Source organism: Phascolarctos cinereus, unplaced genomic scaffold, assembly GCF_003287225.1.
Source record: "Phascolarctos cinereus isolate Bilbo 61053 unplaced genomic scaffold, phaCin_HiC Scaffold_726;HRSCAF=1367, whole genome shotgun sequence".
Lineage (NCBI taxonomy): Eukaryota > Metazoa > Chordata > Mammalia > Diprotodontia > Phascolarctidae > Phascolarctos > Phascolarctos cinereus.
Window position 1 is genome coordinate 369,128,792 of NW_027556098.1, and position 72,089 is coordinate 369,200,880.

Consider the following 72,089-nt stretch of genomic DNA (forward strand, 5'->3'; position numbering starts at 1 on the left):
CTTATATTTATCCCTTTTACATTTTGCCTTATTAGGTTATTTTCCAGTCATCCAGGTTTAGAACCTTGGAACCATCCTTGACTCTTCTCTTCTTCCTCAAATCCAAATCCAATTAATTGCCATGTCCTAACAATTTTGTTTCAACAGTATCTTTTACTTTTATCCAGTTCTTACCTCCACTAGTCTTCATGACTGCAGTGATCCCCCCTCTGATTCATCCTCCATGCAGCTGCCAACTGATGTTTCTAAAACAAAGGGCTGGTCATGTCATTTGTCTTCCCATCCCCAACTCAAAAATCTTCACTGGCTCCCTATTGCTCCCAGGGTCAAATATAGAAACCTTAATTTGGGATTTCAAGCTCTCCCCAATCTGGCTTCCATCTGCTGTACCTTTCTGGTTTTATCTTACATGACTCCTTCTATTCTAAAATGAGAGGGAGAGAGAGAAAGAAAGAAAGAGAGAGAGAGAGAGAGAGAGAGAGAGAGAGAGAGAGAGAGAGAGAGAGAGAGAGAGAGAGAGAGAGAACCTATTGGGTCTGTTAGCTATTCCCTAAATTCAGCAATTTATCTGCCATCTTTGCACTTTTGCACACATGGTGCCTTACTGGGAGACTGTACCCCCTTTTCATCTCTCACTCTCTCTGTCTCTGTCTCTCTCTCTCTCTCTCTCTCTCACACACACACACACACACACACACACACACACACACAGAGTCTCTGGCTTCATTCAAAGCACAGAGCAAGTCCCTTTTCCTACACTGGGCCCTTTCTAATACCCTCACTTATCAGCACTACTTCCCATTTGACATTACTTTGCATTAATTTGCACGTACTTTATGTAATTATTTACTTACTCATCTGATATATTCCCAGAAGAATACACAGTCCCTTAGGGGCAGGGATTATACCCCAAGTGTCTAGCACCATGTGTCATACATAAAAAGTGCTTAATATGTATTTGTTTAATTCAATTCAATTCAACCCCACATTCTAGTCTCTATCAGAACTTTTTGGATCCTGACTCTGTTGTACAAAGGGTGAGATCTCTCTCCCTTCTTTTGAGCTAAAATCTCTTTCTTTGTAATTGCTCCCTCTCTCTCTGGTTCTGGTTCTGTGAATCCTGAGAGGCAGATGAGAGAGAAGTCAAAAGAGAGGATAAAACATAGGACAATTGACCAGGAAACAGGAGACCTGGGTCCTAGTTCTAATTCTTCTGGTGATGTGTTGTGTAACCTTATGGAAGGAAGAAAGGAAGGAAGAAAAGAAGAGAGGGAGGAAAGAAAGGCAGAAAGTAGGGAAGGAGGAAGGAAAGAATATGGTAAGAAGGACAGAAGGAAGGGAGGAAGGAAGAAAGGGAGGAAGGAAGGGTGGGAGGGAGGGAAAGAGGGAGGAAACAAGGTAGGTACGAAGGAAAGAAGGTAGGCAGAAAGAAGGAAAGGAGGGAGGAAGGAAGAAAGGAAGCAAAGAAAGAAGAATGAGATGGAGATAGGAAGAAAGGAAGAATGGGAAGAAGGAAAGAAATAAGGGAGGGAAGAAGAAAGAAATGCAGAAAGAAAGGAGGGAGGAAGGAAAGTAAGAAAGAAGGGAGGAAAGAAGTGAGGGGGAGGGAGAAAATAAGCATTTATTAAGTACCTATCATGTATCAGGCACTGTCCTAAGTGCATTACAAATATCTCATTAACAGTTTCTTTTCTTACCTCAGTTTCCTCATCTGTAAAATGAAGAGGTTAGACTCTCTTAAGTTCCCTTTTGCCACCTGAGATTCTATTCTTTCTATGGTGGCTCCCTTCAGTCTGGTATTCTAACAGTCTCACAGGGAATTTTTAGGCAAGAAACATTCATTAAGTGCCTATTATGCACCAGGAATTTTGCTGTTCAGTATGGGATAGGGAGAAATAAAGGTTTGGAAGCGATAGGTGGGGTGGAAGAAGGGCATGGAGAATGAAGCAGCTGGGCAACTTTCTCAGTAAGTCCCTCACTTGGGTGGAAGTTATGTGAACTACCAGAACTTTGCCCACACCCACAGGGGAGGCCTTGAGGTCTCCTTGCCACTGAGGCCACCATCCCTTGGTTCAGGGCTCTTCCTTGTGGCTTCAGCCTCAAGAATGTGACCCATCCCTTCTTTAGCAGCAACTCTCCCTCCTCCTAGAAAGTCGACAAACCAGCCGCCCCTCCTCCTGTTCTTTCCTTGTTACTATCTTTTTCTCTCTGTGTTGGTTTCAGTCCAACATCAACAATGGTTCCAGTCCATGAGCAAATGACCATAATGTGAGGATATTTCAGGGCGCGAGCTGGATAGCCTGGTGTTGCTTTATGAATTGGGATGGTTTTATCTGAGTCCCAACATCACCATGAACTTACTTACTGTGTGACCCTGGGCAAGTCATTTCCCCCTCTCTCAGCCTCAGTTTCTCCACTTGTAAAATGAAATGTTTGAAGAAGATGAGCTCTGAGTTCCCTTCTAGTTCAGAAAACCTAGGATGCTATGTGCTGGCAAAGATCTCGTGCTAGCCACCAACCGCACTCCTGGGGCACTCAGACAGAAACAACAATCTGACGCGTCAATGGAAAGAAAATGACTTGTCAGTTTTGCCAAAACCTAACTCAGGATAAAATACAATTATGTCAAGCAGCTAACAGAGTTCTCATAGCAGAATGTGTTTTGTTTAATGCCTTGATCTTATCTGTGGAAAAAAATGAATTCTGTCAAATCCCTTGAAGCCTTCTGTCAAATTAAAACATTTCAAGGGGTGGGGAAGAAAGAGCTCTTATTTTGATGGCAGAATTCACTGGATATGATCCTTTAATCTGTTCTCCCAGTGAAACTCTGAGTTAATGTTTCCAAGTCCTGTTTGCCCTGAAATATGCTTCTTCCCCATTCACACCCTGCTTATAATGTGCCACATCTGGGGTGCTGCATTCAGTCCTGGGCACCACATTTTGGGCAGGGCATCAACAACCTGGAAAGAATCCAGAGGAGGGTAAATGAGGTGGTGAAGGGCCTCAAGTCCAACTCATATGATAATATTGTTCCGTCATTGTGCACCCTAATGTCCTTTCTCACTTTATTTCTCTGCTCCACAGTTCTATCATCCATAAAATGGGAGTAACTTGCATTATCTACCTCCTGGGTTTGGTATAAGGGTCAAATGAGACAATGTCGATGGGACGCTGTATGAATCTCTGTATGAATAAGACTGAACACTTACTTGAAGAGCATAGAGTAAGAACCAGAAGGGACCATAGGGAATCTCCACATTGTACAGCTAAGGAAATGTAGATCCAGAGAAAGCTTATGTTTTGTCCAGGTATCAAGCAGCAGAATAGGGATTTGAACCCAGGTCTGCAGACTCCAAATTGAGTGTCTTGTCCATGGCAGCCTATCAGGAGCACGTTTACTTGACAGCTAACATTTATATAACACCTTAAAGTTTGCAAAGGGCTTTACATGTATTTTATTTCATTCGATCCTCACAATGATCCTTTAAGGGAAGTGTTATTATTTTGGTTTGTTTTGTTTTTAGGCAATTGGGGTTAAGTGACTTGTCCAAGGTCACACAGCTAGTGTCAAGTGTTTGATCTGAGGCTGGATTTGAACTAAGGTCTTCCTGACTTCAGGGCCGGCGATCTATCCGCTGCACCACCTAGCTGCCCCCCAAATTGTTTTTTATTTTTAGGCAGTTGGGGTGGAAAGTATTATTATTAATCCTCCTTTCACGGATGAGGAAACTGGAGCTGAGAGAGAGGTTAAGTGGTGTGCCCACTTAACCAAGGATGACATAGATACTAGAATTACACGGTGACAAAGTGTCTGAGTTTAGATTTGAACTCAGGTCTTCCTGATTCCACCTCCAGAGCACTATCTACTGTGCCAATCACACACCACTTTCAAACATTGAAAAGAGGTATGACTTGTTTAAAAATAGCTTTCTGGCTTCTCAAAACAATTTTTTTTTCTGGGGAGTGGAGGTGGGGAGGGGAAATGACAAATTATTTCCAGCAGTATTTGTTCAGGAGAGGGACATCACCCCCACACCTCCATCAAGTCACACCAATAAGAAGGAGAGATAACGACAAAAACAGATGCCAGTCACAAGCGAGGTGGGGGTTACTTCTCCAGCTTAAAGCCAAACACTGGGGAGGGCAGGGGAGGCAGAAGGCTCTCACCAAGGAAATGAGCGGCTTCTGTGGGCATGATCATGAGAGAACCTGTTTCCCAATGATCTTCTGAGCTCCAAATCCAGCCCTGGGTGCCTACATCTGCTCTTTGGCTGACTGGGTTCCAGTCAGAGGATCATAGAAGGAAGAACATCAGAGCGAGGGGTCTCAAGGAGGTCAGCTAGTCCAGCTTCTCTGCTCAGTGCAGAAATTCATGTCCTCTACACCACCCATAAGTAGTCATTCAACCTCTACCTGAACACCTCCAGTGATGGGAAAAAAGCATTATCTCACAAGATCTCTCATTCCATTGTTGGACAGCTCCGATGGCCAGAAAATCTTCCCTCTCTTGAGTTGAAATCTGCCTTTCAGTCACGTCTTTCTCCTCCCTTCCCCTTTCTCCTCCAAGTTAGCTTGTTTGTGCTTCTTTTCCAGATGATTGTGAATATCCATTTGGGAGAATCTGAGCTAGGATAAGGGTTCTGAGTCCCACAAGATGTGTGGGAGAAGTCCCAAGTGGTCCCTTTTCTGTGTCAAGAGGTTGGGTCTTATTTCAAAGGGTTTTCCCCCCCTCATCTGTAAAATCAGAGGGTAGACTAAATGGTCTCTAAGATTACTTCCAGCTTGAGCCTATGAGCCACTGATTCTATTTTTCCTTTCTTGGTTTTTTTTCCATTACTCATAGGCTCACTGGCCCATCACATTGGCTTGGGTCCTTGAAGTTGGTTCGTGCACATTCAAGTATCGGATTTTCCACTGTTTTGACATGTGACATTTCTGATATTCTATGTTCTAAGAGCCCTCCTAGCTCTGAAATTTTGTGTTCTAAGGGGCTTCCTGGATCTGATATTCTGGGTTCTAAAGGCTCTCCTAGCTCTGATATGCTGTGTTCTAAGGGCCCTCCCAGCTCTCACATCCTGTGTTCTAAGGGCCCTTTCAACTCTGACATTTTGTGTTCTCAGGTTTCTGCTATCCCTGCCATCCTGTGTTCTAAGGGCCCTCCCAGCTCTGCCATTCTATGTTTCCAGTTTGCTCTAATGATGGTACTTCCTGTCAGCAATTACCTTTAGCCCTCCCATAGTATTATCTTGAATGTTGCCTCTAAGTCATTTATGTAATATTGAGGCTTTTCAATACCTGTGTATGTTCTGACTTTCCCTTTAGCAACAACTGCTGTGGTTGTTATAAAACAACGTGGAGGTCTCTTTCAGGTTGTTCAGTATTGGCTGGTCCCCTTCCCTTTTGCTGGGTAGTTGTTATAGGGCAGGGTCTCTAGGAAAGCTAAGGCTAGACAATTACTGTCATGGCTTCTCTACTGAGGATTTCTAATCCTTCAGCATTTGGTAGCCAGCCCTATCTTCCCCCTGGATGATTGTGGATGGATTTTTTTTCTTCCTTCAAGGCCAATACATTTGGAGATGGTGCATGGGAGATGGGTTTCATCCTTAACAGGATTTATTGTTCTGTGTGTCACAGTGGAATTAGAATGTGTCAAGCCATTAGAGAAGGTAGCAGCTGATGAGAACAGGTCCCCAGGTAGACCAAGGCTTAAGACTCAATGTGCTTCTGGACACTATGTATATCCATCATTAAAAATTGGAGCTGGTAGGGATGATTCACTCCCTTCAGACCAAGAGATAGCTCCCAGATCCCTAGGTCCCAGTTCAGGCGGCTTCTCACTGGATAACTGGACCACCTGCTGGCCACTACCTAGGATACAGTCATTGGTCTGCAACCTGGGCTTTGGTAATGGTTCCTACACTTACATCCTCACCCAGTACCTGATTCACACAGCATGTCTTGCCACTAGAGCTGGAGTATATTTTCAGCAATGCTCCCTCCCTCCTTCCCTCCCCCCCACCTCTGAAGGCAGCTTTCTTCTCTGAAGATGATGAATAAACATATTCTATGTAATTAATGGTGCAGAACATACAATTGCCAAGCGAGTGTCACTGTTTCTTTGTCATGAATCGGCAACATTCATTCTTCAGGGAAACAATATACACTCATGCCCAAGATGAGCATATAATAATTATGGATAATTGCATTCCATATTTATAGATTTATCAAAATAAAAAAATCTGGCTACAATTATACACCTACACTCGTATCACAATTTAATAATTGAATGTTCAGAACTCTGCTGCTACATATCTTACATGTGTAGCAAGCCAGCATTTCAAACCTATGCGTTCCATAACTCCATGCTGTTTTAAGGGCAGCTACTATAATCCATGAGCCTCAAGACAATGCCTGGTAGTAGCTATTCTCAGCCACTCTGAATGTCCCTCCAAATTTTTAACTTCTTGCAGGAAGCCTTTGGGATCATTTAGTCCATTCCTCCTCTTTTATTTTAAAGTTCAATTTTACTTTATTTTCAGCTCTGAATTATTTCCTTCTCAACCTCCCCTCCCCCCTTGAGAAACCAAAACTCACTACAAACATATATATTCAAGCAAAATAAATTTCTGCATTAGCTATGTTTTTTTAAAAAAGCCTCAATCTGTACTCTGAGTACATTATATCTCCATTTGGATGTAGGCAGCATGCTTCATTATTAATCCTCTGGAATTGTGGTCGGTCATTGTGCTCAGAGTTCTTGAGTCTTTTAAAGTTGATTATCTTTACAATATTGCTGTTGTGGCATCATTTGTTTTCCTGGTTCTGTTCACTTTGCATCAGTCTAAATGTCTTCCCAGGTTTCTCTGAAACCCTCCCCTTCATCATTTCTTAGAGCACAATAGGAATCCATCACACTCCTTTACCATAAAGGGGTAAACCATTCCCCAACTGATGAGCACCTCTTCACTTTTCAGTTCTTTGCCACCATGAAAAGAGTGATATAAATCTATCCCCTCTTGTAGTTGTAAGTGACTTGCCAAGGGTTACTCAGAGAGGAAGTGACAGAACTGGACTTGAATCAAGGTTTTCATGAAATACCAAAGGCACTACTCACTCTGTTACCCTATGGTGCTCAGTTCATCTCAAAGCCAGTGTCATTAAGGGAATCCCCAGGCCACTGTCCTTAGGACGTCTCTACCATGCCCTAGAAGCCTCTTTGCCCTAGAAGACTTCAACCCTGGAATTCACAGCTCAAAAGTATCCTCCACTTTTGTAGTCTCTCACTTTGATTGAATGGTTCCTCCCAGAACATCCATTTAGGGAGGGAGTTCCAGGGAGGAACAAAATGAGTATTTACTAAGCTTCTATTGTATGTCAGGCACTCTGTAAAAATTATCTCATTTGATCCTCACAACAGCCCTAGAATTATTGCTCCCTAGATGTTATTACTCCCATTTTATGGTTGAGAAAACCAAGGCATACAGAGGCTAAGTGACTTGTCCCAGGTCCCACAGCTAAGTGTCTGAGTCCAAATTTGAATTTGGATCATCCTAACTCTTGATCCAGAAGTTCTACCCAGTGTACCACCTAGCTACCCCTGGTTAACCATCTCTTCATTTTTCACTAGGCTATGCAATCTGGAGTTCTCCATCATGGTGCCCTGAACTTGGTACCCAGCCAGTCCCTCCCCATTTTTAATCTTCCTTTTATGTATTATCTTCTTCCATTAAAATGTCAACTCCTTGAAGGCAGAGACTTTCTGTTCTTATTTGTATTCACAAAGCTTAGCACATTGCCTGGCGTACAGTAAGTACTTAACAAAAGCCTTTTGTGGGCAGTTTTCAGATGAAGAAATTAAAGCTATCTATAGGGATATGAAAAAATGCTCTAAATCACTGTTGATTAGAGAAATGCAAATTAAACCAACTCTGAGGTATCACTATCGCACCTATCAGATTGACTAACATGACAAAACAGGAAAATGATAAATGTTGGAGAGGATGTGGGAAAATTGGAACACAAATGTGTTGTTGGTGGAGTTGTGAAATGATCCAACCATTCTGGACAGCAATTTGGAACTATGACCAAAGGGCTATAAAAAGGTGCATACCCTTTGATACAGCAACACCACTACTAGATCTGTATCCCAAAGAGATCACGGAAAAGAGAAAAGGACCCACATGTACAAAAATATTTATAGCAGTTCTTTTTGTGGTGGCAAAGAATTAGAAATTGAAGGGATGCCCGTCAATTGGGAAATGGCTGAACAAGTTGTGGTACATGAATGTAATGGAATGCTATTGTTCCATGATAGTGAGCAGGAAGATTTCAGAAAAACCTGTAAAGACTTGCATGAACCGATGCTGAATGAAGTGAGCAGAACCAGGAGAACGTTGTACACAATATCAGCAACATTGTGTGATGACAGACTTTGTTAGACTTAGCTCTTCTGAGCAAAGCAATGATCTAAGACAATTCCAAAAGATTCATAATGGAAAATGCTATCCACCTCCAGAGAAAGAACTATGGCGTTTGAATGCAGATCATCAATGCATACTATTCTCTCTCTCTCTCTCTCTCTCTCTCTCTCTCTCTCTCTCTCTCTCTCTCTCTCTCTCTGTTTCTCTTGGTTTTTCCCCTTTGTTCTGATTCTTCTTTCACAACATGACTAATACGGAAATGTTTAACATGATTGTACACACATAGCCTATATCAGATTGCATGCCATCTTGGGGAGGAAGGAAAATATAGAGCTCAAAATCTTATAACAGTGAATGTTGAAAACTAAAAATTAATTAATTAAAAAAACCAACCAATACCTGCTGACTGACTATTATTTTCCTCCACTAAAGTGCTCCTCTGAAGTTGTTGGGGGGTATTCCTGGTGTTGAGGTGGCCCTGGACTTTTAGAGGCTGTGCTAGGGGGAGCCTGGGATCTACAACACTGGTGATTTTTATTATCTTGACATGGGATGAAGGCCACCCCCACAGAATGGTGTCAAGCAGATGGTGCTGGCCCTTTTAAAAGCCAAATTGACACAAGCTCTGAGACCATTAGTCAACTGCATATTAGAGAACTAGATGGCACAGTGGGTTACATGGTGGAGTCAGGAAGACCTGAGTTCAAATTCTTCATCAGATACTTAATTAGCTGGGCAAGTCACCCAACTCTCTCTCTCTCTCTCTCTCTCTCTCTCTCTCTCTCTCTCTTCTCTCTCTCTCTCTCTCTCTCTCTCTCTCTCTCTCTCTCTCTCTCTCTTTCTCTCAATTATTTGTTTATTTTTAGTTTTCAACATTCCCATTTATAAAATTTTGAGTTCCAAATTTTTTTCTCCCTCCCTCCCCACCCTCTTCTCTAGGATGGTATGCAATCTGATATAAGCTATACATGTACAATCATATTAAACATATTTCTATCTTAGTCATGTTGTGAAAGAAGAATCAGAACAAAAGGGAAAAACAATGGGAAAGTAAAAAAGAGAGAAAATATGTTCTTTGATCTGCATTCAGACTCCAGTTCTTTCTCCGGATGTGGATAGCATTTTCCATCATGAGTCTTTTGGAATTATCTTGGATCACTGCATTGCTGAGAAGTGCCAAGTCTATCAAATTTGATCATTACACAATATCACTGTTACTGTGTACAATGTTGTAATGGTTCTGCTCGCTTCATTCAGCATTAGTTCATGCAGGCTTTTCTGAAATTCTCCTGTTCATCATTTCTTATGGAACAATAGTATTTCATTACATTCATATATCATAACTTGTTCAGCCATTCCTCAATTGATGGACATCCTTTCAATTTCCAATTCTTGGCCACCACAAAAAATTGCTATAAATATTTTGTTCATCTAGGTACTTTTCCCTTTGTTATGATCTCTTACTCAACCTTTCTCAACCTCACTTTTTCCATCTGTAAAATGCAGATGATAATAATAGCACCTACCTCATAGAGTTGTGAGGAAGAAACCAGGTAATGCTTATCAAGTCCTTTGGAAACCTTAAAATACTAAAGAAATACTAGTAATTATACTTGAATTTCAAACAAAAAAATCTAAAATTCCAAACAAAAACATTAAATTGGTCTCATCATCCACAGTTACAGCCTGGAAGGATTACCTCCCTGGATAGTGAAGAAATTGAATAGGGGAAGATTAGCCTAGAGACCAGAAGATTAGAAGTTGGGCGAGGGCACATGATATTTCAAAATGCGGAGGGTTGTCACATGGAATAATCACTAGGCTTGCCCTTCTTTCCTATAGAATGCAGAATTAAGCACAAAAGCTTAATTTGATCCCTGCTGGATCACAGGGTATACACATTTTTGTAGCCCTTTGGGCATAGTTCCAAATTGTTCTCCAAAATGGTTGGATCATTTCACAACTCCACCAACAATGCATCAGTGTTCCAATTTTCCCACATCTTCTCCAACATTTATCATTTTCCTGTTTTGTCATGTTGGCCAATCTGATAGGTGTGATGTGGTACCTCAGAGTTGTTTTGATTTGCATTTCTCTAATCAATAACAATTTAGAGCATTTTTTCATATGACTATAGATGGCTTTAATTTCTTCATCTGAGAACTGCCTGTTCATATCCTTTGACCATTTATCAATTGGGGAATGGCTTGTGTTCTTATAAATTTGTCTTAATTCTCTATATATTTTAGAAATGAGGCCTTTATCAGAGAGACTGGTTGTAAAAATTCTTTCCCAGTTTTCTACCTTCCTTCTAATCTTAGTTGCGTTGGCTTTGTTTGTGCAAAAACTTTTCAATTTAATGTAATCAAAATTATCCATTTTGCTTTTCATAATGTTCTCTATCTCCTGTTTGGTCATGAATTCTTCTGTTCTCCACACATCTGATAGGTAAACTGTTCCTTGTTCTCCCAGTTTACTTATGGTATCAGCCTTTATATCTAAGTCCTGAACCCATTTTGACTTTATTTTGGTATATGGTGTGAGATTTGGGTCTATGCCTAGTTTCTGCCATACTCTTTTCCAGTTTTCCCAGCAGTTTTTTTCAAAGAGTGGGTTCTTATCCCAGAAGCTGGGGTCTTTGGGTTTATCAAATAATAGATTACTATAGTCATTGACTACTGTGTCTTGCATATTTAACCTATTCCACTGATCCACCTCCCTATTTCTTAGCCAGTACCAAGCAGTTTTGATGATTGCTGCTTTATAATACAATTTAAGATCTGGAATTGCTAGGCCACCTTCCCCTGCATTTCTTTTCATTAGTTCCTTTGATATTCTGGACCTTTTGTTTTTCCAAATGAATCTTGTTATTATTTTTTCTAACTCTATAAAATAATTTTTGGTAGTTTGATTGGTATGGCACTGAATAAGTAAATTAGCTTAGGTAGGATTGTCATTTTTATTATATTAGCTCGGCCTACCCATGAGCAACTGATGTTTTTCCAATTATTTAGATCTGATTTTATTTGTGTGAAAAGTGTTTTGTAATTGTGTTCATAGAGTTCCTGGGTTTGTTTCGGAGGTAGACTCCTAAATATTTTATAATGTCTACAGTAAGTTTAAATGGGATTTCTCTTTCTATCTCTTGCTGTTGGGCTTTGTTGGTAATATATAGAAATGCTGATGATTTATGTGGGTTTATTTTATAGCCTGCAACTTTGCTAAAGTTGTTTATTATTTCAAGTAGTTTTTTACTTGATTCTCTAGGATTCTCTAAGTATATCATCATGTCATCTGCAAAGAGTGATAGCTTTGTTTCTTCTTTGCCTATTCTAATGCCTTCAATTTCTTTTTCTTCTCTTATTGCTAAAGCTAAGGTTTCCAGTACAATATTGAATAACAGTGGTGATAATGGACATCCTTGTTTCACCCCGATCTTATTGGAAATGCTTCTAGCCTGTCCCCATTACATATAATGCTTGCTGAAGGTTTTAGATATATGCTATTTATTATTTTAAGGAAGACTCCATTTATACCTATGCTTTCTAGTGTTTTTAATAGGAATGGGTGTTGTATTTTATCAAAAGCTTTTTCTGCATCTATTGAGATGATCATGTGGTTTCTGTTGGTTTTGTGTTGATATGCTCAATGATGCTGATAGTTTTCCTAATATTGAACCAACCCTGCATTCCTGGTATAAATCCTACCTGGTCATAGTGTATTATTCTTGTGATAAGTTGCTGCAATCTACTTGCTAGTATTTTGTTTAAAATTTTTGCATCTATATTCATTAGAGAAATTGGTCTATAATTTTCTTTCTCTATTTTGACTCTTCCTGGTTTAGGTATCAACACCATATTTGTATCATAAAAAGAATTTGGTAAGACTCCTTCTTCACCTATTTTCCCAAATAGTCTATATAGTATTGGAATTAATTGTTCTTTAAATGTTTGATAGAATTCCATGTAAATCCATCTGGCCCTGGAGATTTTTTCCTAGGGAGTTCATCAATGGCTTGTTCAATTTCTTTTTCTGAGATGGGGTTATTTAAGTATTTTACTTCCTCTTCGGTTAATCTGGGCAATTTATATTTTTGTAAATATGTATCCATTTCACTAAGATTGTCAAATTTGTTGGCATATAGTTGGGCAAAATAATTCCTAATTATTGTTTTAATTTCCTCTTCCTTGGTGGTAGCTTCGCCCTTTTCATTCTTGATACTAGTAATTTGGTTTTCTTCTTTCTTTTTTTAATTAAATTAACCAAAGGTTATCTATTTTATTGGTTTTTTCATAAAACCAGCTCTTAGTTTTATTTATTAGTTCAATAGTTTTCTTAATTTCAATTTTATTAATTTTTCCTTTGGTTTTCAATATTTCTAATTTGTGTTTAGTTGAGGATTTTTAATTTGTTTTTTCTAGTTTTTTTAGTTGTATGCCCAATTCATTAATCTCCTCTTTTTCTATTTTATTTATGTAAGCATTTAGAGATATAAAACTTCCCCTAAGAACTGCTTTCGCTGCATCCCATAGGTTTTGGTATGTTGTCTCATTATTGTCATTCTCTTGAATGAAATTATTGATTGTTTCTATGATTTGTTGTTTGACCCAATCATTTTTTAGGATTAGATTATTTAGTTTCCAATTATTTTTTAGTCTATCTTTCCATGGCCCTTTATTACATATAATTTTTATTGTCATGATCTGAAAAGGATGCATTTAATATTTCTGCCTTTCTGCATTGGATTGTGAGGTTTTTATGCCCTAGTACATGGTCAATTTTTGTGTATGTGCCATGTACTGCTGAGAAAAAAGTATATTCCTTTCTATCCCCATTCAGTTTTCTCCAGAGGTCTATCATACCTAACTTTTCTAATGTTCTATTCACCTCCTTAACTTCTTGTTTATTTTGTGGTTAGACTTATCTAGTGCAGAGAGGGGGAGGTTCAGGTGCCCCACTAGTATAGTTTTGCTGTCTATTTCTTCCTGTAACTCCCTGAACTTCTCCTGTAAGAATTTGGATGCTATACCATTTGGTGCATATATGTTTAGTAATGATATTACTTCATTGTCTATGGTGCCTTTTAGCAGGATGTAGTTTCCTTCCTTATCTCTTTTGATTAGATCTATTTTTGCTTTTGCTTTGTCTGAGATCAGGATTGCTACCCCTGCTTTTTTTACTTCAGCTGACGCATAATATATTCTGCTCCAGCCTTTTACCTTTACCCTGTATGTGTCACTCTTTTTCTAATGTGTTTCCTGTAAACAACATATTGTAGGATTATGGTTTTTAATCCATTCTGCAATCCATTTCCGTTTTATGGGAGAGTTCATCCCATTCACATTCACAGTTATGATTACTATCTGTGTCTTTTTCTCCATCCTTTCCCCCATTTATGCTTTTCTTTCTCCTTTTTCCTTTCCACCTTTCTCTAGTGTTTTGCTTTTGACCACCGCCTCCTTCAGTCCCTCCCCCTTTTATTATCCCTTTCCCTTTTCTTCCCCTTTACTCTTACTGCTTCTTCCCCCCTTCTTTCCCCCCTCCCTTTTCTTTCCCTTTTCCCTCCTACTGCCTATAGGGCAAGTTAGATTTCTATACCTAACTGATTATGTTATGCCCTTCTTGAGCCAAATCTGATGAGAGTAAGGTTCAAACAATGCTCCCCCTCCCTTCTTTCCCTCTGCTGTAATAGGATTTTGTGTCTTTTCCTGTAATGTAATTTACCCTTGTCTGCCTCCTCCTTTCTCAGTACATTTTCTAAGATCAGATTGATCCACTTATTTGGATCCATTTAACCCACTTGATTAGATTTTTTTTTATCATTACATCAAAGTCAACTAATATCCACCCTCTTTATGTATACTCCTTTAACATGGTGTAATAACAATACAGTTCTCAAGGGTTGCAAGTCTCATATTCCCTTGTAGGGGTTTAAACAGCCCCCCCCTTATTAACAACATATTGTATCTTTCTGTCCCATTTACCTTTTTAAGTCCTTCTTGAGTCCTGTACTTGAAGATCAAATTTTTTGTTGAGCTCTGGTCTTTTTATCAGGAAAGTTTGGAAGTCTCCTATTTCTTGAAATATCCATCTCCTCCCTTGAAAAATGATGCTCATTTTTGCTGGGTAATTGATCCTTGGCTGCATTCCAAGCTCCTTTGCCTTGCAGAATATCATGTTCCATGCCCTGCGGTCTTTTAATGTAGAAGCTGCAAGGTCCTGTGTAATCCTGACTGTGGTTCCATGATATTTAAATTGTTTCTTTCTGGCTGCTTGCAGCACCTTCTCTTTCATCTGGTAATTTTGGAATTTTGCTATTATATTCCTTGGCGTTGTCAATTTGGGATCTCTTTCAGGTGGTGATCGGTGGATTCTTTCTATGGTTATTTTCCCTTCTGGTTCTAGGACTTCAGGGCAGTTTTCCTTTATGATTTCCTGAATAGTCCAGGCTTTTTTTTCATCATGATTTTCAGGTAGTCCAATAATTTTTAAATTGTCTCTCCTGATGATTTTCCAGGTCGGTTGTTTTACTGATGAGGTATTTTACATTTTCATATTTTTTCTTTTTTTGTTTCTGTTTGACTGATTCTTGCTCTCTCATAGAGACATTAGTTTCCATTTGTCCAATTCTAGTTTTTAACAGATTGTTTTCTTCTGTTAGTTTTTGTACTTCCTTCTTCAATTGGCCAATTGTGTTTTTTAGGGACTTGTTTTCTTCAGTGTACTCTTCTGTTAGTTTTTGTCCTTCCTTCTTCAATTGGCCAATTGTGTTTTTTAGGGACTTGTTTTCTTCAGTGTATTTTTTTTCCAATTGGCCAATTGTATTTTTGAAGGACTCTTCTACCTCTCTCATTTGACTATTAAAATCCTTCTTGAGCTCTTCTAAGAAGGCTTTTTGGGCTTCAGACCAGTTCATATTCCCTTTTGTTGTTGCAGATGTGGGTTTGTTGACAATGTTGTCCTCTTCAGAATTTCTGTCTTGATCTTCACTCTTCTCATGATATGAATCTATGGTATTCTTTTTACTCATGGTGTTTCTTTATTCCCTGGCCTTTAAAGAGATTGAGCTCTCCTGCTGGGGAACAGAGGGCACTGACCCAAGCTTCTTGTGTTGGGAGCCTAGGTCTTGGTCACTGGCTTTGTGTGCTGGGGCCTCTTATGTTGGCAATTGGAGGCTGTAGGTTTCTGGCAGCTTACCTTGTGTTGGGCTGGAATCAGCAAGGCTGGAACTTTCAGGCAATTCTAGGTTGCCTGCTTTTCCTTTCCTTTAGCTTTCTTCAGCTCCTTTTAGATGGGTGCTGCAGGGTGTTTATCTGCCTGGGGCCCCTGCAGTGTTGTCCCTTTTCTGCTAATGCACTGGGAGATTCCTTTGGGGCAGAGTACTGAGGCACCTGGTGGTTTTCTGATCTGGTTTCCACCAGTCCCTCCCCAATGCCCCACCCTCACTGAGGCACTTGGAGGTCCAGGTATTGGTGTTTGCCTGTTCTACCACCTGAGCTTCAGGATTTCTTCACAATTGGAGGCTGTAGGGCTCACCTGGTGTTGGGCTGGAACTAGCAAGGCCGGGGCTTCAGGAAGCCTTTAGGTTGTTTTCTTCACCTCCTTTCAGATGAATGCGGCAGGGTACTTATCCACCTGGGGCCCCTTGTAGTTCTGCCTCCCTTATTTTTGCTGAGGCACTGGGAGACCCATTTGGTGGACTGCTGCACTGATGCTCCCCGTCTTTCTTCTAGTTCAGGTGTTCCAGGGTTTTTTTTCTGGGGTGATATTTTCTGGGTTTTCAGAGGTTGATAGGGGAGAGTGAGAATGACTACCTTTTCACGCCGCCATCTTGGCTCCTGGTGGATATTGGTTGAATCTAAGAGAACTCTTCCTGTTAGAACCATCCCAGAGAAGCTTGAGTAGACCCTCATGAGAGCTCTTCAAGCCAATGCTGGATAGCTGTCTTTAAGGTTGTTTGTAGAGGAGATTTATTCTTCAGGTGTGGGTTGGACTGTATGTATTGTAGGATCTCAGAACTAGACCTGGAATGACCTCAGAGATCACTGAGTGCAACCCCCTTATTTTGATGAAGAAACTGAGGCACAGAAAAGTTAAGTCACTTGCTAAGGGTCAAATAGCTAACAAGTATCTGAGGTGAGATTTGAACCCAGATCTTTCTGACTCCAATTCTAGTTCCCTATCTATGATACAATGCTGCTTCTGAGATTCCCTTCTGACTTTGGTTTTCCATCCTTCTGTGCTTCTCTGTGAATCCAGGACAGAACTTGAGTGTATTTCTTGGCCACCAATTCCTTTTGAATCCTGAGGTAATATGTCCCTGAAGGTTTTGTGCCATATCAGTGAGAAGTATGGCATGCAGTGGGTGGGATGCTTGTTCTGGGGATGGCAGGTGAGGCTTGTGATCTGGGTGTGATGAGAACAGGATGTGGGGGCAGGTATGACATGGGGCATGGACTGAACAAAAGATATATACATGTGGGGGTGTGTGGTGGGTATGGGATGTGCAATGAGTATGGTGTGGCACATATTTTATATGTAAAAGGTGCAAGGTGCGGTGTTTTGGATTTGCTGTGGTATATGTTGGGGGAACATATGTGGAATGTGTGACACATATGCTATGCATTCTGGTAGAGGGTGTGGCATGTTGGAAATTGGGAGTGCCCTACAAGGTACTTCTAAGTGCCTTGGACCCTAAATGATACTAACCAAACCCTTTCCCAAGGGGTGGTGTTGGGAGTGGTGTTTAGAGTTTCTGTGTTTTTTGTGAGTGGATTTTGTTGGGTTGTTGTGGTTCGGGTAGTGTATTTGTATTAGGGACTGAAGAAAAATGGGGAGAACCTTGAAGCATAACCTCAGTCTTACCTTTTTACTCAAGTTAACAAGCATGGCATATAGTAAGCACTTAATAAATGCTTGTTAACTTAGAACTTAGAACCTTTTCAGAATCTTCAGGTAACAATCCATCTTTCTATAACATATCACTTGCACTTAGATAGGAAGGAAAGAAAAAAGACTTGGTACTACGTGTTTTACAAATATTGTCTTATTTGAGGGGCAGGTAGGTGGCACAGTGGATAGAGCACCGGCCCTGGATTCAGGAGGACCTGAGTTCAAATCCGGCCTCCAACACATAAAACTTACTAGCTGTGTGACCCTGGGCAAGTCACTTAACCCCATTGCCTAGCCAAAAAAAAAAAAAGACAAATATTATCTTATTTAATCCTCACAATGATCCCAAGAGGTAGATGCTGTTATTATCCTCAATTTATATTTGAGGAAACTGAGGCAAACAGAGGTTAAATGACTTGGCCAGGGTCACCTAGCTAGAAAGTGCCTAAGGTCACATTTCAACTCAAGTCTTCTGAAATCCAGGCCCAGTGCTCTGTGCATCATGGAGCCCCCTAGATGCCCCCTACATTGGTCAAGAAAACACCAACTTTACCCTTGAATAGTCAATGCCTTGTGTGTTATACCTCCTTCCGTCAATGTATATTGGGGTCACCATTCTACCCACCACAGAATTAAGCTGTCCACTCAGACATGCTCTTTTACACCATCTGTCGCTGGTTGACAGCTTCAGGTTTTCTGAGCATTTAAGGTCATTGCAATAAATCATTACTTGGATGAACTGCAAGCTCCCAACACTGACGTGCAATACATCTGACTACAGGGATATACAAATAGCTGATCCAGTAATAGCAAGAGCTAACAATTCTCTAGTGTTCGAAGTTTGCAAAGTTCTTTACGTACATTGGGTCACTTGCTTTGGCCTAGTGCCATTGATTGCCCTGCTAGAGATTTAAAGGATCAGACTCTCTATGGACTTGGAACCTATAGAAGACTCCAAGGGCTCTTAACTTGGGGGCATCCATGAACTTGAATGGGAAAAATGCATCTTTCCCCCCCCCAATAATCTTTAATTTCCTTTGTAATCTTACACGTTTTACTTCATGTATTTTTAAAAAAATATTCCAAGAGTTCACAGGTTTCACCCGGACTACCAGAGGGGTCCATGACATAGTAAAAGACTAAGAGCCTTTGCTACAGACTGATAGACCATCCTAGAAGTTTGGAATCAGAGTGATATCCCTTCTCTCCATCAACCACCCATGGCCTGTTGGCTCAGTCTTCCTTTCCCATCATGCATCTACCCTGTGATGCAAGGAGTTCACCTGGACCTTAAATGATACTAGCCAAACCTTTCAAAATGCCGATCGTCATAGATGGATAATAGGAGCACAATAAAGCATCAATGGACAAAAGTCCACTGATGATGAAGTCACTTCCTATGCCTAGTGGACTCCAGTATCTAATAGACTAGCAAGGCTATGGACTTGAGAGGAGAAGATAGAACCCAGTGTATTCATGGATGCCCTGGAGTTGAGAAGAGGTCTTTCTTCCTTGCTATGTCACCTGGCTTCAGCCTCAAGACTTTGGGAGGCATTCTAGTACGAGAGATGGTATATAGCAGCACAGCAAATGGACACAGCAGAATGAGGAGGCCAATACCATGAGAGAATTGAATCAGGTCAGGACACACTTATCGTACCAATATTAATTGTTCCCTTCTTCAATGGTCTCTTGGATGTTGTCTTATGACCTTCCCAGTTCCTCCTGCCTCCATATTTTTTTCCTATTTATGATTCTAGACTCTGATGGATGAGATTTTTGCTTTATCTTGTTGGGAACCAGGTCTACATGTTGCTACTACTTTCTATAGCCCCCTCTCCATACTCCTAAGCAAATACCTTCTCTTCCTACTTCCACTTGCTTCCCAGTACCCTATTTCTTTGCTGTTGTTTGATTGGAATGTAAGCTTCTTGAGGAAAGGGGCACTCTTGTTTGCTTTTATTTGTATCCCTAGTGCTCTATCAGCACAGTGCCTGGTACATAGTAAGCAACTAATAAACTCTCTCTGTCTCTCTCTCTCTCTCTCTCCTTCTCTCTCTCTCTTCTCTCTCTCTCTCTCTCTCTCTCCCTCTCTCTCTCTCACTGTCCATCCATCCATCCATCCATCCATCCATCCATCTAACAATTCATTCCTCTATCTCTCTACCTATCCTTAGTCCATTGCTACAAACTCTTTTCTTCATTTTTTGCCTAACCCTTGGACTATTAATTTTTTTCTGTTTTTACAAACTAGATATTTACATTCACTCCTTGCCACTTCCCCCTTCCTAATTGAGAAAACAAGAAAAAAGTTACCTTGGCACCTATTAATTGTTCCCTAATCATCATCAGGAGTCAGCCCTATGCCCAAACTAGGTTCTAGAAATTCAATAGCAGGTGGAGTCAGTCCAAGGGGAATTTCCTTGTGTGGCTCCCAGAGCAATCACTCCTCTATCTACTCCCTCTTTTCCTCAGCACAGACACAGATCCATATCATTACATCTAGGGCATGTTCATGAGAAGTTAATCATCACATTTCTGCTTCACTTGCATCCTACTCATCAAAGTGCTCTTTTGTCAAATGAATTTGCCTTCAATGTCTATTGGCTGAGCCCTTACTTTTCAAGAAATGGAAAGATTTATTTGGTCATAGTAAATGAAAGACTGTACAGTCCCTCTGAGGCAATTCATATTTGGACTTAATTGATTATTATTGTAATTGCTGTCAGGGTTGGGTAGCTTGATTATTAATTGCTTGTTCTGTGATAGGGCACCCATGCTGAAGTGGAACTCATTTCGAGTTCATGCTCGATTGTTTGACCCCCCGAGGTAGGAGAAAAGACCCCTACAAGAAAGAGGTCATCTGTGGGCCACTTCACATGCTCTCACTATGGTTATGCAAGCACTACCAGCAATATTTATCAATCTCTCCCTCGCCTCCTGCAGTTAACATCCCTTGCACATTTCTCCTGCTAAGCTTTTGTTCCTCCTCCACCAGGCAAGAAGGCACTTTTTTCTTCTATCTAGTCCTATCTATCTTTCAAAGTCCCATTCAAATCTATCCTCTGTAATAAAGCTCCCCCTGAGAGGTATAGAGGACAGGATATTGGATTCAGAATCAAGAAGACCTAGGTTTAAATCCCACCTCAGACGCTTATCAATCTGAATGACTCTGAGCAAATTGGTCATCCTCACTAGTCTGCAGATCATCAGTAAAATGAGGAGATTGCACTACACTTCCACAAAGCTAACCTCCTGTCATCTAAACTCTGAAATCTATCATCCTGTGACCCTCCTCTGACATCATGGTGTTAACACAAAGGGAAGGCAATGTAGTGAAGCTGTAGGGGTGAGAAGATAGCAGCTAAAGGCAATAATGGCAGAGGGCACCAGCCTCTCTCCTATGTTGGGACTACTTGCCATCAGAAAATAAAATTAAGGGCAAACATCAGAAGATAAAATTAGGGAGAAATGGGACTTCCACTGTTACCGTTGACCCTTACACGAGCACCTTGATTTCAACAGGAAAAAGAGAACAAATAGGCTGGATTGTCTTTGGGATATTTCAAAGCTGTTTCAATGACTACCCCTCTACCCCCAAACTTCTATTTCAAACAAAAACCCATGGTTTTAAAATCAACTTAATCTGATTTTCAGTTCTGGTCTCCACTCATTATCCATTTGCAGTGTCTGTCCAGGATATGTGGAAAAAGGAATAAGCTATTTAAGTTTGTCTGACTTCATGTCCTAGTCTGGTCAATAGGCATTCTTCTCCTTAGTTTTTCCTCCACCCGACTCCTGTGAGTGATTATGGATCTCATCGAGGAGGCACTGTAGAGAGTTCCAGGGCTTTATGCAATCACCTTGATGTCACCTGTAAACATGATATTATCTGGAGGACTTTACCATCCATAGGGAATCCCTCTTTAACTTGAACTCTAAGCTTGATCTCCTCACTGACAGTGATGAACACTAGCAGGAATATAGCTTTTCTTTTTAACGTTTTGATAATAATGATCAGAAGGTCATTTACAAGATTATCTATGTTTTATCTTTCAAAGAGTCTTATGTAACTTTGGCATATAAACAGTAGGTACTTTGTGAGAGGATAACATTTAAGGCAACTGATATATATATATATGTATATATACATATATTTTTTTTAAATAAATTTTATTATATTTTTCAGATCCACATTTTTTCCCTTCTACCTCATATTCCCAAATGAGGAAGTAGCAAAAAAAAATACCCTATTGTATACGTGGATAGTCAAGAAAAACAAATCTTCTCATTGGTAAGGCAGCATTAGCTCTAGGAATCAAATGCTTCCTTAGAATCAACAAACAATAAGAATAATGGGATGTTATATTTTTTACGTCTTTTAATCAATTGAATGATGGTGAAAATTTATGAAAGCCTGCCTGTTCCCTTCTTATACTCTCATCAAGGATTCCTTTTATGGGTGCATAAATTATTATCATAAAATTTTTATATAGATGGGGAAATAGGCATATAAATCAATAGATATCAATGCTCTCTCAGTCATCTTTTTATTTTTTGTCAGTTAAAAGAGCTGAGATTATTTTTTCATGTCTTTGGTATCTTCTCCTCCTTCATGTACTTTGGGAATCATTTTCTTAATGATTTTGTAATTCTTTTGCCTCCAGATGGCCTGTGTCTATTTTACTTGGTACAGTCCACCTGCTTTCCCATTTTTATTTTTGTCAGTGTCATTTCTACTCACTCTATAAGCATACCTAGTACTGTAACATCACAGTCCAAGTGTCTTGGTTTCATTGACTTCAATGATGAAAAGTTTGCTGTAAAAAATCTTTGCAGATCTTTTCCATCTTAGATGTGTCTGTTTTCCTCCTTCTGGCTTTAACCTTATATGACCTAGGGATGAATCTGCTTAGTTGAATCTTTTCCTAAACTTTCCCTAAGTTGGCTTTGTTCTCCATTACTTCATTGTTTTATGAGGTGATACTGTTCATAATCTCCCACCATCCTTCCGTGTAAGATTTCACAAATGATTTTCTATTTTAAACTGGTGTTGCCCTTGGCTGCCATATCCCTCCACTTGGCAAATAAGTCAAGAATTTGCTAACCAAGCAGTTAGATTCTCTGGGTCTCCTTGTTATGACATTTGATTTATATTGATTAAATTTCTATACGAAATTATTGTAATTGGTGTCGATGTCCTTTTGTCCACCCACTTCCCATTTTTTGGCATCAATAACTCTTTTAGATATGTCAGGTCAGCTTTGTTTTAATTGCCTGGCATATCTTATTCTCATTTTTATTCTTTGTTCTAGCATGGAATTAAGTTTGATCTATGCTTTAATAAGTCCATGATCTGGATATACAAAGACAGCTGGTTCAGGAATTACTTCTACATCTGTGACAGATCTGTTAAAATATAATGATAGAAATCACCTCTTCTTTTCCTAAGTGCTCACAAACCATCCGCTCATTGCTTCGGTCTGTTTTTTTTTTTTTTTGTAGATCTGTGGGACTCTGCTCTCTTCTTCTTTTCCCAAACCAAGGAGCAGTTGCCTATCTCTGTTCTTTCAGCACTCCTTAGCTTCCTCACAATCCCCTTCATGGTCCTCACCAGTGGTTCAGTCATTTAACCTCTATGAACTTCAGTTTCCTCATCTGCCGAATGGGAGCAACCATATCTGCTTTATCTATTGTCTAAGGCTGTTGTGAGGCTTAAATGAAATAATATATATGAGGCTCAGAGAGATGAATTCAACAAACTTTTATTAAGCACATGCAAGATACTGTGCTTAGTGCTGGGAAAATACAAATTAAAAAAAATACCTGTCCTCATCATTATCCCTGTATCTGTTACATTCTATTAGAAGTGATTTTTCCAGGGTCACAGAATACACTGATGGCAGTTAGGACCAGAATCTCCACTCTCCTGATTCCCAAGTAAATGTCACCTTGGTAAACAGAAATAATTACTCTTGGTCGTCCAGGAGGCAACATTCTGACCAGAGAGGACTGGATAGGAGTGGGAAATGGAGAGAGAACAGGGGGTGGGGTCATGCATAGGAGACTAACTTATCTCTCTTCATTACAATACAAGAAAAGACTTTCTAATTTTTGATATACAGCAATGGGACAGGCTGGCTTGATAGGGAGCTGCCTGTCACTGGAAGTGTTCAAACAGAATCTGGATGATGAAATGCCAAGGATACTATAGAGGGGATTCCTAAGTGGAATAGGAGGTTGGACCAAATGACCTGGAAAGTTCCTTTTAGTTCTAAGATTCTTTGGCACTCTGGATTGATTCTGGAGCTGTAGCTGAGAATAATAGTCCCCTGGTTTCCAGGGACAGATTACAGGGGTTGGGAATCTGCAGCCTTGAGGCCACATGTAGCCTTCTAGGTCTTTGGGTGTGGCCTTTTGACCGAGTTCAAGTTTTACAGAACAAATTCTTTTACTTCTGTGAAGTTTGGATTCAGTCAAAGGGCCACACTTGAGGACCTAGAGGGTTAAATGTGGCCTCAAGGCTGCAGGTTCCCCACCCCTGGACTAGATGATTCATGGGTGACCAGACACTCCTTATAATTCTCCCAGTTCACACATGGGGAAACTGAGGTAGAATACCCTGTGACTTGCTGAATGTCAGTGGCCTGATCAGTGTGGAAGAATCCCAACCCAGCCCAAACCTAGCCCAGCAGGCTTCTCTGGGAACCAGGGGTATCTCCCTTTTGCACCACACTTTGAGAAGTCTGGCATTTTCCATCATTAATCCCTTCCGAGGAATTTGTCAGAATGTCTACATGTGAAGAACTTGAAAGGGGAAAACTGCTCCCCAGACCCAGGCAGGAGCTGGGGAAAGAGAGATAATAAAGACAGTGAGGGATATTGATAGCATATAAATGTATTTAAAAGTTTGCAAAAGGTTAACCGCATCTTGCTGTCTTGAAAAATTCCCATCTAAATGACTTGTGTTAGGAGACTATCTTTTACTTTTCCCGGCACTTTTCTCTGCTCTCCGATCCATCTTCTACAAAGCTGCTAAATTAATCTTTCTAATATGCTGTCATTTCCCTGCTCAAGAAGCTTCCGTGGCTCCCCATTGGCTCTAAGATACCCACTGCCCCCTAAACCCCTATATGACTTGTATTAATTTGGTCTTTAGCTATTTATGTTGGTCCCTCCTTCTCCCCCATCCCCTTCTTCTGTGTAAAGTTGAGGACAGGGGATGTCTCACTTGTGCAGCCTCAGCACAGTTTTTATCCCATAGCAGGCACTTGGTACTTGCTTCTTGATTGATGGGTTGAATGAATGAATGAACATTCAGCTGTTCCTTCTCTGTTTTTAAAGAGCAGCAATGACATCCTGGGGTGATGTCTTGAATTGCCTGAGAATTGGATTTCAGTGCAGCAGAGCTGCACAAGTCATCAGCCTCACCCTCTCTTCCAGAGTCATTCAAGTCCAGTGGTAGGACAAAAGTCAGGCAACTGGCGTGGCTCAGGATGCAGTGGATGACCCTGGCGTCTTTGATGAGTGACCAAGCTGTAAGTAAGGGCTCCACAACGCCTGCTTTGGCTGCCTTCCTGGCTGTTGGAACCAATTGTTCTCATCTGCCCATTTGGGGGAGAGGAGAAGTCTTCACATGCTAGAGGTAGATATCCCCCTAACTCACTGACAGGAATGAATAAATGAATGCGTGAATGAATGAATGAAAGCTTCCCCAGACCTCTTGCAGTTAAGCCTCACAGAGGCCCAGGAACTAGTATACATTTGGAGGGCTCAAGAGGGCTCCAGGTGAAGCCTTGAGAGCTAAGGCAGCTGGGGGGGGGGTGTTTCAGGCTAGGAAACCTTTTTCACCCCCATTCCCTGAGGCAATGTAGTACAGTGGAAAGAACCCTCAGATACTCAAAGTCAGATGAAGATCCCATCTACTCCCAAATCTATGATTTCCTAGGATTCCTTTGTTCCTGTGAGTAAGAGAATCCTTCCCTTCCCCAGCTTGTCCTGTCTCAGGTTGTAACTTCGTGTCTGAAGGACCTGAAGATAGTCCATCACCGGGGTTCATATTACTGTTGGACCCATGGAGGGATTTAGGCATCAGCAGTCTGGTTCAGGCGTCTACAGCCATCAGGTGAACTGGACATTGGGAAGTCTCAGCTTCCCCCAGGGTGGCTCTGGGGTCCAGGCCTAGCCCTGGAGGAGTGTGGGGATCAGCCTTAGTGAAGTGTGAGGCCCAGATGGGGCCCTGGGCTGTCCCTAGAGTGTTGGGAGTGGGGTGTAATTTTTGTATTCAGAGGAAGTTAAGTCATACCATACTCAGGACAGTTTGAAAGGGGAAAAGAAACGACTGTAAGCAACCTGAGCAGATGGGAATGGGCAATGGGTAGACCTAATAGGCTGGGGAAACAGGGATGTTTAAAGGGTCAGCTATGTCCTGAGGACAGTTCTGGATCTATGAGCCATAGAGTGTCTCTCCCATCCCTGCCTTGGATGCAAATGCCTTCCTTGCCCTGGTCTATTTGCCTGCCTGGACTCAACCTTTGATCTCTGGAGACTAGCCAGGGCGAAACTCTGAGTACTTATCAGCTGTGTAAGCTTGGGCTCACTGGGGTTCGGTTCCCTCCTCTGTCAAATGAGGGGGATGAGCTAGAATAGATGATCTCTAAGGTGGAGAGTATGCCCACCCTGACCTGTCTGGCTCTGCCTGACACCCAGTCGCTGGTCTCTTCAACCTCCTTGTTCAGGCAAAGGGAGGCCTGTAGTTCTTGGAATCACTTTGTCCGCTGAATACTCCAGAAGGAAATCACCTAAGAGTCCCCAGTGACTTCTCACTCTGTACTGGGCCAGATTCATCATCCTAAAGCATGCATTTGCACAACACAGCTCCTTCACACCCTGCAGTGATTCCTAATCATTCCATACGACTGATTCCTGATTCCCCCACAGTGACACCTGCCCCTTCCCTGCTGATGCCAGAGATTCATCTGACAGCAGAGAAAAACCTTCTTTTCCTCACTGAGAACTCTGGGATAGTGGCAAATTGGGTAAAAAAGGGCACATGTACACACATTGTCAGACTCATACTGTTAGGTAAATGCCTGATCTCAGAGCTTTTTCTGAGAGCAAAGTCTGACTTGAGAAAGGAGAGAGAGGGAAAAGGCACTTGATGCCTGAGAATCTGAGCGTACGTGCCACAGAGATAGAAAGAGAGAGAGAGAGAGAGAGAGAGAGAGAGAGAGAGAGAGAGAGAGAGAGAGAGAGAGAGAGAGAGAGAGAGCAGTTATTAAACACCATGTGCTGGGCACTGTGTTAAATGCTAAGGATGCAAATACAGGCAAACAAGACAGTCCCTGCCCTCATGGAACTTGCATAAGAATGGAGGAAGGAGAACTGGAAAGGAGGGTGGGGAAATGCCTGCTCTCTGGTATGGTATGGGGTGGAGAGGAGAAGGAAGGAAGGAAGAAGGGAGGGAGGAAGGAAAGAAGAAAGGAGGAAAGGAAAGGAAAAATGGAAGGAAGGAGGAAAGGATGAAAGGAAAGGAAAAAAGGAAGGAAAGAGAAAAGGAAAGGAAAAAAGGAAAGAAGGAAAGGAGGAGGAAAGGAAAGAAAAAAGGAAGGAAGGAAAGAAAGAAATGGCAATTAAGTGTCTACTACGTGCCAAACACTATACCAAACACAAATATTATCTCATTTGACCCTCACAATATCTCTGGGAGGTAAGTGCTATTATTATCCCCCGTTTTACAGATAAGGAAACTTGGGCAACCAGCAGTTAAGTGACTTGTTCACACAAGTATATGAAGCTAGATTTGAATTCAAGTCTTTTTGATTCCAAGTCTAACGCTGCATCCACTCCCCCACCTAGACAAAGATAAGATGATGGGGAAGTCTTGGGGTACCAAAGTGCAGAATGAGAGATGCACCAACAATTCTACCACTCATCACAAAATACCCTATTCGTTGTACTGATTATAAAGGTCTCAGGTCCTCCCTAGTCCCTGTATTGTGCTTCTGCAGAGCTGAGGAGCAAAGTCCTTGGCATGCTCATGTTTGGATCTGATGGTCCCCAAGAAACTCTGCCCCACCTGGACTTGTGGCAAGCCCCTGTTTCCCCTGTGTGTGACTCCTCGATCCTGGCGTCCCTCGTGACTGAGGGACAGTGGATCTCCTTTGCAGGTTTTTGTTTGGCATGCTTCATATGCATGTGTTGGTTGTCTTTGCATACACATGAGGGGCTTGGAAGCTTTCAAGGTGGGTCCTGAGGTGGTGAGCTTATCATGAGCTAGTAGTAATTGTTGAGACCTCAGCTTGCTCCCCATATCTCTAGTAGCAGAGGGGGCAAGAAGGGAAGCGACAGAGTACTTACAGTCGCTCTATTAGCCAGAGAACCTAGGCACCTGTGCCCTGGGAACACTGAATGTCGCATCATCAACGCTGAAAATTCCGTCGGCACAAGCCAGGAGACCATTCGTCTGGGGCCTGAAGTGATGAGCAGATGGCCACGGAGGCAGAGACCATAAATTCCCTGTTTGGTCCCATATCCAGGCTGGAGTTTATTGTCCAGATATAATGGCTCTAATTGCTATTTTCATGGTCAATAGCATTATGTGAGGGTGCTAAACTCAGAAAGTTTTTAGTGGGCCTTAGAGCTGAAAATAGCAATGGCTGGATTAGGCCTTGAGGCAAAAGGGAACAGTTATATAATTTGGGTCTGCACATGAACACATATTTCACTGGGGGCATTTCAGAGGTTTAGAATCTTAGACTCCTAGAGTCTTAGATTCATAGAACTGTCTAGTTTCTGAAAGATAAAACCTTAGAGTCCTATGCTCAGGGTCCCATGACCTCTGACTGCCCAGTCCTGTGACTCTGACACAAGCATGTCGGAAGGGCTCAGCTGTGTCATTAAAGACTCAGCCATCACTGACCTTTGGGCACCATCATCCCCTTTATCCTCAGGGAGCTGATAGCACTACATAGCCCAGAACACCCACCTAGGGGTGCACACAGTTCAGGTGAACACAAAGGGAGACCCTTCCTTATTATACATCCTGAGCTGCATTGCTTTCCTATGAAGAGACCTCTCCCCCCAGGCTATTTTTTCTCCCTTCTGTCAACTCACTCAGCTTTGAAAGCAAAGCAGGATCAGTTTAGATACACTGAGTCTGTGGAGCCTTTGTGTTCCCTAAAACCCCACCCACTTTTCTACCAGCCAAGAAGGTGGTGATCATTCCAGAGATCCGAGTCTCTTCACTTTCATAGCCTATTTGTAAGTAGCCTCAGTGTAGAAAAGACTATCTTACAATCCCTCTGGTTCCTCTGTCCTGCCTCTCTGATGGTGGCACATGGAAATGGTAGATTCCGAGAGTGATAGAATCATAGAATTCTAGAGCTAGCATGGACTTTCAAGATCACCCAGTACAGCCTGCCCAACTTACAGACAGAGAAATTAAGGAATCGTGTGAACCCTTAGGAAGGGAAGGGATGAGTGTGAAAGCCAGCATGGATTCAACAAGAATGAGTCATGCCTGGGTATCCTAACTCCTTTTTGTCATGGTAACTAAACTGGAAGAGCTACGGGATGCCATAAATGCAACATAGCAAGGTCTCAATAAAGTAATTGGCAGGGTTGTTGTGAGGATCAAATGAGATAACATTTTGTAAACCTTAAAACACTATATAAATGCTAGCTCTTACTATTATTATGAGGGCTAAGTAATAGTCTAGTTAGACAATTGTAGAAGTTGTTAAATGGCTAAATCCAAAGAGTAATAATTATAGGATAGATGTCTGTCTGTGGCAAGGTCTGAGATAGAGTGCCTGAGGCATTTTTCCTTGACCCTAATTCTATTTGACATTTTAAATCAGTTATTTGGATGAAGGCATAAATGGCCCAATTATCACATTTTCTGGGAAGTATAGCTAACAAGTTGGACAACAGAAATGGGGGTCACAAAAATATCTTGATTAATCACATATTGGATTGAATCTAGGGATAGAGAATGAACATGTGGTAACACTGGTGTAGAGAGCTAACTCCCTGTACCAATGCAGGTCACCATTTTCTCTGCAACAGAGAGTCTTGGAGAATTGCCTAGAGTACTGAGAAGTAAGTGAGGGAGGTGACAGTCCCAAGGTACCCTTCCCAGTCAAGCCACATCTAATTTTGGCTGGCCACACCATGGGTGTCTCCATTATTTTTGGAGGGTTATTCATTTTTAGTTCTTCAGACACTGTCCTATTCAATGCCTCACAGCCATATAGAAACACCAGGAAAGTGTTGATGTTAAAAAGATGCATGATGGGAAACAGGCACAATATGGTTCAACCAAACGACCATAACTGTTTGGAGGGCTATCATATGTAAGAGGGATTAGGCTTATCCCAAACTATAAGACCAGTATGTGTCAGAGACAGAACTTGAACTCATGCCTAATAAGAGTTAGGGAATAAGCATTTATTAAGCACCTACTATGTACCAGGTACTATCCTAAGTGCTTTATAAATATTAACTTATTCAATCTAATAGGATAAAACTTTACAAATTATCCTTATGATAGTTTCAATAATAAGTCCTGCACTTGTGTAAAAATAAAATAATTGCATCACTACAGGATGAAAGAGTCAGGGCTAAACAACACTGTGAGAAAGATCTGGGAATGTTGGTGCACTTCAGTTCAATGACTTAACAGATTAGTGCAACAGTTTAAAAAAGTTAACGTGCTCTTATTCTGCACTCTGATGGATGTAGCATCCAGAGACGATAGTCCTGCTAGACCCTGCCCAGTTCAGACTGCAGCTGGAGTATTGGGTCTAGTTTTGGGTGCCCCATTTTATCAAAGATATTATTAAACTGGAGTCCATCCACAGAAGGGTGGCCTTGATAGATTGGACCAGAGACCAAGCTGTGTTGCAATAGGTTGCAGGAACTGGGGATCTTTAACAAAGGAAGAGACGACTTTGGGAAGAATGATACTTGAATGGATCCATGATCTCAGTGATTGGAGAGTTCCCTCCCAGAATGAAGATCCCAACTCATCTATGCTTTGCTATCCTATGTGATGCTGGTCTTCCTGGTCCACCCATTGTACTAGAAGCCTTCTTCAGTTTCTTTTGACATCTCAAGGGTACCTTTGGAGAACTCTGGTTAACCATCTGTCATCCCTCACCATGTGATCAACCATCTCCTCTTTCTGTCAGACATTTCCTGATGACATCATTGACTGCTATTCCTCATTGGCACCATGTTGCAGACTCCTCATCCCCATCATGAACCTCTCCATTTCCTTTTGTGTAATATCCATTTCCACGTCTCACTGCCATACAACAGCACGAGTAGAATGTTGGTGCAAAATGAAAGTTGCCATGATATTGTCTCGTCTTCTATCATGATAGAAGACTTGTCATGATAGCATAAGTTGTCTTTACTTAGTTGAAGTACTGTCACGTGGAAGGGGGAATAGATTTGCTCTGCTTAGTCCCAGAGGGCAGAGCAAGGAGCAAAGGGTAGATATTATAGACAGGTGGACTTGGTGTCGATGTGAGGAAAAACCAAAACAGGACAAGTTTTTAACAATTCAAAATGAATGTCTCAAAATGCAACTGGTAGCCTTAAGAGTTTTCTTTGTGGTGATCAGGGATATCTATCTTGCAAAGAGTTCTTGAGAGATCATAAGTTGGATTTAGCATGTGTTGGAAGTCCTCAGTTCTGAATTTCTGTGGTTGGGTCAGTAAAGTTCCCAAAAGGGAAGTGTCTTGCCCTGGGTATAGAATAGACTCAAAGTCCAGTGCCGACTTCCCTCTACCATCTTGTCAGATCATGGAAAACATGGCAGAAGAAATGTATAATTGAGCTCAAAATGAATTCGTATCCATGTATAGGGAACAAAGCAAGACATAATGAAGTGTTTGTTGTGTTCGGCAGAGACAACTTATAAGGAGAAAAAAGGAAGAGACTGAATGCATTATAGGAGATTTCATTCATTTCCACACACATTGCTTTGATATTCCACTTTTGTTCAGTATAGAGCTGAACCCAGAGAAGGTGTTTCCGAAATGCCTGTTGATGTAAAGGATGTTAATTGAATCTGACAAACACCTGCCAGATGGCCTTGACCTATGAGGCTTATCTGAGGATCTGTGAACATGAGAAGGGCCTGTGATGAACTCCCTGTGTGGAGTTCATAGTCCCTCCACAACTTTATAGGGTGCTGGATTTAGATCTGGAAGTGACCTCAGAGGTCAACTAGCCGAACTCATATTTTATGATGAGGAAACTGAGGCTTAGAGAGAAGAAGAGGTGAGCCCAAAGTTATACCTACCGTAATTGTTGGCAGTAAGATTGGAACTCAGCTCTTTTGACTCCAAATCCATTACTGTTTTCCACTGTACCACAATGTTAAGTTCTAGGGAATTGCCTGAAGCATGTGGTAGTTCAGTAAATTGTAAGGGTGGGTGTGGGACTTGTGGGTCACATAGCAACCATATGTCAGAGGTAGGCTTTGAACCTGGGTCTTCCAGAACCCTGGCATAGCATTCTAATCTATTGGCACTGAATAGGTCTAGGACTTTAGGGTGCTCCTGGGGGACACCCCAACATTGCGGTACTGGGCCCTGCCTGAATGAATTCAACTTAAATCTTCTTCAAGCCAGAGGAAAAGTTTATTAGTGATAAATCACATAGGTCAGGTGACACCCAAGAACAAGCAGGCATGAGAAAAGCTTAGCCTTTGGGGCATGGGAGATTCTCAGGGTATTAGCTGAATGTTAGTAATGCTGTGGGGACCCAGCAGGAATGAGAAAGTCCCAGCCTTTTGAGCATGAGGTTCTCAGCTTCTCAATGGGGGCCAGGGTGGAATTTTTATACACTGAAGTAACTTTGGGTGGCCAGAGAAGGGGGCTGGGAAAACGGTCTAGGTGAGAATTCCAATTGGAAGGTCTGAGAGATTGAATAGACAATGGGAATAGCTAATGGAGGGAACAGGAAGGCAGAAGTTTGAAAGGCATCTGCATAAGATCAAGGGGTGGGGCTAGGACTTTCAAAGGGAGATAAGGGGAGTCAATAAGGAACCTTTGAGACCAGAGTAAGGCTTTTCTGGGGCCCATGGACAAAAGGGAGGCAGATTCTTCTAGGGCGCACCATTGGGACTCTTGTATTGCTTGAATTACAAAGATGGAAACTGACACGGTCTGCCTTCAGGGAGCTGACTATCTAACTTGAGGTAAAACCAAAGCAAAAACTGGTGCAGTGTACAGAACTGGGGTATCACAGAGCTTGGGTTCAAATCCTGCCTTGGGAACCCATTGTGCCATTGTGGACAAATCATTCCATTTCCCTGGTCTCATTTTTCTTTTTTTATCTGCAAAATGATGGGGCTAGAGGAAGTAACCTTCCCTGAGGTCTTTCCCAGTTGTAGATTTTTAAGACTGTAATACTATGAGGAATGAGATGGGGGTGTGTGGAGGGGAAGCAAAATCCTTTTAAAAAGTGCCTTAGAGAGAAAACCAAAAAACGCTGGAGTTACCAAGTTAATGGGTAATCATGATGATTACATTCAAATCAGTTTCAAGCTGGCTTCCAAGGAAGACCTGTGGCAAAGTGGTTGCTAAGGTAGTGGGGAACACTTCTCCCACCCCCCAGCCTTGATGGAACAAAACAGTCACGGCAACACTAGCTATTGTATTGCTCAAAATCTAGGTTGCCCTGTCCCTCCCTTCACACTCCCATTCTGATTTCTCAAACCTAAGAGAGTGACCTAAAATATGAACTGACACTTTTAAGATTTGTCAAGCACTTCATCTGCATTTTCTCTCTTGAGTCTTGAAACAACCCTGTGAGATAGGGGTTTCAGGTATCATTCTTCCCAGTTTCTAGACTAGGGAACTGAAGCTAAATGGCCCATACAACTAAGCAGTATGATGCGAATTCACTCTGTCGCTCTCCTGAGCCAGAACTGGCTGGGATTGGCTGGGTCACAGTGGTTATAGGGGCTGCTGAAGCCTCCCTACTTCCTTCAGCAGCAACAGCAGCAGTTAAGAACAACTTCCTTACCCCTAGGACCCCTTCCTGGGACTGACCTCCTGTTGCTGGAGCTATTGAATGAAAGGGGAAGATCTCTTCCCCTTGGGTTTCCAAAACCCTGCCTGCAGCACTGCCTTCTGTGAATTCCTTGGAGGGAGGGGCCCCCTTGAATTGAATCTTGATATTCCTGTAGCTCCATCTCTTTACCTGGTGAATTTCTACCCATCCTTTAAATAAGGATAAGGATTGGATTTCATTGGTATGGGGGACACCTAGGGAGGACACACCCCATACCAGAACAGTTTACCTTCTCTGCTGCAGCTTAAAATTTTAGTGAGCCAGTCAGTCAATAAACGTTTATTATTGTTGTTGATGAGTCGCTTCAGGAGTGTCTGATTCTTCTTGGCCCCATTTTTTTTTTTTGGCAAAGATATTGGAATGGTTTGCCATTTCTTTCTCTAGCTCATTTTACAGATGAGGAAACTGAGGCAAACAGGGTGAAGTGACTTGCCCAGAGTCACACAACTAGTACGTGTCTAAAGTTGGATTTGAATTCAGGTCTTCTTAATTCCAGACCTGGCACTCTATCCATTGTGCCACCTAGTTATTAAGCACCTATTATGCCAGGCACTGCGCTATGTGCTGTGAATTACCTAGAATCCTGAGAGGTTAAGTGATTTGTCCAGAGTTTCAAAGCTAGTATGCATCAGAATCTGAGTTTTCTTAGCTCTATCCACTGAACCACACTGCCTCTCCATCCTTTAAAGCGCCTCTCAAAGGCTATCTCCTCCAGGAAGCCTGCCCTGATTCCCTTGTTAAGAGTTTCCCTCCTCCTGTTTCTCTAATGCCTTACCAAGTGCTCATTGCATATTCTAGTGATCACTATATTTCTTTTATTCATCTACTAGTTGGGGACTCTATTTTTTTTCTAATCTGTGTATCTGTCAGAGCCCAGTTGGTACTCTGCAAACCGCAGATATTTAATAAATGTTTGTGGAACTGAAATAGTCTAGAAAAATCATATGACCTAAGAAGGATAGCAGGGGAGGTGCCTGATGACTCAAACCTGAAAATAATAGGGGGCAGCTAGGTGGCACAGTGGATAGAGAACTGGCCCTGGAGTCAGGAGGACCTGAATTGAAATCTGGCCTCAGACACTTGACACTTACTAGCTGTGTGACCCTGGGAAAGTCATTTAATCCCAATTGCCTTGCCAAAAAACAAAAAAACCCTCTGGAAATAGCAAGGAAAATGGGGCAATAGTGGACAAATGTGTGTGCTCTAAACTCCAGTTAACTCTGTGCTCTGGGTGTTGGCTCACCATTTTCCCCATCCCTGGAATGCAATCCTTCACTCCTGCCCCACTTTCTTCACCTCCTTGAAAGCCTCAGGTGGTACCTCTTCCAGGAAACCTTCTCAGTCAATAACGGCCCCACCCCCATATCTCATGAGAACTTTGTCCTTTTCTTACACCTTTATCATATTTCATTCTGTATTATAGTTTCCTGTGTCTGTCAGACATCCTGCTAATAGACTGTATCCTCTGTGAGGGCAAGGACCTTGTCCTACTAAAGCTTGGTTATCTCTTCTCCAGTCATCCTGACCTTTACTTTGCCCCTGGATCTAGATGGCTCTGGAGGAGAGAGGCTGGAGACTGTGCACAGACCTGCTTCACTTAAATCCGATTCACTTGCGAGTCATGACATCACCTTCCTGATGTCACGGTGCTTTTCCAGAACAAAGGACAAACACCTACAATAAGAAGGTGTTATCATGAGATGACATACTTAGGTGCTGCTTATTTGTTTAATTGGCTGCATGCAAACGACAACTTTTTGGCCATTAAAGCTGCCCCCAAGTGGAATAGAATCTTTGGAAAGGAGAGATCTCTCTCCAACACTGAATGTCTTCCAGAAGGAGGCTGAGAGTCCCAAGTAGAGACGTTGTAAAAGGCGGATCACACCAGAGGGGGCATGGAGGGCCCTATCAGTCCAGATGTTGTGGTCCTGGACACTTACTGTAGGTAATAAAGAATAGAGCCAGGACTTGACCACATAACCCTTCTCTTTCCCATTTCGCGTGAAAGAGCCTGCCTCTGTTGCTCATCCATCTGCCCTGCGGAAGAGGCATTATAATCCTTCCCATCGGCTCCAGAGAAGAAAACTGGGACAGGTGGGTGGAATCCTAGTGAGGCAATCTTCAAGTTAAGCTGAGGATGAATGATAGCATTTAGAATTGATCAGAAATAGAACAGACTGCTAGGTGAAGGCTTTGGGTGGAGGGCATTCACAGGATCATACATCTATCTACTGCTGGGTCTTCTGAGGGGCTGAGTTCCCCACCACGAGAGGTCTTCAAGTAGAAGGCATTTATGCTTTGGTTAAAAGTGGAGTGAGATGGCCTGGAAGGGTCCTCCTGGCTCAGACCTTCAATGATTGTTATTCTAAGGAATGTTGTGAGTTGTTTCAGTCATGTTCAACTCTCTGTGACCCCATTTGGGGTTTTCTTGGCTAAGATGCTAGAGTGGTTTGCCATTTCCTTCTCTGGCTTATTTTACAGATGGGGAAACTGAGGCAAACTGGGTGAAGTGATTTGTCCATGGTCACACAGCTAGTGTCTGCAGCTGGATTTGTACTCAGGTCTTCCTGATTCCAGGCCCTGTGCCACCCAGCTGCCTCCATTCTAGGGGATGGATGAGAGTGAGGGAGTCCTGGCTTCTTTCTAGTCTTGGCTCTGTTACTGTGTGACCTTGGGCAAATCAGGCTTTCTGGGCCTCAGTTTTCTCATCAATAAAATGGGAACAATGATTCATAGATGACTTACTTCCCAGTGCTGTGAGAATCAAAGGAACTAGCTAGTATAAAATCCTGTGGAAAGGTAATTGACATCAATATGACTTATTATTATAAATAAAAAGAAAGAGGGTTCATTTGTATGACCCAGTCACCCACATGTTAGACCATCCGAGCCATCCCGCTGAGGAAAAGTTGTGTCCCTACCTTGGCAAGGCTCAGGCTGTGACAAATAGTTTGCTTCATAGCGATTGTCAACCGCCTGTCCTTCAATACCCCCTCCTTCCCCTCCTCCCTCAGCAGGGCCGTGTGGGCGGGCGGCGGCGGGAGGGGCCTGTGAGCCCAGTGCATTAAGAGCTGAATAGAACTAACCCTTAGTTAAAAAATAAATTGGCTAATGTCTCCACTTACATTCTCTCCCTGTAATCACAGGACAGCTCATTTAGGCTCCAAGCTCTTTCTTCTCCGCAGCTTCCCCCAGCAGCTACCCCCACCCTCCCCTATCCCCACCCCGCCCCGCCCTGTAACTAAAAGACCCCTCCATCCGCTCTGTCAGCCACGTCATCTTCATAGACATCTCTGGGGAAAAGGAAAGAAAGAAAACCCACAAGAGGCTTGTGTCACACCTTGCCCACTATTCCAACGAAACAATTTTGTAAATTGCAGAGGGTGATTAGAAACTAGTACTGCATTAGAGTCAATTACTGCCGGAGGGGGACAGTGCCTGTGTGTTTGCCGGGAGGCGGGGTATGGGGGGCCCAGGAAATGAAAGGGAAGGGGGGGGCTCGTTGTAGGGACGGAAGAGATGTGGAAATTGTAGGAGCGGGAAGAGGGGAGCAAGAGGGAACGGGGAAATGCAAGAGAAGACAGGGGGCAGGAGTGGATGAGGAAATGTAAGAGAAAAGAGGTGACGCTTATGAGAATGGGGAAATAGAAAAAAATAGGAAAAGGAAAGAGGACAGGAAGTAGAAGAAGGAAGGGAGAGGGTGAGGGGATTTGAAACGGAAGGGGCTGGAAGGGGGGCAGCTTGGGGGTGATGGTGTCAGGAGGTGGAAGATGTGCATGAGTCAGGGTAACAGGAAGTAGGGAAGACAGACATGGGGGAAGGGAAAAGGGGATGGGGGTGGAAGTGGAGCGAATGCGGAGTGAGAAGTAGAGAGAGTGAGGTCTCTAGGACAGAGACCAGGAGAAGACAGTGAGGGCCAGCTTTCAGTTACATGGCGCAGTGGACGTGGATTCAGGAAGACCTGAGTTCAAATGAGGTCTCAGACACTTGACATTTGCTAGGTGTGTGACCCTGGGCAAGTCATTTCACCCCATTGCTTCAAACACACACACACACACACACACACACACACACACACACACACACACACACACACACACAACAGCAACAAAATGAAAGAAAGCAGAGTTGGCAGCCCCTTCCGTGGAGTGAAATGAAGCCTGCCAGGGAGGCCTGCGCTGGAAGGCAGGATCTGTTTTTGTATCTCTAGTCCCTTGTACACAGCAGGCATTTAATAAATGCTTGTTGGATTGAATTAACAGGCTCCTCTTACCATCTCTCCTTTCATTTCTTTTCAGCTTCCTGTGTTTCTTTTTTGTACTTGTAACCCTGGCACTTACGCAGTGCCTGGCACATAGTAGGCATTTAATAAATGTTTATTGACTGGCTTATAGGATGATTAGTCATTTATCCTTCTGTATATTTAAGAATCGAAGGCAGGTGTACTAGAAAGAGCCCAGGTAGCCAGGAGACCTGGGTTCTGGTCCCAGCTCTGCCAGACTCTTGCTGTGTGACATTCTGGGAGCTTCAGTTTCCTCATTTGTTAAAGGAGAAGGTTGGATTGGATTAATTTAAGTTAATTCAATTTGATGCAGTGGTGATAGGGGAAAGGCAGTGTGATAGGCATAACCCATCTGAAGACTCAAAGGCTTTGGGTTTCGTGTATCCTCTGTTTAACCTCACTCATAAAATTTGGCTTATCCCAAAGAACCCAAATACACTGGCTCTGTAACTGGAGGACCTGTATTCAAATCTCACTTCTGGTTCTTATTACCTGTATGAAATTGTGCAAGTTGCAATCTCCCTGGGACTCAGTTTCCTCATGTGTAAAATGAGGGTCTTGGGCTAAATGTCCCCTGAGGTCCCTCGCCACCTTAGATTTATGCTTTGAGACTTTATGATCCTATGAGAAACTCAAGGCTACCTAGTCTGGGAGCAACCACCAGGGCTTAGTCTGTGCCCAAGTTGTTATGATGTAATTTAATTTTATTCTTTTGATTTTGTGCATAAGAGTTAAGACCATATTGAGTTACACAGTACTTATGTGATTGACTCCATTTTGTCGCAGTCATGATAATGAGAGTCCTTTGAAATACATCAGGAAGACAGAAAGGTGGAGTGTTCCAGTAGGTAGAGGCTTGAGCTAAGAGTTTAGTTGAACACATCCCCTTTCCCCCATTACTATTGCCCTCTGCTATCTACCAGAGAGGTGGGGTTGTGAGAGACAGAGAATGTAGTATTTGTCCCCAGTACCACCTGGAGTTGAGTGGAACACATAACTACCTGGTGTGGGACTGCTTTCAGGGATATGCTAGCAAATGTTTAATGATTGGCTCTCCAGGAAAAAAATGTGCACACAAAACACCTTTTGGTTTCGTCTGCATTATTAACATTTTCCTAGCACTTTCTCAAGTCTAGATAATCCACAAAAAATGATAAATGAAGCTCCAATTTGTGGTGTTTGCCAATTTCTGAAGCAAAAATTTCTGAGATGAATATTTAACAATTGGCTCTTCCAGTCCAAGCTAGTTCTAAGGATTGTTAGCATGTGGGCTCTTATCACTTAGAAGGATGTAAATTGGATGATAGCGTCTCCTGGGGGTTAAATTAACAAACATTTATTAAACTCCTACTATATGGGAGATACTGTGGTAAGTGTGGTGGATACAAAGAAAGGAAAACAAAGATCTTTATTTCCTTTATAAAAGAAAGGAGCTTCTTGACTCTGATTGAGGGTATAACCTCCCCTCCGCAACACACACACACGCACACACACACACACAACACACACACACTGGGAGGAACAACATATATAGATAAGTAAATACAAAATATATGCAAAGTCTATGAAGAGCAGTGTGGAATAGTGGAAATAGAGACAATGTTGGAGCTGGAAAGATCTAAGTTCATCCTGCTTTTAACACATTGATATCAGCCTGGGTAAGTTATTTAATGTTTCAGTGAACTAGGCAAATCTCAGTTTCTTTCTTTCTTTTGTAATAGTATTTTATTGTTTCCAATTACACGTAAAGACAATTTTAAACATTCATTTTTTATAAAATCTTGAGTTCCAAATTTTTTCCTTCCCTCCCCTCTCCCCTCCCTAAGATGGTAAGCAATTTGATATAGGTTATATATGTGCAATCATGTAAAAAATGTTTCCCTATTAGTCATGTTGTGAAAGAAGAAACAGAGCAGAAAAAAAAAACACCACGAAAAAATAAAGAAAATGCAAATACTGTGCTTCAATCTGCATTCAGACTCCATCAGTTCTTTCTCTGGATGTGGATAGCATTTTCCATCACGAGTCCTTTGGAATTGTCTTGGCTCATTGTATTACTGAGAGAAGCTAAGTCTATCATAGCTGATCATTGCACAATGTTGCTGTCACTGTGTACAATGTTCTCTTGGTTCTGCTCACTTCGCTCTGCATCAGTTCAAGCAAGTCTTTTCAGGTTTTTCTGAAATCTGCCTGCCCATCATAAATATAATTTTTTTTTTCAGAGAAGGTGCTGACCTTTATTGATAAAGGGAGTTTTTCGTCAGGGAGCTCCTTAGACCAGTAAAATTCCAGGTTCAACTCCCAGTCCCTATGTAAAGTAAACGAAAGACATCATTTTAGGAGGTGGTATTTGAGCTGATTCTTGGAAGAAGCTGGGGATTCCAAGAAGTTCAGGGAAGGAAGGAGACCACTGAGGACCATCAATAGGACAAGGGAGGGGGCACTGATTTTGAGATGGAGGAAGTGTAAAGTCCAGTGAATTAACTCGAGTGTCAAGATAGCAAAGGGAGGAAAGTGAGGCTAGAGCAGGGGTGCTGGACTTGGAGAGCAGGATGGGAGCCTTGACTGGGTGTTTTGGTGAAGATGCAGAATGGATTTGGGAAGGACGCAAGGGAGGGACTCCAGACTTGTCTGCTATTACATTACAGTTGTAACAAAAGGAGAATTGTATCTTCTGCCTTGCCTGCCAAAGAAAACCTCAAGTGCGTGATGACAGTGAAGGATTTTTCTCTGGCAAAAGGCTGAGGAGAAATATCCAAAGAACAATCAATGAGCCAAGAGAGGGAATAATGTAAGAGGCAGGGGTGAAGCACCCTCATGGAAGAGGACCTGCAGAAGGAACTGGGATGAAAACATGATCCCAGGGGGCTGGGCACTGCCTGGGACTGCAAGAGGAGACACCCACTAAGGCACTGAGACAGGGAGTTGGTGCCTACCCCTCTGCCTTGTGAATGTCTATCAGTGACTGGGTCTGGAGAGATCTCGGGAGGAATCTCGGTCATTAGATGGTGCCGTTGATTCATTCCCATGAGCTCTGTGGTGAATTCATAGAGTCATGGATTTAGAGCCAGAAGAGAACTCCAATGGCTATTTAATGAAATCCCTTCATTTTACAGATGAGGAAACTGAGGCATAGGGCGATTCAGTGACTTGTCCAATGTCACACAGCTAATAAGTGTATGAGGTGCGATTGGAAGCCAGGTCTTCAATTCTTTTTTCTGTGCAAGCAAATGAAATATTTCTTCTTCTAGTTTTGTGAGCTGTGAGTTTGTAAGTGAAGTTGGAAACAGAAAAGTGGATGGTGTCATGTGGCTAGTTGTCCAATTTTTCATCTGCAGGTAAAGAACCAGAGGGGTAAGGAGTCCACTAAAGGTCCTTTATGTCTTGGGCAAGCTTCTGACATAAAGGTTATAATCCCAGATTCTAGGGTAGCTATGCGGCATAGTGGATAGAGTGGCAGCCCTGGAGTCAGGAAGACTCATCTTCCTGAGTTCAAACCTGGCCTCAAATCCTTACTAATTGTGTGACCCTGGGCAAGTCACTTAACCCTGTTTGCCTCAGTTTCCTCATTTGAAAAATGAATCGGAGAAAGAAATGGCAAGCCACTCTAGTATTTTTGCCAAGAAAACCCCAAATGGGGTCACGAAGAGATTAGGGCATGACTGAAAAAATGACTGAACAAAAAAAAGGTCTCTTCTAAGATGCAATGTTGTGAAGTGGATATAGGGAGGCAGTGTAGACTAGTGGAAACAGAGCTAGCTTTGGAGCTTGAAAGAACTGAGTTCAAGTCTTGCCTTTGACATGTGGTGGCTGGCCTCAGAACCAGAAGGCAGTGAGTTGGTATCCTGTTTCTGACATAGAGCATCTGTGTGACTCTGGGTTAGTCCCTTAACTTCTCCCTATGTAAGGCCATTCTCTAGGGCTACAGTTACAGTGCAGGTGCTGATTTGCATTCATGGGTAAGTTTGCTCATTGGTAGCTCCTTATATCAACAAAATCACAGGTTTGGTCCTCTCTACTTCCCCCTCCCCATCCCCTAAACAGCTCTCTTTCACCTGCTTCACGCATGTGAATATGAGCCAGTGTATACCATCTTGTAGTAATGTTCACCTGAACACAGCATGCATGTGTGCCGGTGGACAGGCTGAGGACATCAGTCTAAGGTCAGGAATGCTGCCTATCCCAGCTGCCCCAGGCCAGCACTCCATCTTTTGATGAAGAAGATAAAGATGGAATGAGCTAGCCTCAGAGAAAGACACAGGGGATTGCAGACAAACACATAAATCAAGGCTGGAGGGGCCCTGGGGGATCTCCCTTGCCTCAGGCCTTCACAGAAAATCAATTTAGTTCCCTTGCCACCAGCCGCCATGGTCCCTTCCTTCTCTTCCTCCTCCCCTCAAACCTTTCCCTTCTCTCTGTATTGATGTCTGGACCAAAGCAGACAGATCCCTGTGTGAGCAGCTATAGGTCGGTCAGTTGGTGATACCATGTGACAGTTTCATTTTCTGATCTTAATTGTGGTAGACCCATCATGCTGATTATAGACTACACGATCAAGTGAGCGGATGGTGTTTGATTTGGAGGGAAAGGATTTGGGTTCAACTGTTTCAGTCACTTAGTATCATCAGTGTGATGTTGGTAACGTCATTTAAGTGCTTTGGGCTGGAGTCTGTCAACCAGCATTTATTAAGTGCTTACTGGGTGTATGAGATGTTCAGGAAGGATTAGGGCCTCTGGTGTGAGGGATTGCTGAGCCCTTTTCAGGGCTGCTCATCCACTTTTGGTGTCCACCTGCCACCCAACCTTCACTTGTGGCTCCAAGAAGCTGTAGTGTGTGCAGTGAGCACGCCCAGGTAAAACCGTCAAGTAGGCTAAACCAGGTTGAGGGTGACAAACCTCAAACTGGTTAGAGAGTTAGGGGATGTCTACCCCAAGCATGTGAAGACTTCCCCTAGCAGAATGGGCAGATGAAAACAATTTGTTCCAAAGGCCATGAAGGCAGGTGAAGCAGGCGCCGCGCAGCGCTTAGAGCTTGGTTCAATATCAAAGACACCGAGGTCATCCATTGCATCCAGGGTCATTTCCAGTCATCCTGACTTTTGTCTTACCACTGGACTTCAATGACCCTGGAAGACAGTGTGAGGCTGACAACTCTGTGCAGCAGCTCTGCCTCCCTGAAGTCCAACTCATGCACAAGTGAGACATCAGCCTGTGACGACGTTGGTTGTCTTTGAGAACAAAGGACAAACAGTGAGTGCTTGCTACGTATCTGGCATTGTGCTAAGCCCTGCAGATACAAAGCAAGTGCAAAAGCATGGTCCTCAGCTTTCAAGGAGCTCACATTCTAGTGGTAGCAACAAACATCCCCCCCCCCCGCAAATGAACATACAAGGGGTGTGTGTATGCGTGCGTGTGTGTGTACACACTGACTGACTCCAGTTATACTGCTGACTCTGGGTTCAGCATCTTTCCACAAAGTACAAATCCTGAGAGGGATCTGGTGTCAATACCCTTTCTCTTCTTTGTGACCTACCACCAGGGTGTTTCTCTGAAATTTGAAGCACCCAAAGGTCAGGGAGCCTGTCCATCAGAATCATTACCCAGGATCATAGTTCCCAGCACTAGGGCATCATGATGGTAGCACGTATCTAACCATCCTGTCATGATTTGAAAATCATTTTTTGTCACTACAACTCTGTAAGGTGAGGAATTCCAGTATTACTGTCTCCACTTCATGATAAGGACACTGAGGACTTGCCCAGGGTCACACAGCTAGTAAGTGTCTGAGGTCAGATTTGAACTCATGAAGATGAGTCTTCCTGACTCTAGCACTCTATCCACTGTGCCACCTAGCTGCCCAGTATAACTGCCATCTATTATTATTATCTCCCTGTGGTGAGGCTCAAATGAGAAGATGTTTGCAAACAGCTTTACTGACTTTAGAGCTCTACAGAAGTGACAATAGTTATCATTGCCAGGCAGCTCCTCCCACAGTCCCAGCCACCTACTCTGTCCTCTACAATGTTCCCTCAAGATTTCCCATACCCAGAAAGCCTTCTACTTTTCTTTCCTAGTCTCCTTTTCTGGGAACCAGCCCTTATCCTCAAAGAGCTTTCATTCTAATGGGGGGAAACAGTAAGTCCATATGATAACATATGTACCATAAATATAAAATGAATATGCACATGTGTGTGTATATATAAAGATACAGATAGATAAAAAAGATAGGTAAGGATAGATGGGTATCTTTATTTCTATCTCTGTATCTATACTCATATCTATGAAAGAAAAGGTAATCTGGACTGGGTATGATGGCCCTCACCTGTAATCCTTGATGTCTAGAAGGCAGGCTGGTAGATTGATTGAGCTTTGGAGTTCTGAGTCACAGTGTGTTAAGCTGATAGGGTGACTGTGCTAAATTGAGCACTGATGTGGTGAGCCCCGGGGAATGGAAGGCCATTGGGCTGCCTATGGAGGAGTAGAAGAGCCTAGGTCAGAAATGGAGCAGGTCAGAGCTCTTGGGCTGATCAGAGTGGCATCTGGCTGTGAGTAGTTCCTGTACTTGTGGTCTGGGCAAGATAGGGAGACCTAGTCTAATAAAAAATAATTGAGAAGGGAGGACACTAGAAGTTGGGGGATCAAGAAAGGCTTCATGCAGAAGACGGTGTTTGATCTGCAAGTTATGCTTTGATATGGAGGCAAGGAGGGAGGGCACTCATGGAATGGGAGAAGGCTAGGGCAAAGGCATGGAGGTGGGAAATGGGGCATCACATGTGAGAAACAGAGGGCAGTTTGGCTGCTTGCAGAGTCTGTAAGGGAGAGCAATGTTGTTGTAGGTAACAGGGTCACAGCCTTCCCCAGGTGATGGCAGAGGGTATTCTCGGCCACAGCCTTTTCCACTAGGACTCAGGGGCTTCCAGAACATAGGCTTCCACCAGAGACCATTAGAACCCGTGCCCCAGGGCTCTTATGGGAATGATGACAAGGTAACAAAAACAACAACAACAGTAATAATAATAGCTGGCATTTCTAATGTGCTTAAAAGGTTGCAAAGTACTTTTACACATACTCTCTCATTTGAGTTTCAAGGGGGCACAGTAGATAAAGCATGAGGCCTGGAATTAGTTGGTGACTTCCAATCTAGCCTCAGGCACTTCCTTGCTGTGTGACCCTGGGCAAGTCACTTAACCCTATTTGCCTCAGTTTGCTCATCTGTAAAATGAGGTGGAGAAGGAAATGGCAAACTACTTCAGTATCTTTGCCAAGAAGACCTCAAATGAGTCATGAAGGGTTGGAAATGACTGGACAACAACAATGTACTAAAGGTAGTATTTTCCCCATTTTACAGATGAGCAAACTGAGGCTTAGAAAGGTGACTTGAAAGATTATTTATCAATGATCACACAATTAGTGAAGCTGGAGGCAGAGCTCAAGGCCAAGTCTTCCTGACTCTAAGGTCAGCACTCTATGAATAGATTATTTATAAATAATATTATTTATATTAGACAAATATTATATAGATAGATAAATATGTTATCTATAAATAGATAATAGATAAATAAATTAGAATGCGCTAAATGTGTAAGAGGGACATACAAACAGATCTATTGAAGTTCTGAAGAAGGAAAGATGACTTCTACTTCCTGAGATCTGGGAAGTCTTCATGGAGGAGGAGGAGGAGGAGGAGGCATGAACTGGGGCTTCCCTGATTCTCAGCCCACCCAATTCTAACTGCAAGCTTCACTCCTGCATCCTTCACCACACATATCTGTTAAACATTTTTTGAGAGGGTCTGGATCTATGATTTCATCCATGGAGGGAACTCCAGGTATGGAAACCCTCTTTACTGGTGAAGATCGGCATCTTATCTGTAATACAATTATCCCTTCCACATTGTGACTTTCCCCATCACGGTTTTGATATACCACAGGTCAGCATAAGAAATTAAATAGGAATTACTTGGGAGTTCTGCAGAAGCTACAGATGACACGTGAAAGCCAGCAGATGACGCAGAAAAAGTTTAGAAACTCAGAAATGCATTATATATATGTATAAAATTGTATAATATCAGCATATTTTATCTTTAAATACCATAATAATTCAGACCTCTTTTCTGGTACAAAGTGGGGGGCAAAACATTTTAAGTGGATTTTCTAGATCGATGGGTGCACACCCTTAACCCACATGGTGTGGAGGGGATAACTGTATTATGTCCTAGAGACTTGGGGGTGGGGGAAGGGGGTGGGAGAGTTCGAGAGGAGGGGCCTTAGAGGTCAAGCTAGTTTGTATCAGAGGCAAGACTGTCACCCAGGCCTGAACTCTACCTATTTCATCTCTACTAGAATTCCTTACAGCTGCATTAATTTGCATTTTAAAATGCGAATTGTATGTATTCTCAGTGTTGGCTAGGTGGGTGTCTCTTTTTCCCCCTCTAAATCGGGCTAAGCCTGAGCAGAGGACTCTTCTCTTCCCCCACCCCCAGTGAAAGCTCCGTGACATCCAGGGCTGTGTCTGCCCCCCTGAGACCAGGAGATCTTAGAGGGGAGTGACAGTGTTTTCTTCTGCTGCTGAATACCCCAAGCCTGAGACAGAAGTTTTCATGGCATAGAGCAGGGACAGACAAATTGCTTATAATGGCTGAATCCTCATGATTCCAAGACAATGGGTCTATCAGCCCCTTCAGTTAAGAATTCCATAAAAAAAAAAAAAGAATTCCATCAAACCAGCTATTTTGTGCCATGAAGTAAATGTGCCCAGGTGAATGACTTTCTTTTTTTTTTTTTTCACCTCTTACTCAAATGTTTGTTGATCTAACTGGCCCTGCCTGAATTCAGGTTGAGGTAGTGGGGGACGGTAGGACAAATCCCACCTTGCACTCAGAGCTTGGGAGCTGATTCCTGGCTGGGCACCCCCATTCTGTAGTGTTAGGGAGGGCAAGCATTCCCTAGGGAGCCTGTCAATGATTCCCTTCTCTTTCCTCTTCCCCCTCTTTCCTCTCCCCCTCCTCAGAAGTGAGACTAGATGAGGTTGTCAGATGATGGAAGAACAGACATGCTCAGAACATGATCTCACCCATTGATTTTTCCAGCTGACCTCATCCTATTCACTGACCAGCAGGGGCTACCTCATTTCCTTTCTGTTCCATTTTTGGCTGTTCACTCACTCGATTACCTTGTTAGAGTCTTGGCTGGCACAGAAAGCACATGCTGCCTGTTGCCCAATTGTCAGACTTTGGTTTGAGGGGCCATCTGCTTCCAGAGCTTAGACTTAAGCGGGGTACCTAGAGGAAACTCCGTAATTCCTAGAATCACAGGCTCTCAGCATCAGAAGGGACCCCAGAAAAGATTTAACTTAAGTCCTTCCAGAAGCATGAATCCTTTCTCCAACAACTATATCCACCTCACTGTGCCACCTCACTGCTTTTGTCAAATACAACAAACCAATCACTCCCCAATAGGACAACTTTTCAAATATTTGTAGTTAGCTTATTTCAACCCCCTTGGTCTTTTCTTCACCACCCAAATATCCTTGTGACTTTCTCACCCTGGAATATCCCTCAGTATGTCCCCCCATTCTCTTATTGATGACTTCTTCCTGGGGTCTCCTTTTTTTATAGAGGGACTCAGACTGGCCAGCCTTCATTCCCCTCCTGGCTCTGCTCCTGATGCATCTGGGTTTTAAACCATGTTTGTGTTACTATCTTATTTTGGAATTTCCCTCAGTTCTACTGTCCTCCTCACCCTGGAGCAGCCAACCCTGATGATGGCCTTCTCACCGTGGAATATCCCTCTGCCAGAAATCATGGACAAGTTACATAGCCTTGCTGGGCTTCAGCTCCTAGAGTACCTCTGAGCTCCCTTCTATCTCCAAACCTATGATCCTCTGAACTTTTCTGGCTCATATCAGAAGATATCTGGAGTGAAAGCCACGAATATCCCATCATCATCATCAATACCATCATCTTCATCATCATCACTACTACTACCATTATCATCCTCATCCTCATCCTCATCATCACCACAAAAATAATGACATATCTATGAATGATTCACACTTCCATAGTGGGTTGAACTGTTTGAAGAATTTTCGGATCTATTGTGCTATTTGATCTATTCAGTTGTCCCAAAGTAAGTGGAACAAGCATTCATATCCTCCCTTTCTGGGGGCCCCAAGGAGTGAAGTGATTTGCTCAAGGTCACACCACAAATTGGTGGATGAACTGGGAGTAGACCCTGTTGTATCCTGACTTCCAGTGTTCTTTCTAGTGCTGGTTCTAAATCCCAGAAGCATCCTCAGGATTTTGTGAATCCTGATAAATTTCTCAGGCGGTAATGCCTGTTTATAAACACCACCAACAGCAGCGACAAAAATCTGCTTACAAAATCTCAACAATATGTGATGTCTCTTAGCTGGAGAGCTTGGAATCATATAACAGGGATGAGGCTTATGCAAACCTATATAGAAATTAAATCCCCAATCTGGGCATACAGCTGTTTGACAAGTGATAATTAACTGCTGACAATATAATTTCAGTTTTGATGCCAGCTTGTTTTTCGTAAAAAGTAATCAAAGAGATATTTGCATCAAGGAGCCTGGTGGACCACCAGAGGAGAGCTTGGCTCCATTTTCTGACAGATTTAAAGAACTGGCCTTCAGAACCCGTGTCCTGCTGGGGTGGCCCCAAAGAGGTAGTGTGAGGACACAGTAGAGTGCCTTCTACTGAGGGGCATTTGTCTGTTTGTCCCCCAGGGGAACAAAGCCTCCTTTTTCAGGCTGTCCCATGCCTAGAATCAGTGAAGTCAAAGGATTATGATACCACAAAATGTCAGAACTGGGAGGGACCTTAGAATGTGGACATACAATGTGAAAGTTGGAAGAAAACTCAGAAAAAGAATATTAAAACATAAAATGCCAATTAAATGGGACCTTAGATCAAAAAATGTCAGAGCTGGGGGCTGGGTCCTTAGAACCCAGAATGTCAGAGCTGGGAGGGACCCTAGAACAGAAAATGTCAGATCTGGGAGGGCCCCTAGAGCTTAGGATTCTTGAGCTACAACCTTAGAACACATAACATTCTGCTGTAGAATGTGAGAGCTAAAAGGGACTTTAGAATATAGAACATCAGTGCTGGAATAGACCTTAGGAACCAGGATGCCAAAAGTTGAGGAAACTTAGAATACCTAATATCAGAGCTAGAAAAGACCTTAGATACAGGAGTTCTTAACCTGAGGTCCATGAACTCATTTTGAATATCTTTACAAGTGTATTTCAGAATAATTGGTTTCCTTTGTAACCCTATGCTATTATTTTATGCATTTTGAAGCATTCTGAGGAATCCATAGGCTTTGTCAGACTGTCAGAGGGATCCATGACATAAAAAGGCTAAGAACCCCTGCCTTAGAACATCATGTTAGAATATTGACTATTAAGAGAAGAAAGGAACCTAGAGATCATTTAACCCACTCCCATTTTATGACTGATGAAATCGAGTCACAGTGAGTGATTTGTCAGTCAGTAGCAGAGTTAGAACTAAGATCTGGATCTTATGACTTCTAATCTAATCCTTTGCCTATCCCAGGCTGCTTTTGCTTTCCCATAATTTTGTTCAGATCACAGGGACTAAAATTCCCCATGTGGGAAGAATCCTTGTACCACAGCAGTTAATCCTGGCTGCTTATGCCCTGGGAAGGTAATCCTTGGCTCCACTTGCCGTAGGAAGCATAGAAAAGGATTCCTGTCTAAGGCAGGCTTCCTGTATTTATTTATTTTTAAAACTTTAAAAATAATTTTTTATTTTTCACCAATTAGATGTAAAATAATTTCTAACATTTTAAAAAAGTTTTGAGTTCCAAATTGCATTCTTCCCTCCCTTCCCTCCCCCTCCTTGAGACAGTAAGCCATCTGATATAGGTTATACATATGCAATCATGTAAAACATTTCCATATTAGTCATTTTGTGCTAGAAGACTTAAAAAGGAAAGGAGGGAAGAAAGATGGAAGGAAGGAAGGAAAGAAAGAAGTAAAAAAAAGAAAGGAAAGAGGGAGGAAGGAAGAAAAAATAATATGCTTCAGTCTGGATTCAGACAAGATCAGCTCTTTCTTTGGAGGTGGATAGCATTTTTATCATGAGTCCTTTCGGATTGTCTTGGATCATTGTACTGTGAGAAGAGCTAAGTGTTTCACAACTCATCATACAATATTGCTGTTACTGTGTATAATGTTATCCTGGTTCTGCTCACTTCGCTTTGTATTAGTTCATTTTCAATTTCATTCATCAGTTCAGTCTTTCCAGGTTTTTCTGAAATCATCCTGCTTATCATTCCTGGTAGCACAATAATATTCTGTTACAATCATGTACCGCAACTTGATCGTCCATTCCCCAATTCATAGGCATCCCCTTGATTTCCAATTCTTATCCGCCACAGAAAGAGCTGCTATAAATATTTTTGTAAAATGAGAGAAATTATTTCTCTCTCATATTAATAGCCAATTATTAGAATTGAAGAGACCCCTGTCCTATTTCCTTGTCCAGTCTCTCAAGGATAGGACTGATGGAAGATAGAATTAACATTCTCCTCACTCAGCCCAACTAGATCAGACTTCTGATCTAAGGTGAAACTCCCTTGTTCTCAGGCTTGGGTGGGGGATAAATTGTTTGTTTAGACTGCCCAAGGCTGGGGGTAACTTAGAAGAAAATGACATAATCCAAGTTCATTCAAATAGGTTCATCCCCTCATTGTAATATTCATTCTGTCATTAATTGTTAACCAATTAGAGATGATTGCCACCCTGGGAACACCCCTCTTGCAATGGGCACATAAGCTGTGAACCCTCCACCATGATTGTCTTTGGTCTAAGAGAGAGAGAGATAACCAAATAACCATTCTCTTATTGACAAAAATAAATGTGCTGACATTACTAATAAAATGATTAAATTACCAAGAAATTATGTCTCTAGAACTTTTAAATGGAACAACAAGTAGGTTCTTTTCCTTTTTTTTAAAAAAAATCTCCTTGGGGTACAGACCTAGCAGTGATATTGCTAGATCAAAGGGAATGCAGTTTGGTAGCCCTTTGGGCATAGTTCCAAACTGTTCTCCAGAATGGTTCAATAAGTTCACAACTCCACCAACAATGTACTAGTGTCCCAATTTTCCCACATCCCTTCTAACATTTATCATTTTCCTTTTTTGTCATATTAGCCAATTGAGTTGGTACTTTAGAGTTGTTTTAATCTGGATTTCTCTAATCAATAGTGACTTAGAGCATTTTTTCATATGACTATAAATAGCTTTAATTTCTTCATCTGAAGACTACTTGTTCATATCTTTTGACCATTTATCAATTGGGGAATGACTTGTATTCTTACAAATTGGACCCAGTTCTCTATATATTTTAGAAATGAGGCCTTTAATAGAGAAACTGGTTGTAAAATTCCCTCCCAGTTGTTTGTTTCCCTTCTAGTTTTTGGTTGCATTGGTCTTGTTTGTGCAAAAACTGTTAAATCTTATATAATTAAAATTATCCATTTTACATTTTGTAGTGCTATATGTCCCTTGTTTGGTCAGAAAGTCTTCCCTTATTCATAGATCTGACAGGTAAACTATTCCATCCTCTCCTAATTTGTTTATGCTACCATCCTTTATGTGTAAATCATATATCTATTTTGACTTTATCTTGATACATGGTGTGAGATGTTGGTCTTTCCCTAGTTACTGCCATATTGTTTTCCAATTTTCCCACCAGTTTTTGTCAAATAATGAGTTTTTGTCCCAAAAGTTTGGGTCTTTGGGCTTATACACTAGATTACTATGGGCGTTTACTACAATGTAATGTTTACCTAATCTATTCCATTGATCCACCACTCAATTTCTTAGCCAGTACTAGATTGTTGTGATAATTACCACTTTATAATACAATTTGAGATCTGATATAGCTAGACCACCTTCCTTCACATTTTTTTTTGTTGGCTCCCTTGATATTCCTGACCTTTTTTTCTTCCAGATGAATTTTGTTATCATTTTTTTTCTAGCTCTATAAGATTTTTTTGGTAGTTTGGTATGGCAATGAATTAATTTAGGTAGATTAATTTAGATTGATTTAGGTAGAATTGTCATTTTTATTATTATTGGCTCAGCCTACCCATGAGCAGTCCATATTTTTCCAGTTGTTTAGATCTGATTTTATTTGTGTGAAAAATGTTTTGTGATTGTGTTCATATAGCTCCTGGCGCCTCCTTTATGTTCAAAGGACCATGGCTTACATTTGTCATGAGCGGCTACTCTATGTTGATGTCAACTCTTTATTGTCTTTTTGACATGCCCTTATGTCCTACTTCTAATATGCTTTGGCTCTTATAAGTCATAGGTTATGGCTTCTTTTGTTCAATGCTGTCCACAACACAGCAAAACTACCACTATTTATTCCAAATTATCATGACCAGATAAGGTGAGCAGTAATGGATTGACAGTGGCTGAGTGACCAGACCTTTTTCCTTTGGGAACCAATGGGAAAATGATGGCAGTATAGATTCAGAAAGGACTTAATATTCCATTCTAGCCCAGTTACTCTAAGAAGACTAGGACTTTACAAATGCCATTCAGTCTCTCTGGAGTAATGTTGTCTTTCTCCCTGCCAATTCATTTCTCTTTCCTCCTTTAAAACCCTACTAAAAATCACCTACTCCAGGAAGCCTGGCATAGAATTTTGGATGCCTAGAATCCACCTTGCTTTTCTGGGAGGCAGATTAGGCTAGATATAATAATAACTTCCTTTCTTGGAAGGATGTGGGTTTTCCTTCATTAGAGTCTTTCAAGTATAGATGTCTACTCATTAAGTATTTTGTAGAAAGCATTCTTGCTCACATCAGTCAGTCAATAAATATTTATTAAACACCCATTATGTGCCAGGCACAGTGCTAAGAGCTGAGGAAACAGAAAGAGTTAAAAGATAGTCCCTGCCCTTAAGGAGCTCACAATTTCAATTCCCTTCAATAAACATTTTTTAACCACCTACTATATGCCAAGCACTCTGCTAGGTGCTGGAGATACAAATAAAAAAAGATAGCCCCTGCCCTCGAGGAGCTTAAAAATCTAATTGGACAAGATAACACATAAACAGAAGCTGGAAAAAATAGGTAAGGAGTGGTGCTAGGGAGTATTTGGGCTGCGGTCATCCTGTTCAATAGAGTTCCAGTGTAAGGAGGAGCACTACCATGCTAGATCATGTAACCGCAGGGGTGCAGGGGATCTGGTCATAGTTCCAGGGTGGAAAAGAATTCTTGTGGTCACTCACAGACCAGAGCACAGACCAAAAGATCAGTGACCACACCTCTCCCTAGATCGTACCATTTTGGAAGAACTAAAAACTTACAGACCCCTAGAACTAGTTCTGAAAAAAAAAACTGCACAAAAAAAACCTGAAGCTTGGGACAGTGCTCCTTCCCTACAGAAGCAGAGCCCAACTTTAGCATAAAGTTAAAAGTCAAGAAATAGGCCAGAAAATGAGCAAACAACAGAAAAGAACTGACCATAGAAAATTACTATGGTGACAGGAAAGATCAAAATACAAACTCAGAAGACATCAAAGTCAAAACAACTACATCCAAAGCCTCAAAGAAAAATGTGAATTGGTCTCAGGCCCAAAAGGAATTCCTGGAAGAGCTCAAAAAGGCTTAAAAAAAAGCCAAATAAGAGAGGTAGAGCAAAAATTGGGAAAAGAAATGAAAGTGATGCAAGAAAATCATGAGAAAAGAGTCAATAATTTGGTAGGGAGGCACAAAAAATACTGAAGAAAATAATATCTTAAAAAATAGGCCAAATCATAAAAGAGGCACAAAAATTCATTGAAGATAACTGCTTAAAAAGTAGAACTGGCCAAATGGAAAAAAAAAAGATTTACAAAATTTTACTGAAGAAAAGAATTCCTTAAAAAGTAGAATTGGAAAAAAAGTAGAATTGGACAAATGGAAAAGGAAGTACAAAAGCTTGATGAAGAAAATAATTCCTTAAAATAGAATTGGGCAGCCGAATCACTATCACTTATTTTTACCTTCTGTTGAGTTTTGTTTCATCTTTTTGATGGTTCCTCCTGTCGGTTTTAATTTTTACTTACAACTTCACTAACGTGAAATTATGTTTAGTAGGAATGTAAATGTAAAGCCTATATCAGATTGTGTGCTGTGGGGGGGAGGAAGGGGGCGAAAAATTTCCAACTCAAAAGCATATGGAAGTGATTGTTGATAAATCAAAATAAATTAATAAAATAAAAAAATTAAAAAATGGAATCGGGCAAGTGAAAGCTAATGACTCCATGAGACATCAAGAAATAATAAAAAAATCAAAAGAATGAAAAAATGTGAAATATCTCTTTGGAAAATAACTGATCTGGAAGATAGATTGAGGAGAGATAATTTAAGAATTATTAAATTTACCTGAAAGCCATGATTTAAAAAAAAAAAGCCTAGACATAATCTTTCAAGAAATTATCAAAGAAAACTGCCTTGCTGTTTTAGAATCAGAGAATAAAGTAGAAATCTGAAGAATTTACCAATTATCTCCTGAAAGAGATCCTAAAATGAAAACTCCCAGGAATATCCAGAGCTCCCAGATCAAGGAGAAAATATTGCAAGCAGCCAGAAAAGAAACACTCGAATATGATGGAGCCACAGTCAGGATAACACAAAATTTAGCAGCTTCTACAGTAAAGGAACAGAGGGGTTAAAATATGGTATTCTGGAGAGCAAAGGAGTTAGGATTACAACCAAGAACAGTTACCCAGCAAAACTTATAATCTTTCAAGGGAAAAAAGTGGGTATTTAATGAAACAGAGAACTTGTAAGCATTCCTGATAAAAAGACCAGAGCTAAATAGAAATCAAATATAAGACTCAAGAGAAACATAAAAAGATTACCAGAAAGAGAAATCATAAGTGATTCAATAAGATTAAACTGTTCATAATCCTACATGGGAAGATGATACTTGTAACTCCTAAGAACATTATCCTAATTAGGGCAATTAGAAGGAGTGTACATAGACAGAGGGCACGAGTGTGAGGTAAATATGATGGATGATCTGTAAAAAAATAAAATTAGGGATTGAGAAAGAGGGAGGCACTAGAAGAAGGGGGAAGGGAGGGGTAGAATGAGGTGAATTATCACATAAAAGAGGTGAGAAAGAACTTTTTTAGTGGAGGGAAAGATTGTGGGTAGTGGACAACAGTTGAATTTTACTCTCATATTTGACTCAAAGAGAGAACAGCATGCAAACTCAGTTGGCTATAGAAGTCTATCTTACCCTACAGAGTTACAAACAGAAGGGAGGGGAAGGTGGTAGTCAGAAGCAAAACTCTTTTGAAAAGAGACAGCGAAAGGAGAGAGAAAGAGGATAAACTGGGGGAAATGGGATGAAGGGAAATACAGAATAATCATAACTGTGAAAAAATTTTTACAGCAAGTTTCTCTGATAAAAGGCCTTATTTCTCAAATACATAGAGAAGTCAGTCAATTTTGTAAGAACACAAGTCATTCCCCGATTGACAAATGGTCAAAGGGTATGAACAGGCAGTTTTCAAATGAAGAAATCAAAGCTGTCTATAGTCATATAAAGATGCTCTGAATCACTATTAATTATAGAAATGCAAATGAAAACAACCTCACACCTATCAGATTGGCTAATATAAAAGAAAAAAATGACAATTATTGGAAGGGATATGGGAAGACTGGGACACTAAATCCCCATTAGTGGAATTGTGAACTGATTCAACCATTCCATCAAGCAATTTGGAATTATGCTCAAAGGGCTACAAAACCGTGCATGCCCTTGGTTCCAGCAATACCACTCTTAGGTCTGTATTCCAAAGAATTTTTTTAAAAAGGAAAAGCACCTATATGTAAAAATATTTATAGTGGTTCTTTCTGTGGTGGCAAAGAATTGGAAATTGAGGGGATGTCCATAAATGAGGAATGGCTGAAAAGTTGTGGTATATGATTGTGATGGAACACTATTGTCTTATAAGAAATGATGAACTGGATGGTTTCAGAAAAACCTGAAAAAACTTAGGAAAACCAATGCAAAGTGAGCAGAACCAGGATAACAGTGTACATGGCAACAACAATATTGTATGATGATCACTTCTGAATGACAGCTATTCTCTGCAATAGACAATTCTGAAGAACTGATGATGAAAAATGCTGTCCATCTCCAGAGAAAGAACTGATGGAGTCTGAATGCAGATTGAAGAAAACTTTTTTTTGAATTTTCTTCTTCTTTAGTCTGTGTTTTCTTTCACAACATGACTAATATGGAAATATGTTTTGTATGATTGCACATGTGTAACCTTTATCAAAGGACCTTCTCTACAGAAGTAAGCAGACTTCAGCCCTTATATTGAGTCCAAAGTCAGAAAATAGGATGGAAGAATGAGCAAATTAAAAAAAGAATCCTATCATGAAAAGCTATTATGGTGACAGAGATTCTCAAGACATAAACCTAGAAGAAGAGAATGACTCCAAAACATCTATAAGAAGAGCCTCAAAGAGACACAGCTTAGGCATAGATTCAACAAGAATCCAGAAAGAGATAAAGCACAGGTTGTGTTTTTTTTTAAACATAGTTAAAAATGTTTTTGTCAATGAAATCAGAATGCTAGAGGAAAGAAATGGGAAAAAAATGAGAGCTGTTGAAGGAAGAATTGGTAAGAGAATTAACAGCTTGATACAAAAGGTACAAAACCCTGCCCAAGCAACAAATTCCTCCAAAATTAGAAGGGACCAAATAGAAGTCTATGATTCCATGATGCAAGAAATATTAAAACTAAGTCAAAAGACTGAAAAAAATAAGAAAATATGAGGTATCTCATAGCAAAAACAACCTACCAGAAAAACAGATTGAAGACAAAATTTTAAGAATCATTGGACTCAGGGACAGGTAGGTGGCGCAGTGGATTGAGCACCCAGAGTCAGGAGCACCTGAGTTCAAATCTGACCTCAGACACTTAGTAGCTGTGTGACCTTAGGCAAGTTACTTAACCCCGATTGCCTCAAAAAAAAAATCATTGGACTCCATGAATGCCAGGACCAAAACTAAAGCCTTGACATGATATTGCAAAAATCCTAAAAGAAAACCCCCTGGGTCTTTTGGAACCAGAGGGCAAAGTAGAAACAGAAGGAATCCATCAGTTACTTCCTGAAAGAAATCCCCAAAATGAAAACTCCCAGGAACATCATAGCCAAAATCCAGAGCTTCCAGATCAAATATGAAGTACTGAAGGCAGCCAGAAAGAAAGAATTCAAGTACCCAAGGATCCACAGTTTAGATCAAACATGATTTCACAGTCATTACTATAAAGGAGCAAGGAACTTGGAATATATTCCAGAAGGCAAAGGATATAGGTTTACAGCCAAGAGTTATGCAACTAGAAAAATTGAGTTTAATCTTGCAGGGGAAAAAGTGTATTTCTAACGAAATAGAGAATTTCCAAGCATTCCTGATGAAAAGACCAGAGCTACATAGAAACTTTGAAATGCAAACACAGGAGTTAAAGAGAAACATGAAAGGTTAAACATAAGTGAACAATTATAAGGAACTAAAGCAAGGATAAACTGATTACCTTCTAGCATAAGGGTTACATTATCATCAGGGGTCAGAGAAGAAGTCTAATGAGACAGGTAGCCTGCGAGTGGTTCTTATTATGCCTTGATGATACAAGAAGAATGGAAAGAGAGGGGAAGAGGAATATTGGGAAGGGAAAATAAAGGTTTGGCAAAATTATCTTACATAGTAATGTTTCAGAAGTAGACTTCTATACAAACAAGGGGTGTGACAGCTGACACTTAAATCTTTCTCTTACCTAAATTGGTCAAAGGAAGAATACATGTACATACTCAGAGTTGGTTACCAAAATATATTTCTTCAACAGGGAAATGGAAGAGAAAGAAGAAAAGAGAGAAGGGGGAATTAAAGGGAGGGTAGATTAAAAGAGAGAGAGAGAGATTAGTCCTATGGGGAAAAAACCTTAAGAATGTATAAAATATTTACAAATCCTTTTGAAGTAGTATTGAATTTGAGGGGTGACCATTAATTGGGGAATCACAGAATAAATTATGGTATATAAATGTGATAGAATACTATTGTGCTGTAAGAAATGATGAGAGGTATAGTTTCAGGGGAACTTGGGAAGACTTGTATGTACTGATGCACAATTAAGTGAGTAGAACTAGGGGAACAATTTGTGCAAAGGAAACAATATGGTAAAGACAAATTACTTTGAAATGATTAGGAACTCTGATCAGTGTAATGACCAATCTCAGTTCCAAAGAACTAATGATGAGACATGCTACCTACCTCCTGATAGAGACGTGAAGAACTCAGAGTTCAGAATTCATGTGTGTGTGTTTGGAAATGGCCAATGTGGAAATGTATTTTACTTGCCTGTACGTGTTTATTGCATAAGTTTTGTTTTTACTTCATGTTCAATGTGGAGTGGAGGAGAAGGTTGGTTGGGGAGGGGAGGGAGAAAAGGGAGATTTCTGTTGATTGAAAAAGAAGTAACTGAAAAACAAACTACTATAACCAAGGCCCACTCTCTACTCTGAGCCAAAGGAGTTATAAAGGTAAATAAGGCATAGTCCCTTCCCTCAAACAGCTTATAGTCTAGTAGTCACTAATGAGGATCTGCATGATGCAAAGAATAGTGGAAGAGTTGCTTATTGTCCATCCTTCGAATATCAGACATATTTTAATACATCCCAAAAACGTGAAGAATATTTTTGTTCCTAAGAATATTACCTTATTGATACATATTCAGCTTATGGCCATATCTATAGCTGCATTATTTATTTCATAAAATCCTATAAAGTTAGAGTTGGAAGGGTCCTTAGAACATAGAATATCAGAATAGAGAAGGATTTTCTAGATGATCTAATCCAACTGAGGCTCAGAGTCAGGTAGTGATTTTCCCAAGGTCATATAACTGGTTAGTGGTTGATCCAGGTCCAGAAAAAATGTCATATATCACCTTACTGCCATCTAGGAGCTTTCTTCAGCCCTCTGGTACTGGGTTTGTAACATCATTCCCAGGTGTACATACTTTCACCCTTCCCCTGTGATGCTCATTCTGCATTCTCATTCTGTGCTCACAAGGCCAGATGGCTTACAGTTTTTTTCATTGTAATCCTATCTTCCAAAGTATTGGCAACCCTACCTAATTGCATGTCACCCACAATCTAATGAGCCTATTATGCTTTCCTCTATCTATGATTAACCCCACCCGACTCCATTCCTTTCTCTGCTAAGCATTTAATACCCTGTTTGTACTAGAGTACAGTTTACGTAATTCGGATTTATGGGGAAAAGAAGGAGGTAACATAAACTAGGCAAAGAAAAAGATGAGAGACCATTTTACAAGAAACACAGTTTACTTTCAAGTTCACCAAGTAACTCAAATTCATTGGTAACAGAGTTTCTCCAAAGAGAGATCCTATAGGGACTGCTTTAACTGTTTTTAATCATTTGTAATTAGCAAAACTTTCACACAGCAGTTAATGTGCTAATGTCCTTCAGGACTGTTTGTTCCCTAAAAGTAGGTTAAACATTCCCCCCATATTGACAATGTTAATTGGCTTAGCAAGTTTTGTCCCTAGTAGAATAAATTGATAATAATAATATAAAATCATAGAGCTGGCAAAAATGGTAGTTATTGTCCAACCCTTTCATTTTACAAAAGTAAAAAGTATAGTCCAGAGAGGGAAATGGCTAAAGGACAGACAGCTAGCTAACAGTAAAATTGGGACAAGACCCCAGGTCTCTTGTTTCTGATCAAGTGTTATTTCTCCTGGTCCACAATGAGAACATCGCATTTATGTAGCACTCTATTCAACAGTATCCTCACAACAACACTGTGAGTTAGGTAAGACAGGTGTTAGGGTCTCTGCCCTTTGAAAATACTCTGCTGCCAATTGATTTCAGCTAGCTGGTAGACTTGGAAGTATGGCTGGGGTGTTTCTTTTACAATAGTCTATAATTTTCATCTTCATCCTTGAGTCAGTTGGTTCGGAGAATTTGGAAATGCATGCTGAAGCTTTGCTTTCATCTGTATCCATTCTTCTAGTTCGTTGTTCATTTTAATCTTTGTTCTAACAAGTTGATGGTCTGCTGACATACAGATCACTGATTCAGAAATTACTCCCTGGTTGGTAAGCCAGTTGTTAAAACTATTGGTGCAGAGAAGCGTCATTTTCAATTTCCCCCTCCCATGATGTTGCTCAGTGTGCTCTGTGTTCAGCACCTTTGGACTCTCTTTTTCAAGAAAGTATCTATGAAAATCAGGAACAAGGCTTCTTTTAAGCATTTTGCTTCTTTTATTTCTTAATCAGGAACTCTGCTTTTCAGTGTCATCATCATGATATTGTACTTAATATCATCATAATATTAATAATATTATATTAATAAGATGGTGCTTTGAAGTTTGCAAAGCACTTTTGGAATATTATCTCATTTGATCCTCACAGCAACCCTGGGAGGTAGATGCCATTGTTAGCACCATTTTATATATGAGGAAACTGAGGCAGATGGAAACTAAGTGACCTTAAAGTGCTACGTCTCCTGGGTTTGTAACCTCATATTATCCTTCACTTCTTCTCCCCTACCCTACATGTACAATCAATTGAAAAATCCTGCCTTAGACCTTTAGTAGAAAATGTGACCTTGGTTAAGTTACATTACTTCTGTAGACCTCGGTTTCCCACCTCTGCCACATCTCTCACATCTGAACTCTTCTACTCACTTTTTTTGTTTAGGCAATTTGGGTTAAGTGGCTTTCCCAGGGTCACACAGCTAGTAAGTGTTATGTGTCTAAGCCTGAATGTGAACTCAGGTCCTCCTGACTTCAGGGCCAGTACTCTATCCATGGGGCCACGTAGCTGCCTCTTTTCTACTCACTTGTGTGTGCACATACACATGAGTGTATAAGTGCATGTACACATGCACACACACACACACACACACACACACACACACACAGACACACCCCTACTACTATAGTTCAGTTCCCATCACCTCTCACCTAGGTTATCATAATGGCCTCCTTATTAAGCTCCTTCCAATTCCATTCCATCCTACACATTGCTGCCAAAATGATATTCCTTAAGCATTGATCTGATCACGTAACTCCCCTAATCAATCAACTCCATTGGCTCCCCTTATTGCCTCTAGGATCAAATATAAACTCTTTAGCTTTTAAACTATTTCACAGTCTAACCCTGACTTACCTTTCCAGTCATACTAGACTGCAATCTTCCTTTTGCACAAAAAGAAACCCATGTATGGCTTCTCATCCTTTGCAGCTCTTATCCATGTGTTGCCAAAAATTCATGGTAGAGAACCTACCCAACACATTAGAAGCCTTCCTTTGATTTTTTAATAGTACTCTGTAAGTACCAGAGTTGTTGGCCATTTATTCTCTCTCACACTTCCTGGATACCAAATCACCTCTCTTTTCTTGGCTGTCAATGTCTTCCAATAGATTCTAATATTTTTGAAAGTAGGGGCTGACTCATTTTCATCTCTATATCCCTAACACCTAACCCAGTGCTGGACATACAGTAGGAGCTTAATAAATGCTTTTGACCAACTGCTTGACATATTTTATGTCTCTTCTTGCTTGTGTAAGGGGTATGTGATAAGGCTGTGTTGTGCCCACATACGTTGTGTCATGCTTATGTGTGTTCCACATGGGTCTATATAGAAATGGTTCATAGAGATAAGAACAGATATCTCTAGATGCCCTGATTCTTCTCCAAAGGAGACTTTGATTCCTGTCAAAAAGGAAGTAGGAGTTTGGGGCCAGAGGCTGGCTACTCTGCTGTCCTCAGAGAGAAGAGGTACCAGGCTAGAATTATATCTATCTGCTCTCTAAAATATTATTGGTCGGGGGGAAATAATTTTTAGGTATAATCTATGTTCCTGATTGCTATACCTAATGGGAAAAGAGTGCCCCAAGCTATATATCCAAAGCTTTACTCTCTTCTCACAATTCTGCAATTAACAAATAGCTAATAGCAAATAAACTCTCTTCCCCCAAAACATAGCAAATAAAAATTGGAGAAAGTATGCATATGAGGATAAATATCAGAAGATACACAGAGTGAATGAACTTTCCCATTGGGAATGAGATAGCTCAGCCAAAAGAGAGAATCTTAGTTCTCAGTCAAGTGGAAATTCCCCATAGTCTCTAGTGTGGTAAGCTAGCAAATGACTGAAGTGCCCACTCCTCCATGTGTTGGCTTCTCAACCAGAGTCTTTCCTGTATACAAGGTCCTGAAGAAAGGATGGAACAGTGTGACTTCTCTCTCAAAGCTAGAAGCAAGAAGAGCAGGCTCCAAATAAGATACATACATATGTATGTATATACATACATATGTGTGTGTGTGCATATGTGCGTGTATAATTGGAGGTAATCTCAGAGGGAAAAAAAATTAAAATTAAGGAGGAATGAGAAAGATTTCTTGCTGAAGGCAGAACTTTAGCTGAGACTTGAAGGAATCCAGGGAAACCAAGAAGCAGAGATGAAGAGGGAGAAACCAGTATGTTGATGAGGGGATGGAGGAAGGAGAATCCTCTGCCTCATGTGAGGACACAGTGCCCTAGAAAAGGGTTATATTGAGGTTAGAGCACTGAGTGCTGAGGGGGAAGAAGAAAAGATGAAGCTGCAGAATATTAACGTGTATGTTGTCATCTTTTTCACGCTCCATTGTCTGGATCTATCTTATTTCTGTCCTGTGTTAATGTCCTCTTTGACCACTGAATGTCAACAAAAGTGTGATGCTTGCAAAATAAAGGAAACAATTTTGGCAATCTCAGGTCACCTCCACATCATGAGAAGCCGTAAGAGGAAGACTTTAGTAGAGGACCAACAAGGTATTCATGTAGAAATGATGTACTTTTTTGACAGGGAGAAACCAGAGAACACTGGGAACTCTGCCGTTTTGCAAATGCAATCCAGCCCAATCTTCTCTTCTTATCCAATACTGGGTTCTAGCTCATTTGCAGCTCACAGTATCTAATACTTTGTCTAATATATTGGGCCAGATGGAGTAACTCCATGGACTGCCAGACCAAATGAATGTGATAATCAATGTTTGTCTACTTGGGTTTTCCTGTGTGGGTTATGAGGTCTATCTCTGTTTACTTCACACAGATCTCACTGAGGAAGAACTCTGAGATTACCTCCCATTTTCACTATCTCTTGTATGCACATAGATGTTTACAAGTTGCCTCCCCCATTAGAATGTGAGCTCCTTGCAGTCAGAGACCATCTTTTTTTTTTTGTTTTAAATTTGTTTATTTGTTTATTTTTAAATTTTATTAATTTATTTTGATTTATCAACAATCACTTCCATATGCTTTTGAGTTGGAAATTTTTCGCCCCCTTCCTCCCCCCGCACAGCACACAATCTGATATAGGCTTTACATTTACATTCCTCTTAAACATATTTTCACATAAGCGAAGTTGTAAGTAAAAATTAAAACCGATAGGAGGAACCATCAGAAAGATGAAACAAAACTCAACAGAAGGTAAAAATAAGTGATAGTGATTCAACTTCCATAGTTCTTTCTTTGGATGTGGACAGCATTTTCTATCCTGAGGCCTCTGGAGATGTCTTAGATCCTTGTAATGCTGAGAAGGGTTCAGTTGAACAATAGTAGTCGTCGCAGAATGTGGCTGTTATTGTGTACAAAATCCTCTTGGTTCTGCTCACTTCACTCAGCATCAGACCATATAAGTCTTTCCAGGCTTTTCTGAAGTCAGCCTGTTCATCATTTCTTATGGCACAATAGTATTCCATTACATTGCTCAGCCATTCCCCAATTGATGGGCATCCAGAGACCATCTTTTTATACCTGTCTGTGTGTTCCTCATGCTTAACATAGTGCTTACCACACAGCAAGTGCTTAATAAATGTTTACTGACTTGCTGACTATAGTCTTCCAGGGCACAGTGCAATCAGCACATTGCCACAGGCAACTGAGAGCTTCTGGAGACTTTCATCATCGCCAGTGAATTCCTATTCTATTTGAAAATAGACATTTGCATAGGGCATCGTCCATGGTACTGGGGAATAACTGTGGTGAGCCTTCATCACTCTGTGTTGGGCTTTAACTGATGTTGATACTTTAAGAATCACTGAACAGAGTTACCTCCAGGATTGTACCTATCATGGACTCTTGTATGATTTGAAAATGTTCCTAAGATGCACCCTATTTGAGTCTCCAAGGCTATATTTGCCTAACCAAGTTAAATGCTCTCTTTTCCATAAACTTCATTCCAGCCTTGTGAGGTAGGCTTCCTTCTCTACTTGCCGTATTAAAAAAAAAAAAAAGAAAAGAAATGGAGAGGCAGCCAGACATAATCCTAACGCCCTCAACCAAGACTCAGTAGACCTGGTTGCTAATCCAAGATTTGTCAATAAATTGCCACGTGAGTTTGAGTAAGCCTCTTTCCTGTTCTGGTCCTCAGTTTCCTCATCTGTTAAAATGAAAGTGTTTACTAGATCATCACTAATGCAACAGATAAGCATGTACATGCATATTTGTGTGTGTCCACATGTGATATGTAGTCCTCTCAGGAGTCAGAGACATAATCTGTGCCTTAAATGGGGTTGTTCTATTACCCAACCTTTGCCCCTTCTCTACCAGGTTCAACCTAGGATTTTCTATTGATTAGTAAATTTATATTTTAAAATATTTATTATTTTTATTTGTTTAATTTCTATTTTTCTATTTCTATTATTTCTATACCTATTAATTTCTATTAATTATTACTTGTCACTCATTGGTCATAACCTATACTCACTGGCTATTATCCTATTCTTTCAGGATCCAGAATACCCTTTAAGTCACTCAGACCTCAAGGTAATGGCTAACGTCATAACAGTTTTGATTAGATTGGGGAAGAACATGGTAAAATAAAGAAGCCTGGTGTTCATGTGTTTATCTTAGGATGCAACAACCCAGTTTTCTCCTAGTTCCAGCTTCCCTTTCAGTTTACTGTTGTTTTTTGTTCTCTTTTCAATGCCTTAAGCTGTGTGTGAGAGAGCTAGCCTGGAATTTCAGTATTTTGTAATCAAACTCTCATCTCCAAGGGAAAAAGGAGGATATGTGGAGTTTAAATTCACAACAAGTTGCCACACAGAGGCTGAATAAATCAACAGAACATCTAAGTCACAGCTCTCTGTGTGAACAGAAAAGCAGGATTTCCAGCTTGAGGGTTCTCCAGCCATATTGGGCATTAATCTAGCTCCACAAGGCAAGAAGAAAGCAGCTTTTCTCTTGCTATAACAAACATTTTTCTTGGTCTCATGGTAGTTTCCAGGGAACTGGAGATAAGAAGGGAAAGCTTTCCAAGTCATACATTTGGGTGAAGAGAAAGATGCAGAACTGGTTCGCTGTGCTTTTGGTGGTAACCATGTTAATCATTTTTCTCTCTGTCCTTTCACTTTCACAACTCCCCACGAGTTGTGCCCCGCATCTGCTGTCATGGCCCCAAGGTAGTCCAGTTAGTCTGATCCCACACCGAGGGAGCATCAGCTCCAGTTACTGGTGGCCACTGTTACCAGTCCATTCTCCGCTCTCATTAGAGCAGGTCAGGCTTCATCAGAACATCTCAGACCTAAGGGCAGAAGACCCCCATTTCAATCAACACCTTTCCCTTTAAAATTTGCTTTTTTTTTAAAAAAAAAAAGTTTAAAATTTGCAGTCTTAGCAAAGCACATGGGTTACTCTGAGGCATCTATGAAGGTGACTCAATAAGCTTATATAAATCAGCATAAAATCTATCATGGGTTGTAATATTAGCGCAATTCACATTCAGACACATGCCATCCACATTAAAAATGAATGAAATAAGCATGAGAATATGTGAAAACAGGTTAGGTAATATATAAAGCAGTAGCACCAGTATAACAAAATTACATACCGTGGACCAGTACATACATTTCATGCAATATATAGAGCATAGTATCACATATCAAGGTTTAAAACAATAACTAAATATATATGTCATGTGCAGAAATATAATGTATGTACTGCATTGATACCTACAGCAAAGAAGTACAACATAGGCAAAAATGTATGTTGTATGGCAAATGTAGAAGACACATTAAAAAATGTAATCAGATGTTGTGGTTACATATAAGCATGTTACACACATACACCAAATATGGGGATTGTACGGCTATAAGGGTAACCACCTTCCCCAATATTCCTGCAGTAATACTAATAGCAACTAGCATTTATAAAATGCTCTAGGATTTTCAAAATGTTTTACATATAGCATTGCATTTGACCTTTTACATGTAGCATTGCAACAATCTGTGGAGTCTTTATTAATTGTTAGCATTTATGTAGCACTTACTATGTGCCAGGCATTCTGCTAAGCATTTTATAATCATTATCTCATTTGATTCTCACCATAACTCTGGGAGTTAGGTGTAATTATTATCCTTATTTTACAGATGAGGGATCGAGGCAGAGGTTAAGTGACTTGCATGGGATCACACAGCTAGTGAGTGCCTAAGGTTAAATTTGATCTCAGGTCTTCCTGGCTCTTGGTCCAGCACCCCATCTGCTGTGCCATCTAGCTGCTCCATTATTATCTTCATTTTACAGATTAGGAAATTGAGACTTGGAGAGGATAAGTAACTTGCTCAAAGCCACATAGCTGGTGGCTTTGGGATGGAATTCAAACATAGATCTTTGCGACTTAGGTCAAACATTCTATCTACTGGGCCATCTAGCTTCTTCATTAGTTAACTTGGCACTTGGCGAAATAATATTGGTACTTCTACTGAGACCTGCTGCCAGCTGAACACCCTTGGTGCAGATCGGCTGGCCTGCAATGACAGTCGTCACTCTGTGCATGGCCCAGACTGACTATTCACGCCTCCAGGCTCTATGACTATCCACTGGAGTCTGCACAATTGGAGTATTAGGCAGAAAGGGGTGGCTGATGTGTCCAATTTGAGCAGGGTCCCTCTTACGCCAGAACGGATTCAAGCGAATTTCCGGACCTTGTAATATCTGCTAACACACTTTCTTTTTCATCCAAATAATCACTTTATGAACAATTCTATAGCTCTAACAACAGATGGGCTCTTCATTTTGGATTCTGCTTAGCTGACTTTAGACTATTCTTTTGTTTTAGGCATGTCTGACTCTTCATGACCCCATTTAGAGTTTTCTTGGCAAAAATACTAAAGCGATTTATCACTTCCTTCTCCAGCTCATTTTACAGATGAAGAAACTGAGGGAAACAGAGTGAAGTGACTTGTCCAGAGTCACATTGTCAGTAAGTGTCTGAGGCCAGAATTGAACTCAGGAAGATGAATCTTCCTGACTTCGAGCTAGTGCTCTATCCATTGTGCCACCTAGCTGCCTCTAAATCCTGTCATACACATGTCTGATACTTCTTGGCTTTAGCATGCCTTTACCTTATCTAATTAAACTGTTTGCCTGACTGTAACTTTGATGTTTGAGTGAATGAAGAAATTAGGACTAGCCTATGGGTAGGAAGTATGAGTGATAATATTTTTCAATGGACTGTTTGTGTAACAGGGAAGGAGTGAAGGCTTGGGCAATTGAGTCTGCTTATAGGACATATCACTTTTACCTCTTCTCTTTTCCTGACTTCATACAGGACAGCCTATCACAAATATATCTATTATATTTATGTGATCTCATCTAGAAGTTTCTAGTTAAAGAAGAATGGATAAAGAACATAGTTCCCTAAGAAGGAAGCAGAAAACTGGGACAGAATTTTTACAACCATTGTCTCTGATGAGGACCTCATTTCTAAAATATATAGAGAACTAAGTCAAATTTATAAGAATACAAGTCATTCCCCAATTGAAAAATGGTCAAAGGATATGAACAGGCAGTTCTCAGATGAAGAAATTAAAGCTATCTGTAGTCATATTAAAAAAATGCTCTAAATCACTATTGATTAGAGAAATGCAAATTAAAACAACTCTAAGGTACCAACTCAAACCTATCAGATTGGCTAACATGACAAAACAGGAAAAGATGAATGTTGGAGAAGATGTGAGAAAATTGGAACACTAATGCATTGTTGGTGGAGTTGTGAAATGATCCAACCATTTTGGAGAGCAATTTGGAACTATGCCCAAAGGGCTATAAAAATGTGCATATCCTTTGACCCAGCAATACCACTTCTAGGGCTATATCCCAAAGAGACCATACAAATGGGAAAAATATCCACATGTACAAAAATATTTATAGCAGCTCTTTCTGTGATGTCAAGAACTGGAAATTGAGGGGGCATCCACCAGTTGGGGAATGACTGAACAAGTTATGGCATATGAATGTGATGGAATACTATTGTTCTATAAAAATGATGAGCAGATGGCCTTCAGAAAAACCTGGAGAGACTTGTATGGACTGATGTTGAGCAAAGTGAGCAGAACCAGGAGAACGTTGTACACAGTAACAGCTATGTTGTGCAATGACTAACTTTGATAGACTTAGCTTTTCTCAGCAATGCAAGGATCTAAGACATCTCCAAAAGTCTCATGATGGAAAATGCTATCCACATCCAGAGAAAGAACTATGGAGTTTGAATGCAGATCAAAGCATACTATTTGTTCTTCTTTCCCCCTTCTATTTTGTTTTGTACCTTCTTTCTTGTGGTTCCTCCTATTGGGTCTAATTCTTCTTTACAACATGACTAATGTGAAAATACATTTAATAGGACTATATATATATATGTATATATATGTATGTATATATATATATATATATATATATATATATATATATATATATATAGAGAGAGAGAGAGAGAGAGAGAGAGAGAGAGAGAGAGAGAGAGAGAGCGCTTATATCAGATTGCATGCTGTCTTGGGGAGGGAGGCGGAAAGGGGGGGGAGAAAATTTAAAACTCAAAAGCTTATGGAAGTGATTGTTGAAAACTAAAAATAAATAAATTAATTAAAAAAAAGAACATGGTTCCTTGTTCCAGGGTCTTTGCTTTTTTCTAACTCAGCAGAGGGGCCACTTAGAGCACCAGAGAGGGGCAGAGGAAAAAAAATTAAAACACAAAAACCATCCAAACCTTATTCTGTCCTAGGCAAGGAGAAACTTTTAGAGATGGCTATGACATCTCCATAAATCAGATTTCCATTTTTTTCTCTGTGTCCTTTCACCTTCAAAGCTCTTCATGTGCCACGTTATGGCCCAGTTCATCTCACCCCACCTGATACTAACTATTAATGCTCCTCTTACCAGTAAAATGGGGCAGGTATGGCTTCTCTGGAGCATGAGAGGCTTGGCACTAGGTTCTACATTCTATACTAAGATCAGTCCTGGCCTCTAGCATTCTAAGGACAAGGCCTTCTAACTTGCAAGCAGTCAAGCCAAGATCCGAGCCTAGCTCTAATCATTCCTAGTCCAATGTTCACACTATTCTACTCAGTCTCCTCCCTCGAGTCTCAGAAGTCAAAATTATGATGACAGACTTATTTCCTCCTATCCTTTCTCTCCTCCATCTCCTATGTGTGTCCTGCAAGAAAGCAGCCAGTTAGACATTAAATTACAGTTCCTGGAGGTTAATTTGTAAAGAGACAGAGAATGTATGTTATTTAAATAGTGATTATTAAAAACATGCTGGGGGGTTGTTACATAATAAGTAATTATCTACCACATAATTGGGAAAACAATACAGTCAATTCTAATTTCTGTGCCTTTCATGGAATACAGAGTTAATCCTGGGGAGCGGAGGCAGCAGCTGCGATCAACTGATATTTGTTTAATAATATTCTTATTAAATCCAAATTGAATGCACTTTTAGGAACCTTCATTTAAAGCTTTTAGTTTGCTGAGAGAACCTGAAGGCCTTATGTCTGTGTAGTCTAAAATCCAGATTTCTACCTCACATAAGGGACTTACCTCATGCTCTCTTCCAGTTCCCTTCAGGCTGAAATTTATTTGAGACTATTTTTTAAAGGAATAGCTACAATAGAAAGAAAAGAAGATGGGGGCAATAAAGAGGGGGCAAATTGAGCACAGGTAGAGCCCTGGGGCTCCCTGTACTATAATTAAAAGGTGAATTCATAAACAATGTGCAAATAACAAGCTATTATGTAGGGATCATACTTTAATTAATTTAAAAATAATAAAGAGATATTCCTTTTTTGTTTTCCTCTAAATGAAGAGTTTTTAATCTCAGGTCCATGAAACCCTATGGGATTCTTGGATAGATTTGGGGGCCCATGAACTCAGATAGGAAAAAAATTATATTTTTATTTTTTACTAACTCTGACCTAAATCTAGCATTTCCTTCAATTATGAACATGGGTGATAAACATTCTGAGAAGGAGTCCATAGGCTTCAATAGATTGTTGAAGGAGTCCCTGACACAAAAAAAGGTTAAAACCCCTGCTTCAAAGGGAAAACTTTTAAAATTCAAAATAGAGCTCTAGGGTCCCTTATGTCTGGGGTCCTTGCTGCAATTTCTCTGTTAGCATAGTGGATAGAATGCTAGAATTGGAGCCAGGAATACTTGGGGGACCAATTTTTATCTCTGACACTTGCTAGTGATGTGACCATGGGCAGTAGCAGCTAGCATTTATATGTCCCTTTAAGGTTTGCAAAGTGTTCTCCACATCTTGATCTCTCTAAACCTCAGTTTATTCATCTGTGAAATGGAGAGATGAATACTTGAAGTATCCATCCCACACGAACTGTTGAGAGGTTTAAATGAGATAGGGTAGGTAGAGTGCTTTGTGAGCTATAAAGCACTATATAAATGAAATTAATAATAATAATAATAATAACTTTATTATTATTCTCCTCTACCGACATGGTCTCTGTATCAAGATTGTCATGTAGAAAGGTGGTAGACATGTCAGGTCTCAAAGAGTAGAATTCTTTTTACAACAAATGGTCATCCCTTTTGAACAACTCTTGTGATGAAGAATTCACTATCTCTTGGGGTAGACCAATTTTTTTTTTTTCAGAACAGCTCTCCTTGTTAGAAAGTTATTTGCTTAATTAAATGTAGCCAAACCTGTCTCCGTGTCCCTTCTACCTGTTGTTCCTAGTTTCTCCTTCTGGGTCCAAACAGAATCGCTCTCACTGTTTTCCCTTATGACAGCCCTTTAGATATTTCAGGACAGCCATTATATCTGCCCTGAGTCTTCTCCAGGCTAAGCATCCTCAGAATATGCTGCTCTATGTATTGTCTGTCCCTGTTAGAATGTGAGCTCATTGACAGCAGGGGCTGTTTTGCTTTTTTATTTGCATCCTGTGCTCTTAGTTCAGTGCTTTGCAAATAGTAAGCGTTTAATAGATGATTTATTCATTAATTTTTTATTTATTCCTGCTAAGTGTAGGAGGGACTTTATTCTCCCAAGGAAACTGTTAAACTGCCTCAAGACTGTTGCTATTCCCATCCACTTTGGCAGAAAGGAATACTGGGCAGAGAAAGACCCCTCTGCATCTCACGCTGTGCAACCAGACATGTGGCTACATCCCTGCCCTCTTAAAAACCATAGAGATACCCAGATGATCCCAAAATGAATCTGGTTCCAGGGGGATCCAAGTAGATATTGAGTATCTAGAGTATTGGACTGAATCTAACAAGATGAAATTTAATAGAGACAAACACAAAATCTTGTACTTGGGTACAAAAAAGGGCAGTTTCCCAGGTAGAAGATGGGGGAGGCATGGGTAGACAGTGGTTGTTTGGAAAAAGAACCAGAGTATTTTTTGAAAGCTCATTGAGGCAGCAGTGTGATGTGGCAGCCAAAAAAGCTAATGCAATCGTTGGCAGCTAGGTGGAGCAGTGGATAGAACACTGGGCTGGGAATCAGGAAGATTCATGTTCATGAGTTTGAATCTAGCCTCAGACACTGATTAGCTGTGTTCAGAGCTCTGTACTGGGCCTGGATTCAGGAAGACCTGAGTTTAAATTCAGCCTCGGAAGCTTATTAGCCATGTGAACTTGAGTAAGCCACTTACCTTTGCTTGCCTCATTTCCTAACCTGTAAAATGAGCTGAAGAAGGAAATGGCAAACCACTCCAGTATCTCTGCCAAGAAAACCCCCAATGGAGCCCTGAAGAGTTGGACGTGACTGCAACAACACAACAAGAACAATCTTTGGCTGCATTCAGAGGGGCAAGACTTCTAATAATAAGGAGATGACAGTCCCACTGGACTCTGTCCTGTTCATTTCTGGGTGCCACCATTAAAGAGGGATATTGGTCAACTGGAGAATTTCTAGAAGTGAACAACTAGAATGACAAAGGGCCTTGAGTTGATATATGAGAGTAGGTTAAAGGAGCTAGGTGTGTTTATCCTGGAGAAGAAGAGACTTGGTTGGGGTAAGAGGG